Source organism: Balaenoptera borealis (genome assembly GCF_965194805.1).
Source record: "Balaenoptera borealis genome assembly, chromosome: 16".
NCBI classification, from domain to species: domain Eukaryota; kingdom Metazoa; phylum Chordata; class Mammalia; order Artiodactyla; family Balaenopteridae; genus Balaenoptera; species Balaenoptera borealis.
In genome coordinates, this window is record NC_138872.1 from 81,973,730 (window position 1) to 82,040,082 (window position 66,353).

The window sequence follows — 66,353 nt, forward strand, 5'->3', positions numbered from 1 at the left end:
TCATTCTCTCAACCCTTTGAACTTCTCTCAGGCTCGGTGTGCCAGTCTCCAAACCTGACTCTGACCCACTCTCACCACTTCCTCCACTACTGTTCCTGACACAGGGGAGGCCTGTGCAAAACTCACCCACTTCAAGGAGGCCCAGCCCAGCGTGGGTGCCGAGCAGCTGGGCACGTGGGGCTGCCGACCTCAGTCTCCCTAGCCTGGAAGACCTTTATCTTCTCCCCAGTTTGCAAGGGCCATATCAAATCCCACCCACTCCAGGAAGCTGAACTGAGTGAGCTTTTCCTTCTTGGACAACCATTGCACAGATAGCGGGCCCTAGGTGGTGGCTCTTTTATTAACCTCCACATGGTCCAAGTACACATAGAGGAGCTCAATACTGGGTGATCAATGGATGAATGAAAAGCCATGGCATGAAGTTAACTACTCACAAAACTTTCCATTTTTTTCAGTCTTGTAAGCCACGTTGTCCCCAGTAAGTTCTCATTGTATAAGATTCAAAAAACACAGAGTAGAAAACATTACTGTTCTTCACCAGCCTGCCCATTCCCTTTTCCCTCCCCATTTTAATTTTCAATAAGGCTAAAATTATCAATCTTTTATTGTTTCTGGATTTTGTGTATTGCTTAGGAGGGCCAAATTATAAAAATAACTTAATAGTTTTCTTTTTATGCTTAACTCTTATGAGAGTTTATTTTTAGCCCATGAATAATTTTAATTTGGAGGTGGTGTTATTTTACAATTTAGGTGGACAGCCAGATGCCTTCAAACCACTTGCTGAATAGTCACTTGCCATCTTTTTAATTTATTATTATTATTGATGTATAGTTGAGTTACTAGTTTCAGGTGTACAACACAGTGATTCAAATTTTTAAGTAGATTATACTCCACTTAAAATTATAAAATATTGGCTGTATTCCCTGTGCTGTACAATCCTTGTAGGCTTATTCTTCTTTTTTTAAACTGAGGTATAATTAAGGTACAAAATTATACAAGTTTCAGATGTACAACACAGTGATTCACAATTTTACAGGTTATATTCCATTTATAATTATTATAAAATATTGGCTATATTCCCTGTATTACACACTAGATTGTTGTAGCTTATTTATTTTATACATAGTAGTTTGTACCTCTTAATCCCCCACCCCTATCTTGCCCCTTCACACTTCCCTCTCCCACTTGGAACCACTAGTTTGTTCTCTATATCTGTGAGTGCTTCTTTTCTATTATATTCACTAGTTGTATTTTTTAGACTCCACATATAAGTAATAACATAGAGTATTTGTCTTTCTCTTTGTTTGTTTGTTTATTTTTGGCTGTGTTGGGTCTTCGTTGCTGCGCACGGGCTTTCTCTAGTTGCGGCGAGTGGGGGCTACTCTTCGTTGGGGTTTGCGGGTTTCTCATTGCAGTGGCTTCTCTTGTTGGGAGCACGGGCTCTAGGCGGGTGGGCTTCAGTAGTTGTGGCATGTGGGCTCAGTAGTTGTGGCTCACAGGGTCCAAAGTGCAGGCTCAGTAGTTGTGGCGCATGGGCTTAGTTGCTCTGCAGCATCTGGGATCTTCCCGGACCAGGGCTTGAACCCATGTCCCCTGCACTGGCAGGCGGATTCTTAACCACTGCACCAGCAGGGAAGTCCGTCTGACTTATTTCACTAAACATAATACCCTCCAGGTCCATCCACGCTGTTGCAAATGGCAAAATTTCATTCTTTTTTATGGCTGAGTAGTTTTCCATTGTATGTATGTACACCACACTTCTTTATCCATTCATCTGTTGATGGACACTTAGGTTGCTTCCATATCTTGGCTATTGTAAATAATGCTGCTATGAACATTGGGGCGCTTGCATCTTTTCAAATTAGTGTTTCATTTTCTTTGGATATGTGCCCAGGAGTGGAATTGCTGGATCATATGGTGGTTTTATTTTCAGTTTTTTGAGGAACCTCCACACTGTTTCCACCAATTGGCTGCACTAATTTACCTTCCCAACAACAGCATACAATGGTTCCCTTTTCTCCACCTCCTCACCAACATTTGTTATTTGTGGTCTTCTTGATGCTACCCATTCTGAAAAGTGTGAGGTGATAACTCATCATGGTTTTTATTTGAATTTCTCTGATGATTAGTGATGTTGAGCATCTCTTCATGTGCCTGTTGGCCAATGTTTGTCTTCTTTGGAAAAATGTCTATTCAGGTCTTCTGCTCATTTTTAAATTGTTTTTAAAAAAATATTGAGTTATGGGACTTCCCTAGTGGTCCAGTGGTTAAGACTCCATGCTCCCAACGCAGGAGGCCTGGGTTCGATCCCTGGTTAGGGAACTAGATCCCGGATGCCGCAACTGAAAGATCCCGCATGCCACAACAAAGATCTTGCACGTGGCAATGAAGATCCCACGTGCTGCAACTGAGACCTGGCACAGCCAAATAAATAAATATATTTTTTAAAGTATTGAGTTATACAAGCTGTTTATAAATTTTGGATATTAACCCCTTATCAATCATATCATTTGCAAATATTTTCTCCCATTCAGTAAGTTGTTTTTCTGTTTTGTCAATGGTATTTTTTGCGGTGCAAAAGCTTTTAAATTTAAGTTAAGTCCCACTTGTTTATTTTTACTTTTATTTCCTTGGCCCTTGGCAAAAGACTTAAAAAATACATTGCTATGACTTATATCAAAGACTGTTCTATGTTTCCTTCTAGGAGCTTTATGGTTTCCAGTCTTACGTTTAGATCTTTAATCCATTTTGAGTTTGTTTTTGTATGGTGTGAGAAAGTGGTCTAATTTCATTCTTTTACATATAGCTGTCCAGTTTTCCCAGAACCACTTATTGAAGAGACTGTTTTTTCCCCACTGTATATTCTTGCCTCCTTTGTCATAGATTGACTGTAAATGCATGGGTCTATTTCTGAGCTCTCTCTTCTTTTCTATTGATCAATGTGTCTGTTTTTGTGCCAGTACCATACCGTTTTGATTACTGTAGCTTTGTAGTATAGTCTGAAGTCACAGAGCATGATATGTCCAGCTTTGTTCTTCTTTCTCAAGATTGTTTTGGCTATTTGGGGTCTTTGTGTTTCCACACAGATTTTAGAATTATTTGTTCTAGTTCTGTGAAAAAAATGCCATTAGTATTTTGATTGGGATTGCACTGACCTTATAGATTGCCTTGGGTAGTATGATCATTTTAACAGTATTCTTCTAACCCATGAACACGGTATATCTTTCCATCTGTGTTGTCTTCAATTTCTTTCAGCAGTGTCTTAGTTTTCCAAGTACAGGTTTTTTATCTCCTTAGGTAGATTTATTCCTAGGAATTTTATTCTTTTGATATGACTACAAATGGGATTATTTCCTTAATTTCTCTTTCTGATAGTTTGTTGCTAGTGTAGAGAAATGCAGCAGATTTCTGTATTTTAATTTTGTATCCTGCAACTTTACTGAATTTATTGACGAGTTCTAGTAGTTTTTTGGTGGCATCTGTAGGATTTTCTACATATAGAAAATCATTTATCATGCCATCTGCAAACGGTGACAATTTTACTTCTTCCTTTCCAATTTTGGTGTTTTTATTTATTTTTCTTTTCTGATTATTGTGGCAAGGACTTCCAATACTATTGTTGAATAAAAGTGGTGACAGTGGGCATCCTTGTCTTGTTTCTGATCTTAGAGGAAGTGCTTTCAGCTTTTCACTGTTGACTATGATGTTATTTGTGGGCTTATCATATATGGCATTATATCAAAGTATATTCTTATACCCACTGTGGAGAGTTTTTATCATAAATGGATGTTGAATTTTTTCAAAAGCTTTTTCTGCATCTATTAAGATGATTATATGATTTTTATGCTTTAATTTGTTAATGTGGTGTAACACATTGATTTGTAGATACTGACCCATCCTTGCATCCCTGGGATAAACCCCATTTGATCATGGTGTATAATCCTTTTAATGTATTGTTGGATTTGATTTGCTAGTATTTTGTTGAGGATCTTTGCATCTATGTTCATCAGTGATATTGGCCTATAATTTTCTTTCTTTTTTTGTGATATCTTTGCTTTTGGTATCAGGGTGATGCTGGCTTCATAGAATGAGTTCAGAAGTATTGCTTTCTCTGCAATTGTTTTGGAATAGTTTGAGAAGGATAGGTGTTAACTCTTCTCTAAATGTTTGGTAGAAGTAACCTGTGAAGTCACCTGGTCCTGGTCTTTTGTTTGTTGGGAGTTTTTAAAATTACTGATTCAATTTCATTAGTGATCATTGGTTTGTTCATATTTTCTATTTCTTCCTGGTTGAGTCTTGAGAGATTGTACATTTCTAGGAACTTGTCCATTTCTTTTAGGTTGTCCATTTTATTGGCATGTAGCTGTCTAGTAACTTTTTATAATCCTTTGTACTTCTGTGGTGTTGGTTGTAACTTTTCCATTTTTGTTTCTGATTTTATTGATTTGAGCCCTCTTTTTTCCTTGATGAGTCAGGTTAAAGGTTTATCAATTTTATCTTTTCAAAGAACCAGGTTTTAACTTCGCTGATCTTTTCTATTTATTTTAAAATCTCATTTCATTTATTTCTGCTCTTTATGATTTCTTTCCTTCTACCAACTTTGGGTTTTGTTTATTCTTCTTTTTGTAGTTTTAGGTGTTAGGTCAGGTTGTTTGATATTTGTTTCCTGAGGTAGGCTTACACCACTATAAACTTCCCGCTAAGAACTGCTTTTGCCATGTCCCATAGATTTTGGATTGTTGTGTTTTCATTTCCATTTGTCTCCAGGTACTTTTTAATTTTCTCTTTGATTTTTTTTCATTGACCTATTGGTTATTTAGTAGCATTTGTTTAGCCTCCATGTGTTTGTGCTTTTTGCAGGTTTTTTTTCCCTGTAGTTGATTTCTAGTCTCATAGCATTGTGGTTGGAAAAAATACTTGATATGACTTCAATTTTCAAAAATTTGCTGAGACTTGTCTTGTGGCCTAGCATATGATCTAACCAGGTGAATGTTCCATGTGCACTTGAAAAGAATGTGTATTCTCCTGCTTTTGGATGGAATGTAATATACATATAAAGTCCATTTGGTCCAGTGATTCCTTGATTTTCTCTCTAGATGATCTGTCCATTGATATAAGTGGAGTGTTAAAGTCCCATACTATTACTGTTACTGTCAATTTTCCCCTTTATGTCTGTTAATATTTGCTTTATGTATTTAGGTGTTCTATGTTGTGTGCATATATATTTTTATTCATTGTTCTTGGATTGATCCCTTGATCATTATGTAATGTTCTTGTCTCTTGTTCAGCCTTTGTTGTAAAGCCTGTTTTGTCTGATACAAGTATTGCTACCCCAGCTTTCTTCTGATTTTCATTTGCATGGAATACTTCTTTTCCATTCCCTCACTTTGTGTGTCTTTAGATCTGAAGTGAGTCTCTTATAGGCAGCATATATATGGGTATTATTTTTGTATCCATTCAGCCACTGTATGTCTTTTGATTAGAGCATTTAGTCCATTTACATTTAAAGTAATTACTGATAGGTATGCACTTATTGCCACTTTCTTAATCGTTTTCTGGTTGTTTTTGTAGTTCTTTTGTTCCTTTCTTCTTCTTTTGTCCTATTCCTTTGTGAATTGATGACTATCTTTAGTGTTACATTTGAATTCCTTTCTATTTTTTGTGTATCTATTACAGATTTTTGGTTTGTTATTACCATGAGGTTTACATATAGCAATTACATATGTGTGATTAAGTTGCTGATCTCTTGATTTCAAATGCATTTTAATATCTTTTTGTTGTGTACCCTTTACTCATCGTGAGCATAGATGATTGTACTACTTTTGCCTTTTAACCTTCCTAATAGCTTGTATGTGGTTAACTTACTACCTTTCCTGTGTATTTGCCTTTACCAACGAGCTTTTTCTTTTTGTAATTTTCATGTCTCTAGTAGTGGCTTTTTTTTTTTTTTTTTTTTTTGCTTAGTCAAGTCCCTTTAACATTTCTTGTAATGCTGGTTTGGTGGTGCTGAACTCTTTCAGCTTTTGCTTGTCTATAAAACTTTTGATCTCTCCATCAAATCTGAATGAAAACCTTGCCGGGTAGAGTATTCTTAGTTGTAGGTTATTCCCTTTCATCACCATATCATGCCACTCCCTTCTGGCCTGCAAAGTTTCTGCTGAAAAGTCAGCTGATAGCCTTATGGGAGTTCCCTTGTATGTACCTTGTTCCTTTTCCCTTACTGCTTTTAACATTCTCTAATTTTTGCCATTTTAATTACAATGTGTCTTGGTGTAGTCCTCTTTGGGTTGATCCTGTTTGGGACTCTGTGCTTCCTGGACCTGAATGTCTTGTTTTCTTTCCCAGATTATGCAAGTTTTCCACCATTATCTCTTCAAATATGTTTCCTGCCCCTTTCTCTCTCTCTTCTCCTTCTGTTCTGGGACCTCTATACAGTGAGTGTTAGTGTGCTCCAGTTGTACCGTCCCCACTTCTTTTTATTCTTCTGCAGCAATTGCCACTACTGTCTTCCAGCTCACTGATCCATTCCTCTGTATCACTTTAATCTACTGTTCTTTCTGGTGTATTTTTCATTTCAGTTATTAAATTCTTCATCTCTTATTTCATTCCTCTTTGTATATGCTTTCTTAAAAACTTCTAACTCCTCACTCTGTTCATCCATTCTTCTCTGAATTTCTTTGATCATCTTTACAATTGTTACCTTCAACTTTTTATTGAATAAATTGCCTATCACCTCCACTTCACTTAGTTCTTCTTCTGGGGCTTTATCTTTTTCCTTCATTTAAAACATGTTCCTCTGTCATCTCATTCTGCCTGATTTGCTGTTTTTATTTCTGTGTAACTGCTAGATTGGTTACATTTCCTGACCTTGGAAAAGTGGCGTTTTGTAGGAGACGTCCTATACATCCCAGCAGTGCACTCCCCTCTGGTCACCAGGGCTGTATGCTCTAGGGGTGCCCCTTATGTGGGCTGTTGTGGCTAGCTAATTACTATGGGCAGTCTGGTAGGCAGAGCTGGCCCCCAGTCCAGTTGGCTTCTAGAACCCTGCCTTGTGCAGAGCCCACCAACTAGTTGGGGCCGGGTCACAAGGCAGCTGCTTGCAGAACCCCAGGGGGCCCCAGGAATCCTGATGTTGGTGTCAGCCGGCTAGCTGGGTGGTGCTAGATCCTGGGTTCTCTGGCTAAAAGGCCCAAGGTGTCCCAGAGCTGAAATTGACCTGCTTGTGGGCAGGGCCAGGGCCTGGGGGATGCTAGGGCTGGTGCCTACCTGCCTGCTGATGGGTGGCCTAGGTCCTGCCATGGCATGCTGTGGTCTGCGGCTAATATCTACCTGCTGGTGGGTGGGGCTAGTGCCTGCTCACTGGTGTGAGGTTGGTCCTCAGCCTAGTGCCAGCTCACTAGTACGTGGACCCAGGGCCTAGGGTGTCTTGGGACTGGTACTTGCCAACTGGTGGGTGGAGCTGGGTCCTGGGTTTAGTGTGTGAGGTGAAGTCAGGTCCCGTGCCCTCCAGTGGACACTGGCTGTGAGTTCAGAGGGTCTTAAGGCAGTCTGCCTGCTGGTGGGTGGGGCTGCCCTGGGCCCCAATCCGGCCCACCAGTGGGCAGACACCAACCCCAGGACCACCGCAGCCCTGCAGTTTGCTATGTCAGGACCCAGCCAACATACCAGCAGCAGACGGGTACCAGCCCCAGGACCCCCTGAGCCCTGGCTAGTTGCTTGGCCTGAGACATCCCCGAACTGGTGCCTACGGGCTGTTGGGTGTGAGCAGTGGTGGGGCTAGGTCCCAAGGCTAACGAACTGGAGGGAGGATTCCAAAATGGTACTTACCAGCACCAGCGTCCTTGTGGCAGAACAAGCTCCCCAAAATGGCTGCTGCCAGCGTCTATGTCCCCAGGGTGAACTCCAGTTGTGTTGCCTCCTGCCTCTCCGGGAGACTCTCCAAGATCGCAGGTGGCTCTGACTCAGGCTCCTTTCAAATTACTGCTTCTGCCCTGAGTCCCTGAGCGTGTGGATTTTGGGTGTGTCCCTTAAGAGTGGAGTCTCTCTTTTCCACAGCCCTCTGGCTCTCCCCAAAGTAAGCCCCGCCAGCCTTCCAAGCCGTTCTGGGGGACTCATTTTCCCAATGGCTGGGGAGCCTGATGTGGGCCTCCGAGCCCTTGCTCCTTGGGGACAACCTCTGCAACTGTAATTACTTTCGTGTTTGAGGGTTGCCTGCTCCGGCGGTATGGGTCTTGACTATACCCCAACTCTGCCCCTCTTACCCATCTTGTGGTTCCTTTTTAATATCTTTAGTTGTAGAAGATCTTTTCTGCTGGATTCCAGTCTTTTTCACCAACAATTGTTCTGTAAATAGTTGTAATTTTGGTGTGCCCATGAGAGCATCTTCCTACTCCATCTTGGTCAAATTCCCTCAGTCCCTTGGTGTCTTAATCATAAGTTCTCACAAATGGGTCTACTTCTGGATTCTCCTTCCTAATCTATCCATTGATTTATTTGATTATTCCTGTGTCACTATCACATGGTCCTAAGTAGAATGCTTTTACATTTTGATATTGAAGGTACTCATCCTTTCTCAGAATTTTCTTGGCTATTCCTGAACAGTATCCAGAATTTTGAGCTCTGGAGACACAAAAGGTCATTAAATCTAACTACATGAGCCCTGTATTCATCACTGTTGGCCTCTTTCCTCTTTTGCCTGGAGGTACAGGTTAGACAACACAGGTCTGGTTAATGGCCACCTCCTGCTCTAACATTTCTCGGTGAAATCCCTGCAGCCACAGCCCAAGTCCTGCTGCAGAGAAAATGGCCCTTGTGGTCAGTCTCTAGAATTAGGCCCTTGAGGGTTTGAACTGGTGCCAGAATTTCACAGCTCTTCAAGATCAGGTAAAGCAGGAATAGCCCAACAGGGGACCACACTCTGCTTGAATGTAACTGAGAGGATTTTAGCATAGGCGCAGCACTCTGCTCGTGACTGGCTCAAGCCCTCTCTCAGTGAATCCCGGTGACCATTCTTTTATATGAGACATTCCTCCTTTGAGTTTGTAGCGTGAGACTCATTTATTTTTACATCTATTTTAAATGTGTGTAATAGGCCACTTAAGTTCCTGCATCAAAACAATATAAATAACAGATAATATTTGAGTATACACTACATGCTAAATTTGTAACTATGAAGCTAATATATGTGAATCACTCACAACAATCACCTTAAGAGAAAACACTCTGTCCAGCATCACAAGGCTAGTAGTACACAGTGAACAAAAATTGTATCTCCAGAACCCACACTATTAACAACCATGCTGAGCTGCTTCTCCCAGTGGAAAATTTAAATTGAATTACAAGGTTTTTGTCACAAAAGCAGCAGCCCCTGCCACATCAGCAGAGAACCTGCGCCGAGTTCCCAGCTCGGGATGCCTCCCCCTCCTGATGTGAGCGGCTACAGCACCAACACAAGATGCTTTACTTTTCAGCTTCTACTGCACACTCAGCCCCATCACTGGGTCTAATCTGCTGAATTAAAAATATTTTCCTTCAGGTTTCCCCAGGATTCTGGGCTCCTGTTCTCTAGTTTCCTGAGGTTCATAGGTTCATCTTTGGTGAGTTTGCTGGTTTTCTCACTATTTCTCTGCTTCTTCCTGACCGCACTCTTCAGTGCCTATTTCTCAGCCATCCCAACTCAACACACAGGGTTTTCAGTGAATCTGTGCTAAAGAGTGACGTTCTGTGGACCCTTTCCAGGATCGCAATGTTCCACCCTATCCCCTGGGAAGGAACTACAGAGCTCAAGACTTCAAAATGTTTTCATGTGAAAATACCTCACCCCCACAACCTCTCATGTCATCCAAGCACAAATTCTTCTTTCATCCTGTTAACCCCCAGAGTCAGTGTTGACTGGAGTTCAAAGGACAAAGTGAAGGCTTTAAGTGTCACTTAGCTGAAGACTTTTCTCAGCAATCTGGAAAAACCCTGTTCACTTTATAATTTAGGAGAGAACAACAACTCACCTTCTGGCAGAGCTCATGGTCACAAGGGAAGAAAAAGTCTTACTGAAAAATATTTTAAATGATTTAAAAGCAATGATTCAACAGTAAGATTAACAGGCCATGCACAGCAATGCCAGTTCCCTGAAAAGCATTCCTTGCTGTCACTTATCAACATGGGGAAAGTTCAGCCCGTGCAGAGGCCTCCACCTCTCCTGCCGGAACTGGCCTCAGCTATGGTTCCATCCTGGCCTGGGCCTTACCAGTTGGAGTTGCTGCTCATGAAGCCCACAGCCCTGCCTCTGCCAGCACAGGGCTTACTGGCACAAAACCCTTCAGAGCTGTAGTTGTCAAGATGGGGCATTTGCACCGCATATGGTACAAAATATCCACTGGCGTCATGCAGGAAAAATTAATATTTCTAATTTTAAAAGATAACAGTAATAAAAAGTTAACTTCATTGTATTTTTAAGTGACACTGGTACCCTCACTGGGATCCTCATGCCATGGTTCACCTCTAACAAGATCAGTATCCTAAGGTCATAGAGGCAAATTCAAGATTATGACCAACTACAACTTACGTGCTACAGGATGTAGTGGTTTTGTGGTCCCAAACAGTAGGTACCCCCTTTAAGAATGCTGTTATTTGAACTTGGAAATCATTTTCTGACCTGCTGACAAGTCTTCCAAATGAAGAATCTCAGTGGGTTTTGACTCATTTATTTAAAAAGTAATAAATGCAGCCAAAGAAGCACCTATTCCACTTGGATTTACATATGTTTGAGACATACTCTTTTCAGTTATGATGGTCAGTTTATCTTGATAGTTTTTAATGAACTTTCAACTAGAACTTCAGAAAATGTTAAGCCATGACTTTAAAATTGTTTCTCGAAATAGGCGGAGGAGAAGGACATGAGCTCACCTCTTCTTACGAAAATACCAAAATCACAACTAACTGCGAAACCACCACTGACAAAAAAATGCTGGAACCTACCAAAAAAGATATCCTACATCCAAAGACAAAGGAGAAGCCATAACAAGACGGTAGGAGGGGTGCAATCGCGATAAAAATATTTCTCACTTTGCTCAGTACAACGTTTCTTTTAGAGCAGAAAAGTGTTTTTTGTACTGTTAACCAATAAAATATTTAAAAACATTTATTTCACCATAAATTCATCCATTACATCTTAATGTGTATAATAAATAAGTGGTAAATTTTTATTTAATATATAAATAATTTTTAAACTGATAAATATGTCCAAACTTCTGGCATCTTATGACTCTAAGGTTCTGTTTCAGTTACTAGTGCTACGTAACAAACCACGCAAAACTAGTGGTGTAAACACCATTGTTTTATCATGCTCATGGATTCTATGGGTCAGGAATCTGGAAAAGGTACAGGAAAGATGGCTTGTCTCTGCTCTCTGATGCCTGGGACCTCAGCTGGAAGACTCAAAGGCTGGGTATTGGAATCATCTGATTCACATCTGAACCACGTCTTGTGGCTGATGCTCAACATAGGCTGGGACCTCAGCTAGGTCTGCTGGAGGGACACCTACATGTGGCCTTTCCATGTGGCTGCTTAGGCTTTCTCACAGCATGGCGCCTGGGTGCCAAGAGTGAACATCTCAAGAAACAGGACGTGGAAGCTGCCAGTTTCTTCAAGGTCTGGGCTTGGAAACTGGCCCAGCATCACTCCACCATATTCTGTTAATCTAGCACTCACAGAGCCCATATTCAAGGGGAAAGGACTTAGACCCAAACTCTCAAATAATTAAGAGTGGCAAAGAATTTGGGGAACACGTTATAAAACTTGCACAGATTCTAAGGTTGGGGCTCAATCTACCACACTGGTCTGTCAGCTGCATAAAGATCTCCAAATTTACAGAGCTTCCAACATTCTCTTTTGATCTTGTGAAGTACCAGCTTGGCAGGCATTTAAATAACTTGGGACTCCTCTTCCCCCTCCTGGATCCCTAGTGACCTCTGCCTCTGTATCTTTACCTTAGTTTTCCCACTCTGCTCCCAGATCCCACAGAAAAGCTCTGCTCTCTGGAACTGTTCCACTGAATACAGGCTAAAGATCCCCAGGGCACTGGTAGGCTGCCTTTCTAAAATGAGACTCACAACCCAACTTCTAGCTTTTATTTGGCAGGGAGGGAGGGGGAAGGAGGAAGAAATGAGCTTGTTTGGCTGAGTGACTAATCACAGGAAATCATGGATCCTCCTGCAGAAACCCCTAGACTAAGTGGATGACTGTGTCCAGCCTGGGACACCAGACAGTGAGAACTTGAAATTACAGCAGATGCCCAAGACAGGGAAGAACTCGAAGTCGTATTTAAAAGGAGAGGCTGAAGAGTTCCTTAAACCACAGAAGGAAACAGTGAAAGTAGAAAGAGACGACAGTGTTTTCATGTATTTGATTGCTTGTCAGAGGGAAAAGAGAGAACAGAGGTGCTGTGCCGTTCTAGGAAGCAGAACAAGAACAAGTCAGAGTTTCAAGGAGTCCAGCATCCAGAGGCTATTTTGTGGCAGTCTGGGTGAGAGATGATAGCAAGCACTGAGAGGAGAGATCAGAGACATTCTGGAGAATAACCTGCCAGGACTTGGTGAGGAACTAGCTAGGGAAGAAAAGGATGAAGGAGATGGTGGTGGTGAGGATTTGGGGCTGGTCATTCAGAATAACTTCTAAGTTTCTTTCCAACTCTCAGATAGATACTGAGATTCTATAAAAGTTCAAACTATGACAGATGTCTCTGGGATGAGGGCATGAAATTATCCCTGGAAAGAACCCTTGAGTGAAGGCTGCCAAGATATGTGGACTGGGCTGGTCTCAGTGGAGGTGAGACCGGTAGGTCCACCCTTCAACTGATCAGGATGCTACTCTTACCTTCCCTCTTCAGCCTAAACTGTCTCCACTAGATAAACTACTCAAAGGCAGCCAGTCTCCCACTTACTAAGCAATACGTCCCTAAGAGCCAGTGTACAAAGCACCTAGCGGGGGGGGGGGGGGTGTGTGTGTGTGTGTGTGTGTGTGTGTGTGTGTGTGTGTGTGTGTGTGTGTGTGTGTGTGTGTGTGTGTGTGTGTGTGTGTGTGTGTGTGCGCGCGCAGGGGTGCAATGAACCTGTACATGGGACCACAGGGCTAGGCAGAGCTGCGTTAAGACTCCAGGAAAGAACCTGACCTCCATCAGTTTAACAATCTCTCAAGCCACAACCTGGAATTGACTCAAACATGTTTATTGAGCTAAATCAGCAAGGCACAAAAGAGGCTAGGAAAGACATTCCCAAAATACAGAAAAATGAATGGGCTCCTTCCATTCAACACAGGCAGTGCCCCTCTCCAATACTGAGGCGAAGCTCCCACCCCTCCAAACAAACAGCAGAAAATAGGCACTCTGCTCAAACAGAGGGACAGAGCCATGGTGCACCAGGAAGGACAGGGGGCTTATGACTGCTCTATCCTAGCAGCACCAGAGAAAGGTCAGTCAGAGAAAGGTCAGGTTAGAAAGGCACAGCCCACCTCTCCTTCCCCTCAGAGACCAGGGGTGGGGAAGTAATGATTCCTTTCGCTCCGTTTCCCATTGGCCTTTTCCAAGTGGTCATGTCGTAGAGGTGGGGAGTGGAGACGGGGAGTGGAGATGGGGAGGGACATAGGGTCATGTCAGAAATCCTACAATGAGAAAGATGAAAGTAAGAGATACAGAGACCTAACAACAGACCAAAGGGCAAAGAGATGACTGCAAGGTCCTCCAGAGGACGACTCTCATTCTCTTCCTGTACCACCCCTCCCCCAGGATACTTCTAAAGCCCCAAGGCAGCTGAGACAGCAGGTCAGGGGCTGTGGCCTTTCTTTCCACCTACTTGACAGGCACATGTGCTACCTGCCAGCATCTCCCAAGGATGCACAACTCCTTTTAACCTGCCTTCCAGTCTGTGTTGGGGACGCTCACCTCAGTGTTCAGCTCTGCAGAATCTAAGAGGTCCAGCCCGTGCTCACTGGGGGAAGACTGCTAGAGAGAATGGGATCAAAGATCAGAAGGGTCCCTCCCCACTCCCATCACCTGCAAACAACAACAAAAGGTCCCTTTCCAGTCTCTTGCGGCAAGCTTGAAGGCTGGGGTAGGTCCCTGAAGCAGCCAGGGAGGGAAGAGGGGCAAAGTCAGAGTGGGCAGCGGCATCAGAGTCATCAGAGAAGTGCTTCCTCTCCTGGCCTGCCAACTGAGACCCTTAACTTCGTTCAGCTTTGGAACGAGAGAATGGGGTTTTTCCTGAGGGGACTTTAGGAAAGACTAATAGAGGCCTTGCTGTCTAGTCTCTGGGTTGAACATGTTATCTGGTTTTCCCTTTGAGCACAAGACCTCCACTCGCCTCTTCTACTGTGTCCTTTCTCCACCTTCAAAGAGCAGAGAAGGGAGCAGAACAGCAGCAGACACACAATCCTTTTCTGTTTATAAGGCGCCTTCACTTCGTATTTTGTGTAAAAGGTCCATTTTAAAGATGAGGGGGTTGAGAGGGGTTAAGGAGCTAACTTGATAAAGTGGTAAAACGGAAGACTTCTAGGTCTCCTCACTCCAATTCCATGCTTTTCCTACTGAACCGGCAGCATATCCTCCTGAGGAAGCAGGCAGGCAAGGGTAGAAAATGGAGTGACTGGAGGAAGAGGGGCTGGGGCAGCCCTGTAAGGAGAGAGGAAGGAAGGAGGGCTCTGCCTGTGTGCATGTGTTATGAAGAGACTTGCTGAACGGGCTGCAAGGTTGGACTGGGTGACCTTCCATCTCTATCTAGCTCTAGGACTCCCTTTAATTCTTAGGAGATTAAGAGGAAAAATACCTATAAGGGGATTGAGAGTGTGGGAGTGCTATTCCAGTCCTTTTTGGTATTTAAAATTTTTTCCCCCTATTTCCTTGAAGTCCAAGCAAAGTCAACAGCAACTTACAAACCCTTCCTCCTTTACTCTATGATTCTTTCAAAACGTCTTGGGCAGCTTCCAAGGACAGGGCATCATCAGGACAGAGGAGAATCACAGTAGTTTCTCTCCCTCACATCTGCTTCCAGTTCTAGAGGGAGAAGGGACTGTTGGATCCACTCACCTTGTCTGTACCTTGCCACTCTTCACTTGAGTCATTCTGAATTTCTAATTCTTCTTCATCCTCTTCCATCAGGCTGAGCCTGGAAACAGTGGCAAAGAGTAGAGGTTTTCAAGGACCCCTGAGAGTTTCTCAGAGGCACCCCAGGGGTAGAGGGTGGGCAGTAAGCAGACCAGGGCTCCAGAGTCCCACTCCAGCTTCAATCAAAGCAGCTCTACTTATACCTGTTTTACATACTAGGGTTCCACGTTACACTGGAATGAAGTGTTCTGTGGTTAAAACAAGTCCACAAAGCACCAGCATAGAAGCAATGAGAAGGAAAGAACCCCCTCACAATGGGTGACAACTGAAGTGAAGACAGAAGATGATGAGAAAAGCTCACCGGGTCAGCCGGTTGCCCAGACCAGGACGCAAAGAGTTGAGTGGAGTCTGGAAATGCTGTGGACTCGAGGACCTTAACCTCTGGGCACCTAAAAGGGACTGGCTGTTGGGAATGAAGGTGGATCAGTGACAAGGGTTAAAAATAAAGGTAAAAGGAGGAGGTAAAGTGGCCAGCATGAAAGCCAGTAAAAAGCTCAGAGTGGAGGGAAAAAGAGAAAATGTAAAGCTAAAGAAAGGGGAAAGGACTGGAGAAGAACCCGAGAATGAAGGGGTGCTGTGGGAGGGAACAACACAACAGAAATGACGAGACACCAAACTGGGACATCACAGCCGGGCTCTCCTGGGGCCGCACCCTTGGGTAAATGCCAATTCTGAGCCGCCGCCTTCTTCCATCTCTTCCAATCCCCCCAGGGGCTGCCTACTTTTCACAGCCGTTGAGGTGAGGGTGGGTGTGGGTGGGATACTGTTCAGCTGTAGGCTTTCCTCCTGTGATGCAGAGATGTCCTCTCTGTGCCGCCTGGAGGGGCCTGCAAAGCAGCAGAGGCACATGTTAACTGTAGACCAGGTACCACCACAGACAGTTTTAGTTTTTCAAGACCTGCTCAGGATTTGGTAAGGAAAAGTTATAAAAGAAGGGAATGGAAAATCTAGATGGTCTCATTATGACACGACTAAAAACGAGTACAGCCCTATGTACTATAAAAAGTAGGGTTTACAGAATTGTACCAAGGACTTGTCCAAGAAAATCTCATTACACAGCTTAGAAAACAAGGAAAGAGACATACATTCCACAGATAAACAGTAACATACAAACACAAATGTGAGAGAGGGTTGGAGTCCCTAAGATTGAGAGGTCTCAGTTAATCAATGAAGACATCTGAGATCCTATTCATTCAAGATTTCTGTAGTGAGAAAAAGCTTAGAATGGCCTGAAATGAGGGAGGAAACATGAGGGTTAAGGAGAAACAGAAAAATGGGAGACTGGATTTTTTAGAAGCCAGAAAAAAATGAGATAACTGCAATGTCAGCACAGTTCTAATATGAAGGGTAAATGGAAGACCTGGGGCTCAAAATATTAAGGACTCTCTCCTGCAGAGCTCCAGGAAGGCAGAGGAGGAGAAAGAACCCCAAAATGTCTTAGAAAACCTAGGTAATGCTATTTTTAAAACATAAGTCAAATCCATATTAATATCTGTCAACTGTAAATGTTCATACCCCCATTACCCTCCCTCCCCACAGCCTTGTTTGTACACTGAACTGGCAACCGGAGAGTGAGCTGCTTCTGGTTTAAGCAGAGGGCTACCGAAACAGGGAAGAGCCACGTCTGTGAGCTTGTGTTCCCAGAGAATAAACCTTGGGCCCCCACGTTGACTCCTAATCTCTCCAACCTATTATCACTGGCGTAATGTCCACGGATTCAGCCCCTGGGACCGCTCCCTATCTCCATCTTCACTGGCTTCCTTAGCCATTCAGGTTCATGACTTTAAGTACCAACTCCCACATCCATCTCAAGCTTCTGCCTGCTCCCCTCACTCCAGATTCCTGTCTGTCCAACATCTCCAGCTGCAGTAACATGGCTCATACCAAAGCCCTGGTCTCATTTCTCACTCACAGCCTTCCCCATCTCAGTTGCTATCAACTCCATCCCTCCAATTATTAGGCCAAAATCCTTGGAGTCATGCTCAACTCCTTTCTTTCTTACATCTTACATTCTTTCTTATTATGAGGTCCTATCAGTGATATCTTGGAAGTACGTCCAGAATCTGGCCGCTTCTCACCACGTCCGCCGCTCCCCTGGCTCACGCACTCTCATCTCCTGTCTGGGCCCCCACAGCAGCCTCCTCACCAGTTCCTTGGCTTCAACCCCTGCCTCTCCTTCGGTCAGTTCTCAACACAGCAGCCAGAAGGAACCCCTTAAAATTTAAGGCAAATCCTGTCACTCCTGTGCTCAAATCCTCCAATGTTTACCCATCTCACTCTGAGTAAAAGCTGGAGTCTTTATTCTGGCTCGTATGCTCTGGACTCCTACGACCTCTTTGGTCTCATATCCTACACAGTCTCCATTCAGCAATACCGGCCTTCTCTGCTGTTCCTTGAACGTGCCAGAGACATTCCCACCATGGCCTCTGGACCGGCTGCACCCTCTAGTCTGCTATTCTGACATACACAAGGCACCCCCTCTCTCACTTCCTTCAGTTTTCTCCCCTGCATTCATGTTCTCTCCAAGGCCTTCCCCCGATCGCTCTTTATAAGACTGCAATCCCCGCCTCACCAGTATTTCCCCATCCTCTTCCACAGCATGCATCACTGTCTATCTGACACTGTTCGAAAGAAAGTTCACTGCAGTATTCCCAGCACAATTGAGCACAAGGTGCTCAGTAAGTGTCTGCTGAATGAACAATGGAACCGATCTTTTCAGTTTTCTCCTACTTTTACAAACTGTTTTAGGCAAACCAATCTATACATCGATGTGCTTTGGCAAACTCTTACCTTTCTATGTTCTGCTTGTGCTTTTCTGCTAGCCCATGATACTCACTCCTCCTCTGTTCAACTTATATAAATCTTACCCATTTTTCAAGATCCAGCTTAAATCCCATCTTCTTGATAAAGCCTTCATAGATCAACTAAACTTAAAATGATACCTTCCTTCCCTGAATTCTATAGCATTCATCTGTCAAATCCCTGGGAATTTATTACTTACTGGTGACTTCATAACTCAGATTTTCTATAAATGTATTTTCTTTCTTTTCTATTAGATGGTAAGCTGCTTGAGAATCCTTCAGGGCCTCTAAAACACCTAACACAGTATCTTGCATACAGTACGTCCTTAGGTGGTATACAAAAGACATTAAAAGGAATTCATACCCTACCTCACAACACACACAAAAATTAACTCAAAATGGATCACAGACCTAAATGTATTAGCTGTAACTAGAAAACTCTTAGAAGAAAACACAGGAATAAATCTTTGTGACTTTAGGCAATAGCTTCTTAAGACATCAAAAGCACAAACAACAAAAAAAATAGATAAGTTGAATTTCACCAAAATTAAGAACTTCTGTATTTCAAAGGACACCATCAAGAAAATTAAAAGACAACCCACAGAATGGAAGAAAATTTTTCTGTACCATACATCTGATAAGAGACTTTTGTCTAGAATATGTAAAGAACTCAACAAGAAAAGGACAACCCAATTTTTAAATGAGCAAAGGATTTGAACAGACATTTCTCTGAAGAAGATATACAAATAGCCAATTAAGCATGTGAAAAGATGCTCAACAGCATTAGTCCTCAGGGAAATAAATGCAAATTTAAACTACAATGAACGAGATACCAATTCACAGCCACTAGGAGATGGATAAAATAAAAAAGACAATAACAAGTGTTGGCATGAATGTAGAGAAACTGGGGCCCTTGTACATTGCTGTTGGGATTGTAAAATGATGTAGGCACTTTGGAAAACAATTTGGTAGTTCCTCATAAAGTTACACATAGAGTTACTGTATGATCCAGCAATTTCACTTCTTAGGTATATCTCAAGAGAAGTGAAAACCTACATCCACACAAAAACCTACACATGAATGTTCACAGCAGCATTATGCCTAACAGTCAGGAAGTGGAAACAACCTAAATGTCAATTAACTGATGAATGGATAAATAAAATATGGCATATCCACAAATGGAATGTTATTTGGTCATGAAAAGTTATGAGGTACTGATAAATACTAAGTATGGATGAACCTTGAAAACATGATGCTTAGTAAAAGAAGACACACAAGGCCACATACCATATGATTCCATTTATACAAAATGTCTAAGAATAGGCAAACCCAGAGACAGGAAGTACACTTGTTATACTGCCTAGGTTGAGGGAATGGGGAGAATGGCGAATGACTACTAATATTTTAAAATGTACACTAAAAAGCACAAACTAACACCTCAAACTTATGATTTCTAGGATATAACCACTTAAGATGAGACTATATTAAAAAAAAAAAGAATCAGCTTAAAGAAAAAAACAGGTAAATTATAAGACAGGTAGTGATCTGAAGATTAAAAAATCATGAAGGTTATATAAAAATCTTTAAAAATTGGAAAATAACAAGATGTCACGGAGAGGCATCCTAAATGTACAGATTTCTTAGTTCAATCTCTGGTTTTATGATTAGTTTCTACTTCATTTTTCACAGAAGTTCGCTGTTTTTAGTTGGCTAGATAAACCTTGAAGAAAATGAGTACCCTTAATGATAGTAGGTGATCAATGAAATACTTATGTGACCAAACGCAAGAGTTTGAAGGAGGCAAAAGCCAATATGCTGCTTATGTAGGTAGTGGCGATCAAGGAAGTAGCACTGAGCACCCTGATACCTGCATTCACAGCACTTTACCTTCAATGCGCCTCTTCTTGGAGCGGGGGTAGCCCTGAGGGCTGGCCTCTGCTGTACTCTCTACAGGGCTGAGGGACTGGCAGTAGGTGGTGACTGGACCCCAGGGACGGCCAGGTGCCTGGGAGACACGTTGCAGACACTTTTCCAGGTAGGACAGTCTAAGAAAGGGGTGGGATGGAGAGGCTGAAGTGGTCACAGGCCCTCACCACACCCTTCTTCTCTAACCCCCATCTCTATCCACCCACGCCCTAACTTACAGCAGCTGCTTGTCCTGATGGAAGAGTCGGGGGGAGAACTCTGAAAGGAGCTCCAGGAATGCCAGATTTGGGGGCTGACTGGAGGAGCCAGCTGGAGGAAGCTCAGACAAGGAGAACCTGATGCCTTCCCTTGGTTGAGCAAAATCATTTTAGGAAGATAGTCCCTTCCCACTTCCCTCCCAGGGCTGAGGCATCCTGTCCAAGTGCTTCTTCCCCTGGACCCAGCCTGTCTCCAAAGGATACCCGCTCACCAACTCTACTGCGACTCCTCGGCATGCTTACCCTCCCCCTCTGAGACCTCACTCCCAGCCCTCCCTGTACCCAGCCTCTGGCTCAGCCCTCTTAGGAAGATTCAAGTACCTTGCTTTCCAACCAATACTTCCTTACTTGTGTAGCATGACCACAAGGTCACGGTTCTGTAGCTGCTGGGGTCCAAAGCTCAAGGCAAACCTCCTGGCCAGGTCCCTCATCTCGATGAAGGCTGGAAGCTCATTCAGGCCCTGGGGCCCCTGTTCCTGCAGCAGTTCTGTGTATAACTGTGTCCAGGGGACATGGCACATTTGGGAAAGGGAGGAACAAGATAGAAACAAGGAAGTATAGCATTCCCTTCTCTGCCCAGAAATCCAAAAGGGCTTGGGACACCATCTGCTATTTTTACTCTTTCTTTCCTCCTAGGACACTGACCCTATTCCTGACTCCCTTGCAAGAGAGAGGCTTCACCCTGCTCTGTAACAATAAAAATGTCTGTAGTAACTGAAGGGGTTGAGAGAGAACAGACTAGAAAAAGAATGAGGAATTCCCTATCACTTTACTGTTGGTGCTTCCATGTCCTAACTGACATGGAGTTTCTATGGGGTTGGCATGGAAACTGCCCAGACAGTTATAAAAATACTTTTTATGGCTCTACTAACTGTGAAGGTGACTGTCATGTGGAATAAAAGCCAAAGTAAATCAGAAACTTCCTGCTCTGAAGGATCTCACGTTCTAGATGGCTGTGGGTGGGCTGCAGGAAGGGCACGTCAGGTCTGAGGCACTGTAGGCGGAAGGGCGTACCTGCTTGAGGCTCAGCAGCAGGATTCGGGAACAGTGATTTCGGTCGATCTGCCTTGCTCTAGTTAACGTTTCCTTGATAATGTCACCATAGTCGTTGTAGAACTGATGGAAAGGAAGTGGAGAAGATACTGTCTGACCACAGGAAAAAACTATTTGTTTTGTTTCTTTCTTCACAGCCCTAACCGTATCTCCTTCCAAAACAGCCTTAGGTAGGGAAATGTGAACCTAAGCATAAAACAACTCATACTAGACCACACCTCTAACCAACAGGTACAAAGCCCCAAAGAAATCAGTTTAGGCAAATAAGGGAAGAAACTCTGCCCTGAGCCCATTTCTTGGAGAAGAAGGGTAGTAAGCGTGCCAGAGCCCAGTGTCATCCAGCACCGAAGCCTTTGCTATTTGTCTTTCCCGACTAGAACAGAAGCTCCAGGAAGGAGGAACCATTGACTATTTTGTTCACTGAGGTGTCCTTAGTGCCTGGGATAGTACGTACTCAGTGAACAGAAATCAACACAATGGTGGGTTGAGGAAATGAGGTATATATCTAGGTATCTCATGAGGATTGAACCCTCTTCCATTCTTATTTCCCTTTCTTACATTACCCCATTCCATAGACTAGATTCACATTAAAAAAAAAAGTCTGGACAAGAAGAATAAGATACTTTCCCTCCAATGAGCTTCTTCCTCCTAACAGTTTTTTCTCCATTAACTATTTACTACTAAGTCTCTTTTCTTTATCCCTTTATTCTAAACTATTGGCCTTCCCCCCTGCTTCTCCTTTTAAGCCTGATACCATCATCTCCCCAACCCTCCTTTCTGTAGTGCTACAGCATCTGCAGCCATGGCCGTGCTCAGCTTGGCGCCCTGCTGTACCTTGTTGTAGTGTTTGAAAACATCCGAGGCTGCGTCCATCTCCAGCACCCCATAAAGCAACAGCTTGCAGAACCCAGCCAGGAGGCGGCGCCGCTGGTGCAGCTGCTCTATCTGTAAATGATCCTCCTGGGAATGACCTGGTTCACATCAAGTGGAGAATGGAAACATCAGAATCACAGATTCAGACCTCCTGCCCTATATGCCTGAGCCCCAGGTATAGAGCCCCTGTACCACTGCCCAGTTCTCCAGGCTGGATGAAGACGTGGTCCATGAGGAAGCTGGCCAGCTCAGACTGGAGTGTGGCTTCAGGAATAAAGACAAGGGGCTTAAGGAACTCTCGTCCCCCGACAATCATCTGAGGGCTGAAGATGAGCAGCAGATCACTTAACAATACAAAAGCCTGTCAGGGAAAAAAATGAACGCTTAAAAAGGACAGAATATTGACCAAGACAGAAATTACATTGCTAATATCCCCTCAGAACGGGGTTTCCTCAGACCACAGGGTCGGGGTGGGGGGAATGACTTGCGTCCTGACATACGCTCACTTGAGTAAACGCTCACCTGCTCCTGAATCTCAGGATCCACATCCGAGAGGCAGTTCTGGCAGAGTTCACAGAAGGTCACCATCCTGCCCTTCAAACTCAACAGCTGCTTCTGTGGAGACAATGGCTTCAGCAGGGAGAAATGAAGGAAGACATGGGCTCCTCCATTCCCGTTCCCCCTACTCAGACCCATATTCACCTGGGAAGCACCTGATCCAGAAACGTGGGTTAGTGTCCAGAGAATGGAAAAATAGACAAGAGTCAAGGCTGGCAGGATCACCTGTAACAACCAAATGTTACAAAATGAGGGTCAGGAGTAAGAGGCAGGTGGGGAGAGAGAGACAGACAGGCAGATACAAAGGAGGGAAAAAAGAAAAAAGCAGACAAGAAGAGAGAAAATGAGATTAGGAGAGACCCAATTCCTTTTCTGGTAGAAAAAAACTGATTCTGGAAGTCTTCAGAGGATTCTATCCTGAGTAGGAATGCCACCTCTCCCTAATTTATTTAAAGTCTCCTAGACCCCCTCAATATTATCCTTGACTCCCCAGAAACCAGAGAGAATGGCTGTTTTCAGGTGCTGGAAAGTACATTCACCTTCCAAGATTGGGATGGAAGGAACGACACACATGATCAAGATCTCTCTCTCTCTCATCCGCTCCACAGCCCTGGGACTCGAACTGCATGTGAGGTGGCCACCTAGGACATGGCCCTTAAAACTCCTCTCCTGCCTCCACGTCTCCAACTTGTCTACTTGCCTGGTGAGGAACCTCTCCTGTGTCCACAGCCTTCCGGAGGAGTCGGTAGCACGGCTCATAGAGCTCCCAGCGGGTTAGGTCATGGGCACTTTGGGGGGCGGGGAGAGAAAAACGTTACACTGGAAGAGAATGAGAGAAATCAACCCCACAGACAGCGGTAGAAACGGAAGAGGGAGCAGGAGGGGAGCTGCTCACTTGTAGAAGGCAGAGAGGCGCTTCAGAGTGGCTGCCAGACTGTACACCTCATCCTCATCTAGGAAGGACGACTGAGGAAGAAAGACGGTCCACAATGGGATTTTCCCAAGAACTCACAGATCCACACCCCCATCTTGGGGCCTCTCCCACAAAAGTCTGGGGTGTCCCGTCATGCAGCCCCACTCCCAACCTGCAGCTGCTCTTCAAGCTCCTGCTGGAAGCGGTCAGTTAGCAGATCCACAAGCTGGCTGCGGGCAAAGTCCACCCGGCTGAAGAACGTGAACTCCGGATTACAGAGCAGATAGAGGGCATGAGCACCAGCCTCAAGCACCGCTGGTTCCGCGTGCTTCACCACCACCTCTTGGAGCTGCTGCAGGAGCAGCTCCAGGTGCTGAGAGAGAAAAAGGTGGGAGAAGACCGTGCTGTGGTGGGGGGGCGGGGAGGACAACTCCTCCGGAGGGGACTAGAGGTGGGGAGAAAAGAAACAGGGTCGAAAGCTTTAAACTTCAAGGATAAAATGCCTCAGAAAGGGAGGGCTTATTGGTTTTTCTAGAATCCAGGTTCTTGAGAAAAACCGGATACTAGCAGTAGAACCTTTGGCCCTAGGACGAAAGTAGCAAAGTATAGGGAACGTGTCCTCCCCTCTCACTTTCTCCAAGCGCCTGGTGCAGTAGATGTTGAGGTCAAAGTAGTTGAGAAGCTGCAGCAGGGGAGCAACCTTCTCCGCATCAGCTGAGAACTGTGGTGATTGAGAGGGAAGCCTACTTATTACCTGCTATACTGCTAATCTGGAGGCCACTTCCTTCCACCCGCTCATTCCCAGAGGCTGAGCAGTGGGGCACCTCTACCTTGGCCAGGAGCTGGGGGAGCAGGGGGATGAGGTGCTCAGTCAGCTTCACCTTGTCATCGGCTTGGATCTTACGTTCTTTGGGGGTTAAGCCCTGGAATTACAATCATTTGGGGGTGGGGGTAAAAGTGTGTGTACATGTATTCCTCTGCCCAACAATCTTATCTTCCCAGGAAGGAAAACTCAGCAGCTCCCTTCAGATTTCTTTCTCTGGAAATGGAATTCTTTGAGGGGCAGAGGAAGGAGCACCCGAACCTAAGACTTGAGGGTTAGGATGGACAATACCTGCCTGGATTTAATATTGCTAACCAACCTACCCTGCCACTCGTGCCATACCTTCCTCCCCGTTACCCGCCCCACAGGCGGGTGACCCTCGGAAGCTTGCCGGACACTGGACACAAGGACTTCTATCAGTGTGCTCTCCTGTACGTCGCCCAGGTCTAAGGTGGCAGGAGGATGGAAAACACAGAATCACAGGGTGGCCACCCTCCATCTCCAAGGACCCCACCGCCCCACCGCCCATGACACCTATGCCTTTCACAAGTCAGGAGAGAAATCTCCCCTGGTTTCCTACTAGGAGATGAGAGGTCCCCTGCCCTGGCTACCAGGTGGCACACACTCTGGTCCTTCTCCAGCAGCAGGCTTGTCAGACTCTCCCAGTCCTTCAGCTGAGGCCCCGCACAGTCCCACAGGCTGTCTACTAAGTATGCAGCGTGGTAATGGAGCTGTGGAAGAAGACAGATGTTAAGTTACTGAAGCCACATGTTAAAACTCTAGGAATTGGCCACTAACGAACCATTTCTCTCCTTTCTGCAGTGCCAGCTCCCATCCTTCTCTACCTGAAGGTCTTACGCATGAGAGCCCAACAGCTCCTTTCCATACGTCACCTCACTCTCCACAAAAAAGGACAGCAGAAGGTGGAAGAAAGTCCTCTGGGAGCGCGGACTTCGGCGTCGCTCTCTCTCACCCACCGTTCTTGTCTCACACTCAGGGTAGAAGAGCCTGGTAGAGGGGACACAGGGAAAGGGCATAGCACGGAAGGAAGTAAGCAGTGCAACAGTTACCATGGAAGGAAGAAACAGTCCAAGGAGAGGATTAAAGGAAAAAGAGGCGCAGAGCTAAGGAAAGCCCCAAGGCGTTGAGAAGGGAGGGAGACTTTATAGGTATGGGAAGTCCTTAGAAAGAGCAGCAGCAGATGATGGAGAGAAAACAACAGATGACGGTGCTGAAGGAACAAACGAAAAGAGGCCCACTCACTTCCAGTACAGAAACTCCCCTACAGCAGAGGCCAGGGCTCTGTTAGAGGCGTACACAACAGGGTAGATGCTCTCACAGTCTGCCTCTGTCAGCACCCCTTCCATGTTCCTGCCAGGAGAAAAGCAGAAAAAGCAGGTGGACATAGATGTCGTCCTCTAGCACAACTAAGGCTAGAAACAAAAAGGGAAAACCAACAAGGATTAACTCACAAAGAACTTTCAAATGGAAGAGTGGAAAACAGAGGGATATGAAGAGTTAGAGAAGATAGGAAATTTGCCCCCTGGAGATCCTGCAACTCGGGAGTGACCTCTGTCTTTCAACCTGTATATAAACAAGAGTCAACCTACAATCCGTGGAGGGATAGGACTCTGGAAGGGCCTGTCTGATGCTGAAAAGGTAAGTCTGAGGGCTTCCCTGGTGGCGCAGTGGTTAAGAATCCACCTGCCAATGCAGGGGACACGGGTTCGAGCCCTGGTCCAGGAAGATCCCACATGCCGCGGAGCAACTGGGCCCGTGAGCCACGATTACTGAGCCTGCGCTCTAGAGCCCGTGAGCCACAACTACTGAGCCCATGTGCCACAACTACTGAAGCCCGCGTGCCTAGAGCCTGTGCTCCGCAACAAGAGAAGCCACCGCAATGAGAAGAGTAGCCCCGCACCTAGAGAAAGCCCACACACAGCAACGAAGACCCGATGCAGCCAAAAATAAATAAATTAATTAATTAATTAAAAAAAAAAAAAAAAAAAAAAAAGGTAAGTCTGAGACGCTTGCCTCTCCACTTCCCAGGACTCACTTAAGGATAAGTGTTAGTAACCTGACGGCCTCCACTGCCACGTCATACTCTCGGTCCATGACCATGGAAACCAACCGGTCCTGTAAGAAGGAGAACATTGCTCAATAGCTCATTGTATCCATCCCAAAACACCGTTTTCTTAGAATCTGAGGGATTCCTAAAGACAGGGTGTAGAAGCAGACACTGGGATATCTATGGATATATAAAAGTAACAGACATGGATAAATGAGGTGGGGAAATGGGAACCACAGACAGCCAAGCACAGGAGCACTGGCCCGATTTTACCTTAAAGCGGCTGGTAAAGAGCTCTAGGCGTGCAGTCCAGTCTCGGTTGCCGTACAGCCCTTTTAGAGCCTTCAAGCACTTCAGACGGACTTCTCGATGCTACTGAGGAGAAGGGAAATGTGGCTGACTCCTCCTCTACTCACCCCCACTGGGCCTCCATACTTCCCTCTCAGATTACTCATTCTGGGCCTGGGTGTCCTCTGTATCGAGGACTCTGAAATGTCTCAGAGACAATGAACAGCTGTCTTCTCACTTAAAATCCAAAAGGATCACAGCAGAATTTAGCAATCATGATTAAAAGGATCTTTTGGCTACCACCCTGGCACTTGCATTACCACCCTGTCAATAACTTTCTCACCTTTCTATAGGGAAAGTCTTTCTCCACTCGACTGTGGTTTTGAGGCATTTAATCGCCGAGATATATCTTTCTCTCTCCTAACTTATCCTACCCTCCCAAATACTGGGGGAGTTTCCAGGTTCAGTGTCTTGATGAGCTGATCACTGACCACTAGTGAAACACCTAAGTGGCAGTACCAGGAAAAGCTGAAGCATCCTAGGGCAGGGAAGAGGACTGACTCAACTCTCACCTTATCATGCAGGGTCCAGCCAATATATTTTAAATAGCTGTCAGTGAGGAAAGAGGTACTGTAGCTTTGCATCCAAGACCCAAGCTCCTCAATGCAGATAGCACGGATCTCAGGAAGGACATCCCTAGGCACAGAGAGAAACTGACCCTTATTACCTTCTCTCCAAACTCACTTTCCATCCCAGCAGATATCTCTTTGTCACAGGAGAATCTATTTTCTTGACTAAACACCAGGTACTAGGCCTTTCATTTCCTCCTCCCAATGTGAGTATTTTAAAAAGTGAACACTTTATTTCTGTAACCAACCTATAAAATAGTTGAACTTATCCTCCATGCCCCTTTTAAAAACTGATTTTGGAATTTAATTTAGCTGTTGCCCAAACTGCGTGTGTGTGTGTCTAACTGAGGTACAGTTGATGTACAATATTATATAAGTTTCAGGTACAACATAGTGATTCACAATTTTTAAAGGTTATATTTATAGTTCTTATAAAATATAAGCTATATTCCCTGTGTTGTACAATATATCCACGTGTCTGTTTTGCTTCCACTTCAAGATAAGATTACATCAGCTAAAGGGTTCTGGAAAGGCAGAGGTTGAAATCTAGGTAAGAGTGAGACACAAATACTGAGGAAGAAGTTCTTTACAGTATAAAACTCCCCTGCCTTTAGCACAGTGTAAGGCACAGTGAAGTGGGCTAGGAAAAGGCTTGCCGAGCTGTACACCCTCAGAAAGGCCCTGCCTTTTGGCTCTCTGCTCTTGTCTTCTCAAGGCTCAAGCCCCAGGAAGATGGGGGAGGGGAGGTCTCAGGCAAAGCTGGAGCAGAAGAATACTCAGCAATGCCTTACCCTCTTATCGTCTCTCCCAGAAGAGTTTACACAATCCTTTGTAGGCGGGGATAAACTAAACCTAATCTGGAACATTTGTTGTTAGAGTTTTTGCCCCTGCTGCACTAGCTGTGGGACTAACCAGATAACTCAGGGTTAGGAGGAGACCTTGTCACACTTCCACAGACTCCATAACTGAGGACCAGCTGCTTCAATGAGAGGAGCCCAGTAACTCACCTGTACCGATGTACAAAGACACCCCTGAAGAGGGCATTCATCATTCCCTCAATCTCCTCTTGATGCTCTTGGAGCTGGAGGACAGGGAGTAACAGGTCAATCTCTCATGTCCCCCAATAATATAAGGCCACAAAAATATAAGAAAAGCATGACATCCACCTACTTCCTATTAATAAGAGGACACAGTCTGAACCTCTGGTATCCTTTGTTCCCTTTTAAACCTTCTAATTTTTTTTTTTTTAAATTTTCAGGACATTTGGCTTTATTTCCCACACGTTCATAATACTTCTTTCTCCCCAAGTCATTTTTTTCCCCCACATGAGAAATATACATCTATAGTAAGGTATGAAAGTTACAGGCCTCTAACTTTCTCTTTCTACGGATTAGATACCTTGGAAAAGAATATCACCTACTCATCCACTTGTGACAGTGGATAGGCCGGTGAAATCAGGCAGTCAACAGATACATCTAAAATACAAAGTTGATGAGAAGGGTGGAGTTTGCAAATGAAAGTAATGAAACTCATCAGTCAAAAGCAGCGAAAAAGAAAATGTAGCCAACACGTTATCAGAATAGAAAAAGGTTAAACCTTCTAATTCTGGAAGAAGCCGTATAGTCAACTAATGCCTCAGAGATCTGTGTTTGGAAAAAATAATATCCCTTCTGTGTCTCATTATTTTGACTATCTTTGGCTATTCAGAGGCCCTAGCTGATAGTTATACATGTTTTTGACTAACAACAATTGGGAAAAAATTTTTAATAAATGCAGTTTGTTTGACAAAAGAAGCGGAACTAACAAAAAAAGAGAAGAGATTATATCAGTGGTTCTCAACTGGTGGCTCCCAGGGGACATTCAGCAATGTCTGTAGACATTTTTGGTTGGCATAACCTGGGAAGGTACTACTGCCATCTAGTGGATAGAGGCCAGAGATGCTGCTAAACATCCTGTAATGCCAGGACAGTTCCCTAAATGCCATTGTTGAGAAACCCTAGATTAGATGAATAACAGATAACAAGGAAGCAGAATTACAAGGGAACATTCTTTAAGGCAACTGCCCCAACTCTTCAATAAATCAATATATTGGGGGAAAATGGGGGGTGGGCAGAGGTTCTGTATAAGAGACTTAAGAAACACAACAACCAAATGTAATGCATAGTCCTTAATTAAATCCTGGTTGGAATTAACCAGATATAAAAGGTACTTTGGGGACAAATGGAAAATTTTAAATATGAATTGCGATTACAAAATATTAGGGAATCATTGTTAATATTTTTGGATATGAAAATGGTATTGGGATTATGTAGTAACATTTTTTTTAGACGACATACTTAAGTCTTTAGGTTGAAATACCAGTATGTCCATAATTTAGTACAAAATAGTAAAAAAAAAAAAAAAATAGATGAGGCAAATGTAGTGAAATATTAGTTAAATCTAGATTTAAATCTAGTTAAATCTAGATTTAAATTAAATAATCTAGTTAAATCTAGATTATTTATATGCAGTGTTCATTCTACCAGTGTTATCTATTTTTCTGAACGTTTGAAAGTTTTCTTATTTAAAGGAAAAGGAAAGAGAGGGAGGGAGGGGCTTCCCTGGTGGCACAGTGGTTGAGAATCTGCCTGCCAATGCAGGGGACACGGGTTCGAGCCCTGGTCTGGGAAGATCCCACATGCCGCGGAGCAACTAGGCCCGTGAGCCACAACTACTGAGCCTGCGCGTCTGGAGCCTGTGCTCCGCAACAAGAGAGGCCGCGATAGTGAGAGGCTCGCGCACCGTGATGAAGAGTGGCCCCTGCTTGCCGCATAGAGAAAGCCCTCGCACAGAAACAAAGACCCAACACAGCCAAAAATAAAAATAAATAAATAAATAAATAAATAAAATTTTAAAAAAAGAGAGGGAGGGAAGGAGGAAAGGTGGGTCATCAGTACCAAATTCTATGTAAGTTGAAAAGGGAGACTGAAAAAAGGTCATTGGCTATAGGGATTAAGAAGTCACTGGTTTGGAGAAAATAACTTGAAAGAAAAAAATGGGGATAGAAGCTAGGTAGTGAAAGGATTCAGTTGGATATTAAGGAAGTAAAGAAATATTAAAAGGAAGGATAGAAATGGAGTAGCTTATAGAGGAGAATGAAAGAAGATTCAAGGGCTTATATACATTTATAAGTGGAGAGAGGAAAACAGTGGGGAGGGAGAGATTAAAGACAGAAAGCCAAACGATAACTGATGAAGCAAGAGCCCAGAGAAGTCCAAATAATAGGAGTCACCCTAATGTATATAATTTAAGATTTGAGACACACCCAGTACACATGAGGTTTAAGACATACTGACAGTGAAAACAGCAAAAGAGAATCAGGAAAGCATAGATTTTTCTCTAATGATTTAGCATGGAAGATATCCTTGGTGAGAGCTGGAAAACAGTCAACTGGCATAGTTAGACATGATGAGTCCTGCCAACCTCATGGTGGGGGAGGTCTCAGATACTTAGGGGGAATGAGGGGGAAATCAGTGTTAGTCTCATGACAGACACAGCTGTTTGAAGGTTTAATCAGTGTAAAAGATTTTGTTGGGGTTTATGTCCTCCAGTGGTCTTCTTCAAGTTTAACAGGAAACAAAGCAAGTACCTACTATGTGCCCAGCTAGGCAATTTATTCATCTCATTTAATCTTCACAAAAAGAATTATCCCCTTTTTAAACGAAAGGAAACTGAAGCTTAGAGGTTACATAAGGCCATGGAGCTAGTAGCTAACTGGAACAGAATTTAAACCCAGGAGAGATTGAAAGGCCTGTGTCCTATCCATTCCTTGAAAACTTGGCCTCCCGCATCAGTGGTTCGCCTTCAGTACTCCTGTGGTAACCTGCATACTGCACACTTGACAAGAAAGTCAATGCTTAACCCCCTGCACAAGATGCAGGCACAACATTTAAACACCTGTGATAATGAATGCAGACAATGGAAACTGAGCAAAAGTGGAATTATAGAGAACTCTAAAATTTACTCTAAACTAGAAATGCTCTATTGAGCCCACATCCCAGAAACAAAGTGAGTATGCAATAACCTCTGACCGGAGGGGTCTATTAAACTATTGCCAGACTCCAGCATTCATGATCTGAAAGCTTGCCTGGGGGACTGTGCCTTAGCAGAGAGAAGCTTGGGGACTGATAAGGTGGGCTGCAGCAGCTGTGATGGAAGCCAGGAGAGGAGGGAAGAGGCAGGGAACACTTCTCACCTCTTTGCGTTTCTCCAACAGGCTCTCCAGTCGCTCAGGTGATCTCTGTCCTGGCCCCTTGTTTCGTTCAGCCTCGTACTGACGTTGATTGTTGTCCTTGTGCAGACTCAGTTGGAGGGCAACTCTTACCAGGGAGGTCATCAGCTTCATGGCTTTGAGTCAGTAAAAACAAGATAAAGAGATCATTACTTAAGTCAGAGGGAGGGAGGGTAGGTTCAAAAAAGAAGGAAAAAAAAGGGCAGTGAAAAAGAAAAGCTGGAGCAGGGTGACCCTAAAATCCTAAGACTCACTGTTCTGGAGTGGATTTTTTCTCTCCCTAACTCTTTTGGGCTTCCTTTAATCCTTAGCATATTCCCAGTGGTGAGCTATAAGAAACACATTAAGGTTGGAAACTATCACTGTAATCCACTCCTTTTTACAATTCCACTAATGAGAAACTGGATGGAGGTTTGGGATAAAAGAAGCATGACCCTGAAGTAAAGAGCTAGAATGCAGGTAGGAAAGAAGATCCAGGATTGGAGAACAGAGGAAAGTTCTACCAACCCCCAAGAGAACATATACAGAATAAAAGTGACTGCCTACCAGCCAGGGTGCTAGTGTGACGGAAGGCACGGACTTGGGAGTCTGAGAGGCCAGTGAGCAGAGAGATGAGGTTGTCCATAGGGAAGCCATCATAGAGGAGACTATACTGGCACCGATAGACCAACGTCCTCACAAATTCACAGAAGCTGCCCTGGAACTTCTTCCAGGATGGGCCTGGAGCTGTCAGAGGATAGTCTCCTGAGTCCTGTAAAAGAGTTTATGAAAAGGATGGAAAAGTTATTACCAGGTCTACGAAGTCACAGGGACTGGATGTCAAAACCCAATACTATAGTAAAAATGTATCTCTTATACCTCATTCTCAACTCTACAGGCATATTCAGATAACGTGTATAGGTCCCCTTTGCTCCCAAGAGATTAAACTCCTCTTTCTAAAAGCTATCCTATTTCCCAGAATCCGAAAGAAGAGGATAATGGGCCTTGAATTTTGAAAAAAGAGTGGCAAGAGGATCCTGGACTGTCTTCCTCCACCTCATTAAACTGTTCTGTTAGGTGCTGGATGATCTCCGAGTTGGACATCTTCTTGAACATCTCAGCGGTCACAGTGCCTGAGGAATGGAGGAGATGAGGTACTTAGAAGGCAAATAACAGGACACTATGATCATTTAACATATACATTTGAAGATGAGCTAGGAAATGTACTGAAAAGAGCTTAGGTGGGGAATCAGAAGACCTGAATCCTAGTCATAAATCTGCTACCATCTAACTGAGTACCTGCTATAAGGCAACCTCTCTAGAAAACCCAAGGGAATCAAACAGTGGAAAACTATGGTTAAAAAAAAATATTCCAAACAATCAAAAAACAAAGAAAACTATGCCAGATTCTTATAATACAACCTGCAGTCTTATAAGACTAAAGTTAGGTCATGGCCTCTGGGGACCTGGGGCCCCACAACTTCAGTGGAGAAATATGAGATGAAGTGGCTGAGAAATAAGGAATAAGAAAATAAAAGATTATTTCATTTAGAGAAAGGAAGAGTAAAAGTCTGATGGTCCATTTCCAAATTTGTAAACATCATACCATCACGTTAGCATGATTATTTATTTTTCTCCAAAGGGTCTTGTCTCCAAACCAGTACATTTCCTTACTGGATCACTTCCCTATTTACCTATCAACAATGTAGTTGATACTAGTTAAATAAGTGAAATTTTTCTTATGCTTTTCCCTCTCCATTTATTTAGGAAATGCCTAATCCTACACATCTAAAAGGAGAAAAAGTTTTACAATATAGGAGCAAAGGCTGGGGATTAGAAAAGGGTAGGAGTTTCCTCACCTTTACATCCACATGACCGGATGAAAAAGTTAATGAGCTCCAGGAATCCTGCATCCTGGTCTTGCTTGTAGCTATCCAGCCACTCATCTACCAAGGACTAGGAAAACAATGTGGATGATTTCTATTTCTGGCAATATGACAGACTAGAAATTCTGTATAAGCTTTCTAACTGAAGCATCTAAACTTCTGATTAAAATATTAAAACATCTTTTAAAATGTATTGCTAAACCAGAATGAAAGGTAAAATTCCATAAAAGCCAAAAATGAAGTGAATGTAGCAATTCTGAGAGATAAGCAAGCTGACTTTTGCTCTGAGGGGTCTCTTAACTACAGACAGAAAGTCAGGAAGCTAACTTTCTGTCCAGGTGGCTGCATGGACTGTAGAGCATAGGAGACAGAGCCCACAGGGCTTCCAAAAGGAGTAGCCCAAAAGGAGGCTCCTGCAAAGAGTCACACCCTCATGAAAGCAAGAATGAGAAATAAACCTATAGGTAAGATGGGGCCAGCAAGAAAACTAGCTTGTTATGACCTTAGTGTGGGGTAGAGGGAAAAACGAATTGTCCCTTGAGAATTCAAAACCATAAGCCAGTTCCCATATCTGGATTTGCAGTCCAGATCCACATTACCTCTACAATCAAAATAACCTCAATCAGATAATTTAATTAAAAGTGATTCTGGAGTGTCCTCACTCAACCACCAGAAGCAAACGTAGGTTTCCTCTCTTAACAACCCATCTTCAACCCAGGCCCCAAAGAATTCCAACACACAGAAACCAGTAACAAAAATAAAAATAGAAAAACTCCGTATGTTTGAAAATTCTAAATTTTTCTAAAAACTATAAAAATCCACACTATACATCAATAAAGGTGAATCTCAAACAACTGAAATAATTTAAGTCACAGAAAACTAAAGAACGACTCATTCACTTAAATTAAGGAAAACACATTCATTGGTGATAAAATTATAATGCAAGACAAGGGAATGGTTAACAGAAAATTCATTCTAGTAGTTATCTCTGGGTGGTGAGGGAACTGGGGGAGTAAGGTGGAGGGAAGATACACAAGGGTCTCTACAGCACCATTAAGGTTTCATTTCTTGAGCTGGGGCTAGAGGCCTGGGTGATCACTGAAAAAAAATTTTTAAGTGCATATATGCCTTACATGTTTTTAGATGATAATGGAATTACAATAAAATTATTGAAAAAGAAATGTAAGAAGAGAAAAAATATGTGGGGAGGGAAAAAAAATTAGGTATAACTGTAAAAGTGGAGCTAAAAAGTGACAAGGGTGAACAAGTTGCCACCCAAATCCAAGCGTCTTTTCTACATTATCCAATGCCTCTCCTTGTCTCCTCCGTCAATCAATCAAGGCAAAATCTATCCTGTTCTGTGATACTATTAGGAAACGAACATTCCCTCTCATGTAAGATCCCCCTTATATCAATCACTCCAAGGATTCACTCTGTGGTCTTATCTGCCTTTCCTGATACAGGTTACATTCACTAAAATGTCTACATTAAATCAAGTTTGTAGGCACTTGTACTTATCTTTCCACCCAACAAGGGGTGAGAAGGTATCAAGAAACAAAGGTGAGACACTCTGTTTTACCTGCATGTCACTTTTGGCAGCTTTCACAGCATCAAAGAGATCACTAGCTGGTGGCTCTGACTCTTTCTGACCATGAGCACGTACCATTCGGGACCCCTTCTTTGGACGTTTTGCCACCTAGTAAGTGTAAAGAGATCATGAATATCTTTAAAAAGTCAAAGTGACATTAACACTTGGTCTCATCACACAAGTAGGCTTAAGCTGCCAATTCCACAACAGAGTTTGAGTTACTGACTCAGATTAGAAATAGCTGATTTTTATATTGTAAACTTTATTATTTCTAGTCTCTTGTCCTTTTAAAAGTCCCTAAGCCCCATTCCTGTTCCTCTATACCCTAATACCCTCTTCTCTTATTCTTTGCTCTTCAAAATCTGCCTTCTTCCTACTTCTGTCCCTTAACACTTTTTAAGCCTTGTCCTTTCATCAAGCATATCAGCTGACCTCTTCTAGGTTTTCTTTTGCTGCTTCCCAGACCAGGTTCAAAAACAAAACAAAACAAAACAAAACTGACTCACTGGGGTTGTTTTGAGTGGTCGTTTTGCTGCTCTCTTCCTTACATTTCGTCTCAAGTTGTCTTCGAAGTCACTGCCTTCACCAGCTGACAAAGATTCACTATCCCTATGAGGAAGTGTGGTTCTGCTTAGATACAACACCCTAGTCCCTATATATAAAAGGGTAAATGAATTATAATTTCTTTTTGTCTCTAACTTTACACCCCTCTCCATGAGAAAAATATATTCAGAGTTTAAGAGGAGATGAGCTTACTGTTGCCAGGAAGTAGGCACAATGTCTTAAGGGAAAACTTTCACTTGAATAAAGCACTGGAGATGAAGAATGAAGAACTGAGGTAGGTGAAGGACAACCCTTTCCTAGTATCCTCTCTGACTAAGAGAATCAAAAGATATTCACATAAAAAAAAAAGATATTCATGTAAGCAGTGAGGGGATCACTGCTGAGTAGAGAAAAATGGCTCAGGAAGTCATGTATTACTAATACACAAACCAGAGATTAATATGTGCCTGGTGTTAAATTTTACCCCTTGAAAACAAATTCACGTCTTGTTGTAAATTTACAAAATAGATATAACCTGGTGCCAAACAGCAGCACGGACAAATAGAAATGATTCAGAAGAAACCAATTAAAATTACCATGGGATATTCTTATAACTGAAGTATAACCTTTAAAAATTGTGAATCATTATGTGGTACACCTGAAACTTATATAACATTGTATATCAACCATACCACAAGAAAAAAATTACCAGGGGATAAATCAGACCTTGATTAATTTTTTCCTGGAAAGATTTTTTTAAAACCCAAGACATACTCATATAATCTTCACAGAATAAGCTCATAAATGTTAACAGATAAGGACCTGTTTATAAAACCCCAAACAAAAGAACTACAGGACACCAGCTAAAAAGTATACACCAGTTTTCAGGCACCAAATAAAGAACTCTTTTCCCTTTCCCCCATCTGTGGGTCCCCACCGGAGGCTGTCCGTGAACATACAAAAGCGTTCAAGAAAGGTTCAGACAAGTTGGATGATGGATTCAGAACAGGATGGATTATTCCTGACGCCTCCAACACATAGGACAGCCGAAATCCAGCCTGTTCTGAACCAGTATAGCATCTCCTGGCTTTTCATACGTCACACACGTGTTGCCACTTTACCCGTCTGTTAAATGAAAACGGGAAAAGCTGCGGACAAGGCAACGATGTCCCACCAACCCCACTCACCCCTCCGAAGTCTGGTCCGAGTCCCTGTCATCGCAGGGCACCGCGACAGACGAACTAGAAGACGCAGACAGGCTCCTCGGCCCAGTCCCCAGCGCTCTGCGCAGCGGGGAGGACACGCTGCTCGGGGAGGAGGAGCTATGCAGCTGGGAGGAGGACGACCGCAGGGTGGGCATGGTGGTCCAGCTGCGGGAGAGAGCGAGAGAAGGGGGAAGGCTTCCTGCCCCACCGCGTCTCCATCCGCAGCCCCGACGACCCCCCTTGTTTCCAAGGGAACTGCTTTGGAACTCGGGGAGTGGGGGGCCCACAAAAAATAAGACGGAGAACACACTGTAGATCAACTACACGTCAAATTAAAAAAGAAAAAGAAAAGCACAGCTTTTATGGTTTCTCCTGGGCTAAACCATAATAGAAAAGAATATTTTTAAAAACGTGTGTGTGTGTATAACTGAGTCACTCTGCTGTACAGCAGAGACTAGCACAACATTGTAAATCGTCTATTACTTCAACTGAAAAAAAAAAAAAAAAAAAAGACGGAGACAGTCCCGACCTAAGGCATCAGGGCGATAAAGACACCACGGCCCCAACGCCGACCTCCGGTTTGGAGTCACTCCCCAAGCACCGAGGAAGGCACACACCAGGGCAGCTTAAAACACACCCCTATCCCCAGGATTCGGAGTCAACTGCCCGTGAAAGGAAACCAGCTCACAGGGTGCAAACGAGAAACAAGAACCCCCCCCAAAACCCCTCACAGAAGCACCTAGACTTCCATTTCTACAAGGCTAGAACGGGACTCCTCAAGGACCCGACTGCGACGCGCTTAACGATTTGGGGCTAGAGGCGCCATCAGAACCAGGCCGGAAACACTGAAGGAGTCACGGAAAGCTCGCATTCTCCATTTTTCCAGAAGAGGTGATCTCTACTGAACGCTGGGCTACGCTATTTGGGCGGAGGAGCCGTCTAACCGCTCAGGAGAGCGACTATCAGCCTTTGGGTCTGGGATTCCTGGCCTCTGTGGAGGAGGGTATGGAGAAGGGAGAGTCCTCTCTCAGGGCCGGAGTGCGGGGAAGGGCGACCGCCTGGGTCAAAGAGGAGCCTCACTGTCTGAACCTGGAACAGCGACTTCTGGCCGAGCAGCGCTGAGGAAAAGTCACCACCGCGGGTCCCTCGGGTCTCTGTGGTCACCCTCCCCCCGACAGCCCCACAGTCCGGCACGGGCGCCCGCCGTTTCCCTTCTGGTGGCAGAAGAATCCAGAAAAACGCGGGAAGGCGCGAGCCGTGCAGTGCGCAGGCGCGAGCCCAACGGCTCGTCTCGGAGGGCAAATTGTCGCGAGGCTTGGGCGTGTGCGAGCTCGTGCTCACCACGTTCCAGTCACGGCGCTCCGGCAGCCTCGTGCGGCCACGAGCTCTTCAGCGTGCCGCCGTGTCACGTGGGCTCCGGCGCGCTGGCCACCTGCTTCAACTCGGCTCCTCCCGGCCCCGCCCCAGCCCCGCCCCTCTGCCCCCAAGTTCCCCCTCCATTGGCCGGGCTTCACACTGCACTAGCAAGAGCTCCTTTAATCTGGCTTCTCAACTGCCGCAGGCTGGGTTCCACCCAGGCCCCGCCTTGCGACCCAAATAGCCACGCCTCCGAGGAAGGCCACGCCCTTCCCCCAGCCTCCTTAGTCCTGCCGAGTCCCGCCCCGCTGCCGAGCTTCCCCAGTACATTGGCTTAATTTCTCCCTTGATCCCGCCCCTGAGGCCGGCTCCTTACCATCATTGGCCGGGCCCCGCCCCGGGCCCCGCCTCCTGTCCGGCTCCCGCTCCCATTGTCTCGGCAGATGCCGCCTAGTCCAGCAATCGTGCTCCGTGTTCAGTTTTCGGAGGTCGTGCTCTTTCTCTGGCCGGCGGGGCGATCCCGCTTCAGAGAACCGGCTTCCTGAGTTCGGGCGGCTCTTCTTTCCTCCTTAGGACCCACTTTGCCGTCCCAAGGTGGCAGCAGCTATGTACGCGCTGCGATCTCTTCTGCTTCTCCTGTTGTCTCTGTGTCCCGGTCCTGGTCCTGGACCCGGTATCGAGGCAAAGGTCACCCGGAGTTGCACTGAGACCCGGCAGATCCTGGGGGCCCGGGGATATAGCTTAAGCCTACTCCCTCCCGCCCTGATCTCAGGTGAGGAGAAAGAGGAAGACTAGAGAATTGGGGGCGAGGGAGGGGGCGGGGGCCGGTCCCCCCCCATCTCACAATAACTCTTCCCTTTCAGAGTGGCCGTTATAATAATCTTTTCATCTCATAGTAATAATGTCTCTTCTCCTCCGGAACTTCTTTACCAGGATCACAATAACACTCTTGTTCACATAATAGCTCTCTACTCCACCCCCACCCCAGGAATCCCTTTCTAGTAATTAGCACTCCTCTCTGTGTTTCTTTATTCACAGCCCAATTTGTTCCCCTCGCTATTTCCATGAGCCCCTTCTATGACAATACTTTCTTTCTTACCAGGTAATCCCACCCCTCCAAACCCCATTCTTCCCATTGAAGCCATCCTGTAAGTCCTTAGAGGCCTGGGGTGTGCGATGTTAGGCAGGCTACCTAGGACCCTCTGATCACTAAATCGGCCCATCCTTATTTGATCCTATGGCTAGTGGCAGTGGACTTGGGGTGGGTGAGGGGACAATAAGAAGGGGGTAGAGCCAGGTGGGAATGAGGTGGCAGACAATAGAAAAGAAACCAGACAGTTCGAAGAGAAAGGATGGCCCCCAGAGATCAGCAGGAGAAGGAAGGAATTTCACGACACGACTTCCCACCATTCCTTCGTGTCTCCTCTGTCCAGGTGAGCACCTCCGGATCTGTCCCCAGGAGTACACTTGCTGTTCCAGTGAGATAGAGCAGAAGCTGACCTGGGAGACTGAGGCCACCTTCCGAGGCCTGGTGGAAGAGAGCGGCTCCTTCTTGGTTCACACACTGGCTGCCCGGCACAGAAGATTTGATGGTGAGGACCTGGCGTCCCCAAACCTGGCCTCGCACCTCCTCTCTGTGCTCATGACCCGAGCAAGCATCCCGTCCCCGCTCCTGACTCTATCCCTAAGGCACTCTGGGCCTGGCTTAGCCCCCGCATCCCCACCCTAGGCTCTCTCAAGGTCCTGCCCTCCACCCCCAGCCCCAATTTGCCCAGACCTCTAAGAGTTGCTTAATTTCTGACTCGCTTTTCTTTTCTCTCCCCATGCCCATCTCTTCCTGCCTCTGCCTTTTCACTTTTCCGTCCTTCTCTGGCCTTACCCCACCTCACACCCCTTTCTCTGCACTTGCCACAGAGGTTTTTCGGGAGGTGCTCTCGTCAGCCGAGCACTCCCTGTCCCTGCTCTTCCCCCGCTCCTTCGGCCGCCTGTACGCCCAGCACACCCCCTTGTTCAGTGGCCTGTTCTCTCGGCTACGGGACTACTATGAGAGGTCCGGTGAGGGGTTAGATGATGCCTTGGTGGATTTCTGGGCTCAGCTCCTGGAGAAAATGTTCCCCCTGCTGCACCCACAGTACATCTTCTCCCCTGACTACCTGTTCTGCCTCACGCGCCTGGCCTCTTCTGCTGATGACTCTCTGAAGCCTTTTGGGGACTCACCCCGCCGCCTCCGCCTGCAGGTGAGGGGCCCCAAGGCCTGAGCTTCAGCCACCTTTGACCTAGTGACCTCTGAAGTGTGTACTACTCACCTCCAGCCCAATGACCCCCGTTCCATGCCCCAGTCACCCCTGACCCGGTGATCCCTCTATGCGGCATGGCAGCCGTGTCTGACCTGGTGACCCCTATCTTGAGCCCCAGTCATCTCTGCCTGACCCAGTGCTCCTTGGTCTCCTTTAATTGGATGGCCCCCCTTTCTGTGTCCTAGTTTACACAAGTTGCTGACCCACTCGACTGCTCTTGCCTCCCCCCACCCCACCTTTCTGCCAACTCCTCCCTAATCCCAATACCTTGGCTTCCTCTGGTTCAACTAACTGTGAATTAGACACTTAATATTTAAGAAGGATTTTTATTTATAGTCTCTCATTTAATTACCATCATAACTCTAGGAGGTAGATATTAGCATTCCTATTTTACAGATGAGGAAACTGAACTTCCCAGAGGTTAAGGTCTCACAGCCAATAAGTGGTAGAGCTATGTTTCACACCCAGGTCTCCTGGCTTCGGGTTCAGTGTTTGTTCTGATACAAGCCCCTCTCTCTCCAAGCCCTGTAAAATGTAATCCCTCCACCTCTTCCCAAGCCCAGTTCCCCTTGGTCCTTCTAGACTGTGATTCTTTTGATCCTCTTGAACCTGCCTCCAGGGACCACCTGACACTCCTAACCACCCCAAGATAACCCTACAAATCTCACCCCCCTGCTCATCCCCTTGGCGCAGTCTCTTGGTCCCAGTGTTGACTGACCCTCAACAGTCCTGTGGCTTTTCTCACCTTCTTTCCCCTCCCCCAGATAACCCGGGCCCTGGTGGCTGCCCGGGCCTTTATCCAGGGCCTGGAGACCGGAAGAGATGTGGTCAGCGAAACGCTTAAGGTTAGAGGGAGCCTGAGTATGGGCAGGGCCCAGGGAGGGAGACAAGAAGTAGGAGAGGTCCCATGAAGAAGAGTCCGGTGCCAGCTGGCAGGAGAGGCCTGGGGCCTTCCCATATCAGCCTTGAAGCCCTGGCATCCCAGGGTAAATCAGGAAGGCTGGAGTCTCCCTTGTGTCATGACTCATGATCTCCTCCCACCTCTGACCCTCTGATGACTCTTACCCCCTGCCAGCCTCTAGGGGCCTGCTCATCTCCATAGCATCTCTGAGATTGGAGTACTGGCCCTCCTGGTTTTCTCCAGGACCACTTAGCGGCTCCCTCTTCCCTGCTACTGGAGGCCAGATTCCTGGCTTGGCCTTCAAGGCCCTCTCTCGACCGCTCATTCTCTCCCTGACCTCCCAGCCTTACTTCCTGCATCCTCATTCTCCTCCCTCCCCAACCACGATGGGCTCACTCTTGCCCTTGAACCTTTTCTCAGATCCCTCACTGCCCCATCTCTCCCAAGAAGCAGCATCTGCAACCTGGCCCCTAGGAGCCTCCCTCCTCTGATCTGTGGCAGTCCTGGGGTCACTCCTGCTGCCACACGGGGTCATCAGTCCTAGATGTTCAGAGCCTGGGAAAGGTGGGGTGGGGTATTTGATTTCTCTCTGTGCCCAGCACCAGGCTTGGCTGAGGGCAGCCAAGCGTGGATGACACAGGCCTGCTCTCTGCTCCCAGATGCCGCTGTCCGAAGGCTGCAAGCGGGCTGTGATGCGTCTGACAGGCTGCCCCCTTTGTCGGGGGGTCCCCTCGCTGCCACCCTGCCGGGGCTTCTGCCTCAACGTGGCCCACGGCTGTATCGGCAGCCAGGGACTGGATCCTGACTGGGGGGCCTATCTGGGTGAGGGGATTCAGGAAAGCCTGGGAGGGCTGTCTGTGTGGGGGTGGGCAGGGTGGACCAGGGAGGGAGTGTTAAGTGGTACTGAGGGGAGAGGATGAGGAGCGGCTCTTCTCATGTTAGTTTCCCCCATCTAAGACCTGCTGCTTCCCTCCAAGGCCGGGGTCAGGATTTGCGGGAACATCCTACTTCAGTGAGTATCTCCCTGGATGTCCCCTCATTTCACCCTTTCTCTTTTTTTCCCTCTTTCAAGATGGTCTCCTGTTCCTGGCCGAGAAGATCCAGGGCCCCTTTTCCTTTGAGCTAGCAGCACAGTCCGTCGGGGTGAAGATCGCGGAGGGTTTGATGCATCTGCAGGAAAACAGCGTGGGGCTGTCAGCCCAGGTACAGGGGGCCACGAGAAGAGTGGGAGTTGGCGGGAGGACCGGAGAGAGAAGGGTGGAGGGGGAGGCCCCGGGCTGGGGGTACAGTGCGGGGTGTCAGGGAGACACCGTAGGGCCTCTGGATAAACTGGGGTGTCGGGGGCGATTGGAGTATTGGAGTGTGGTTTTTACCGCGGGACGACTGTCTGTGGGGTCTCTTCCCGGTGCCGCAGGTGTTCCAGGAATGCGGGAGCCCCCAGCCGGCGCCGGCCCGCGCCCGCCGTGCCCCAGCCCCCCGGGAGGAGGTGGGCCGGCTCTGGTCGGCGGCGGCGGCGGAGGAGGAGCGGCCCACGACGGCTGCGGGCGCCAGCCTGCCCCGGCTGGTGAGTGGCGGGCGGCAGGCGGGGGGGGGGGGGGGGGGGGCGCAGGCGCGGCGGGGGGTGGGGGGCGCGCGCACCAGCTCCTCCCGGGCTCTCTTTGCGTCCAGGTGTGGGAGCTCCGCGAGCGGCTGGGCCGGGTGAGGGGCTTCTGGGCCGGGCTGCCCCTGACAGTGTGCGGGGACCCCCGCGTGGCTGCGGACCTCTCCCAGGAGGCGGCGCCCTGCTGGACCGGAGCTGGGCGGGGCCGGTGAGAGCCGGGCGGCGGCGGCGGCGGCGGCGGGCGGGCGAGGCGGACTCCGTGGGCGGGGCGGGGCGGGAGCCTCCGGGGCTGCTCTGCTCGCAGGTACCTGTCGCCCGTGGTCGGGGGTCCCCAGGCCGGGCAGATCGACAACCCAGAGCTGGATGCGGAAGCCTCGAGCCCCGACCTCCAGACGCGGAGGCGGCGGCTGCAGCTCCGGGCGGCCACGACCAGGATGAAGGCGGCCGCCCTGGGACGCGACCTGGAGCTGGAGGACTGGGGTGAGGCCCCGGGCCGCCGCGAGGGCCTCGCTCCGCCCGGCTTTCCGCGATTGGACCCGGGCCAACCCGCAGCCCGGCCCCCTGCTTTCTGTAGTCCCTCCCCTGGCGTCTCTCGGTTACTATCCATTCATTGACTCACACGTTTTACACGCACGTATTGAGCGCTTTACTCAAAGGTAGGGGGTAGAGCACCAATGACAGGGTCTCTATCCTTGAGTTCATGGTTCCCTGGGGGAGACACCAAAACACTCTTACAGAACGGTGGGAAGCTCCTAAGAGTGGGCAATGGGTTGGGGGAGACTGGGGAGGGCGGGCAATCCCGGGAGGTGGGGAAGTGGGGTGCGGGCGCCGTGGGGCTGGCTCCCCAAAGTAGAATTTGACAGGGGAGCAAGGCACTGACATCCATTTTTTTTCTCACCCACTGTCTGTCTCTGTCTCTCTTTGTCTCTCCTCCCCCGCTTCCCGTCTGCTCGCTGCTTCTGCGTACGTCTGTTTTCTGTCTTTTCCTGTGTATCCTCTCTCTCCATCTGTCTCTTTTTTGTCTGTCTCGTTGTCTCTTCCTGTCTCTCGTTGCCTTCTCTCATTCTCATGTGTCTGATCTCTCTCCTCACCTTCCTGTCATTCGCTTTCTCCCTCTTCTCACCCTGCCTGCTCCTCCACCCCTCCCCTTTCACTGTTATCTCGAGTCCTCTTCCTCGCTGCCTGTGGCTCTTTCTCTCCCCCTGTCTCCCGCTACCTCTCTTTGCCATCCCTGTCTGTTTGCGATCCTCCCCCTCCCTGCAGAGGACGCTAGCGGCTCTGGAGAGGGACAGCACTATGCAGATGACTGGATGGCTGGGGCAGCAGCTGTGGCCCCCCCGGCCCGGCCTCCTCGCCCTCCTCGAAGGGATGGTGCTGGGGGCAGAGGAGGAGGTGTCATTATCCGCCACAGCCAAGACAAGAGCAGGACTGGAGGAACGTCTGTCGGCTTTCACACCCAACCCCTCCTCATTCTCTTCCTCTCAGCCCTGGCCCTGCTTGGACCTCGATAACTGGGGAGGGGTGCCCTGGCATCAGAAGGGTTCGTGGCCCGTCCCCTCCTCCCCCCTCTGCTGGGTCTGGGGAGGAGTCGAAGGGGGCTGCGGAGAGGGTAGAGAAGGGACTTTTTTGGGTGAATGGCTGGGGCCCCAAATCCAGGAGATTTCCATTGGTGGGTTGGGTTGGGGGTGGGTGTTCACAATATTTATTTTTTCATTTGGTGTCTGGGGAGGAGGGGCCGGGGGTATTTATTTAGGAAGGAGGTGTGGTCTCTCTAACCCAGCCTCTATGGTTAGGCTGCTGGTGAGCCCCAACAGAGAAAAAGGGAGGAGTTTTAGAGTTGCGGGGGGGGGGGGTGGGTTTGAAGGAAGTTGAAGGTAGGGATGGGTGGGGGCACCCGGTCTCAGAAACAGACAAAGCTGGGTGCTTGTGGGGTGCAGGACAGGGGACTAGGATGTCAGGATCTATGGGTCTGGGTTCTATCGAGTTTTTTCAGTATCACTTTCTTAAACTAGAAAAAAGAAAGAAGAAAAAAAAAGCATATCTCATGGCCTCTGCCATCCGCCACATCCTTCACAAGCTTCCCCATTTCATGTTTCAGTGTTCGACTCGATGTTTATTCTATAAATAAATGGCTAATTTATTGGACCCTATGTGTGACTTTCTGTACCTTTAGCCCAGAGCCTCTGTGACCAGCAGTTCATTTCTGCCTGCTTATCTTGGAACCTGTCCCCTGGGATTGAGTTTGGGCAAGCTGTCCACCCTCTGGGTCTGAGCACATTCACCTGCAAAACGGGGAGAATTGCGGGGAGGGGACTGCAAAACTCTTTTGGACCCAAGCCACCGTTAATATTACCACACCACTGACCCTGCCTTCAGGGTCGGGGCCCCAGTTCTCTGTGTCAGCCTTTGGCTACCTTGTCATGTCCTTGACAATGCCTGCTTTCAACTCTTGTCTGTTATTCTCCTTTCTTCTTTCCTTCTTTCCTTTGGTCGCCTGAATGAGTCTTTTGTTCTGCAGAAAGCTGAAAGAAAAAGTATAATTGATTCCTAAGTGCCAAAGGAGGGTAGAACTGGTGTCTTCCAATGGCAGGCTGGGTGCCCTGAAGGAGAGGGAAAGGTGCAGGGAGGGAGAGACCCAGAGACGCGATCAAAGCCGAATCAGCTGCAGAGACTGGCGGGACAAAGGGAGGGAGGGGAGGAGCCTGGGCACTGAGAAAGTTTATGGGGAAAGTTGAGCCGAGCGAGGAACCGGGCGGTGGCTGGAGCAGGCGGGAGGGCCAGACCCCGATTTCCCTGCTGCTCCTCAGGTGGCCTGGTGAGTGGGCATGTGAAGCCGAGGCCTCGGCCAGTGGAGGGACTCTGTAGAGTTTATGGGAGGAGACTTGGGGGGTTTCAGAGAGAGAACCCCAGAGGGAGCCGACCCAGGGCTGGCAACAGACTGAGCAGTCACCAAAGCTGGAGGGAACTGCGGGCTGGAATCGGGGGTAATGGGAGGAGACAGGGATGGATGGAAGGAATAGAAGAAATCTGGACACAGGAGGGAGTCCGGTGAGGGGCTGGATCCTGGAGGCTGGGTTGGGGGAGGAAATTGGGGGATGATGCCAGAGGGGGCGGGTCTCTAGGTGGCAAGTGTGGGTTCTCTGCCTGGGGTCGCTCCGGGCTCGTCCTGGAAGGGGGCCGTCGGGGCTTGGTGGAGGGGCTGCGGGTTGGAATTGAAGGGGCAGGTTTGGACTCCCAGTAGATTGGGAAGCTGGGGCCTGGGAAGGAATTCTGATGCTTGGCGTTCGGGTTTTGTCTCTTTGTGTCGCGGAGTCTCTCTCCAGCCCCACCCTCTCAGTCCCCTCTGGGTGCACTGCTGGGGTTGGAAAGTGGGAATGGGGGTGTGGGGGATCTGGGATCTGGACTTCCTAAACAACCCTACACCCCCCAGGCCCTCTCACACACTGGGCTCTGCCTGGCGCCGAGAGGGAAAGCATACCTGAGCTTAGATGAGCTGGCCGACTCTTATTCTTTACAAAGTTGCTCCTGTGGTTTCACCTCCCTGGGTTCCTAAGCTGGTGCCTTGTCTGGCCCTCATTCCCTCCTTATGGCTTCTCCTCTCAGCCTCAGAATGGGGCTCTTCAGCCCGACTGGTCACAGACAGAGGGGCAGAGGAGGTGGTCAGGGGCCTGGTGATGTCCGTTTCACTGGTCTGAGCGGACTGGTCTGATCCTTCTCCCCCTCCCTTCCAAATCCCTGGGGCTCAGTGAGGAACTGTCAGTGGGGGTTGGAGGGAGCTGCAGGCTGACAGCAGAGAAGCAGTCGTGGGGCACCTAGAAGATCTGGGTGTAGAGAGGGCTCCCCCCTCTGCTGCCCCCCTGCCCGGAATGAGGTCTCAGCTGCAGCAGCAGCAGCAGGAGAGAAGGCTCTACCCCTTCCTTAGACTCTCCTCCTTCCCCCTCGTTTCCCTTTTAGACGCTGACAGAGGCAAAAATCTGCTAACTCAGGGGGCAGACTCAACCGGGGCTGCGAGCAGACCTGGGGAATGAACCCCCGAACTCGAACCGGCGCCTTCCGCGGCTGCACGGCTGTCTCAAGCTGTCTCTGCCTCTGTGCCTGGCCCTTGCCCTGTCCCTCTCTAGTGTCACCCTTCCCTGTGCCACATGGGCCCTCTGTCTCCTACCAGGACCATGCGCCTCTGGGGGCCTCGGAGCCTGGGAGTGGCTCTGGGAGTCTTCATGACCATCGGATTTGCCCTCCAGCTCTGGGGGGGTCCCTTCCAGAGGAGGTGAGTTCTCATCTTGTCCCAACGCCCCACAGATGCCCCCCCCACTTGCTCCTCCCCATCCCACCTGGGGCTGTGACTCTTGGGGACTCAGAGGACGCTCCACGCCCTCGTCCTTGCTCCACAAGACACCCATCCACCTGCTGGTGAGGGACAGGACACTTCCCCTCCCGTCTCTCCCCAGGCTACCTGGGCTGCAGCTCCGACAGTCCTGGGCCTCAACCCCAAGACCAGCTGTTCCATCCTGCCTGCCACGGCAGCGACTCGTGTTCCTGAAGACGCATAAATCCGGGAGCAGCTCTGTGCTGAGTCTACTTCACCGCTACGGGGACCGACACGGGCTGCGCTTCGCCCTCCCCGCCCGCTACCAGTTCGGCTACCCAAAGCTTTTCCAGGCCTCTCGGGTCAAAGGCTACCGCCCTCAGGGTGGAGGCACCCAGCCCCCCTTCCACATCCTCTGTCATCACATGAGGTTCAACCTGAAAGAGGTGAGGAGTGTCGAGGGGGTGGGCAGGACTGGTGAGAGATGGGCTCATGCCTGTAGCCAAGACCACCAGGGGAGGAGACCCCAGGCCTGGAGGCTCCCCAGGCATCCCCTCACCCAAGAGTTGGGCATGGGGGCCACAAAGGTGAGTCCTGCTGCCCCCTCCTCAGCTGTCCCTCCCTCAGAATTTTCTGGCAGCCAAAGTTCTGCCCTCTCCTATCTAGAGTTTACTGCAGTCTCTCTCCTTGACCAATTTATCCTGCTGGCATCAGTGTCCCACCAACTCTGACCCCACCCCAACCCTCCCTCCAGGTGCCCTGGCCCTTCCTGGCCCCTTCCATTGGCACTACCAGGGCCCTGCGCAGTCACTGCCTTCTGACCTGTCTGCATCTCACTCCCCTCACCACATCTGCCAGATTTTGAGGATCAGCTACATGCCAAGCCCCAGTCCCAGCCCCACCCCCAACCCCCCGAGCCTCAGTTCTAAAGGAGGAGATGAGTGCACGTACTCACAGGTCATCCGTACACACACACACACACACACACACACGAACCTCTTGGAGGAAGAAAATCAATGGGCAAATGAACACATACAGGGAAAGAGCGAACTTTCACTGAAGACTTCTTGGGTGCTGGGTAGTCATCTTACCATCGTCCTGCCAGGAAGGCATTATAAGTGTCTCCACTACACAGATGAGGAGGTTGAATCTCAGAGAGGCTAAGTGACAGGGCTCTGTTAACGGAAAGCGACAGAGCTAGCATTTGAACCCAGGCCCAGCTGCTCCAAAGTCAAAGCGCCTTCTGTGGGCTGTGTGCGTGTGTATGTGTGTTTGTATTTGGAACTGTGGGGAGAATATTCATCAAAAGAGGTGGGGCTTTGTGGAGAGGTGGGTTTTATAGGAAAGGGTGGACATGACTTTGTAGTAAGGAAAATATCAGGTGTTCTTAGAGCAAAACATCTTAAAGACATGATGTCAGTGGTGTGTGTGCGTGTGTAGGTGGTAGAACTTCAGTGGTGGCTGCAAAGGCAGTCCTGTTGGAGCCGGAGCTGGAGAAAGCAGCTGAGCAGCATGAATGTGATCTAATGGGAAGCGAGGGGGCACTGCTGGGAGTGAGGCGAGGGCAGCGATCACTGAGGCAGGTTCCTCTGGCGTTTAGGATGATCGTCACCACCCCTCACTACCTCCCATGTTCCCCACACTTCCACATCCTTCAAGGTAAGTGTTAACCCAGATTTATTGATGGAGGCTCTGAGAAGGCTCTGAGAAGTTCGATGACCTGCCCAAAGTTACACGGTTGGTAAATGGCTGAATTGGGATTTTATTCCAGGTCCATCTGATGCCACAGACTGTTCTCTGCACTGTTCCCCTATGCCTTCAAAGAGACATACAGCTCACAGGCTCGCCCTGCAGGCATGCCCACATCGGCAGAGCAGACTGGAAGACTCGTCAGGGAGTCAGGTTCAATGACAGAGGTCATGTTCAGAGGCGGAAACCCTTCAAGGAGCCCCAGAGCTGGGTTCTGGCATGGATCTGCCTGCAGGACCACGCCAGGGTGTGGCTCAGCCCAATTCCCACCTTCCTTCTTGCCGAGAAGTGGGATCACACATCCCAGGCCTCAGAGCAGCACCCTACCGAGTGGCCATGGCTCCCCAGTGCCCATTCCAGGGGTGTCTCTTGCTCTGCAAGATGCCAAGGAGCCCCAGGAGTGCCCTGTCCTTCGGCCATCCTGGGCTTGGCCTGCCCAGCTGACGCCTATACCTGAGACAGTGTTAAGACTGCTCTGTCTCCTCCCTATTTGCTGCCAGTGATCCTCCTGAGGAGGCCTGAGGCCAGCTCCTTTCTTGGAGTTGTGACAAAGAGTCCCAGGGTAGGCACTTAGGTTTTTGTTGGAGAAGTGAACACAAAGCTTGATTCCTAGAAGTGTTACTGACCAAGGCAGACAGAAAGGCCCAAGGAAGTTAATGTTCTCCAGGAGCTTCCCATGTTCCAGGTTCCTTCCTATCCTATCTCATGTAACCTCCATGATCACTTGGGAAGGAAGGTATGATGGATCCCTGTTTTGCAGATAAGCAAATTGAGTCTCAGAGACGGTAAGTACCTTACCCAAGATCTATATAGCTGGTGAAGGAAGCTGGGGGTTCCCAGCAGAGCTGTCAGAAGGAGGTTGCAGGAGGCTGGCGGATCAGTGGGCACTGGGTTTGCTCTTAGTTTCTTCCTGGCCTAGTTTTCTCTCCCTATGTCTGTTTCCTCTTCTCTACAGGTACTTCAGGTCATGCCTTCTGACAGCTTCTTCTTTTCCATTGTCCGAGACCCAGCGGCTCTGGCCCGCTCTGCCTTCTCCTACTATAAATCCACATCATCGGCTTTCCGCAAATCACCGTCCTTGGCTGCCTTCCTGGACAATCCCCGAGCCTTCTACCAGCCCGGGGCCCGTGGGGACCACTATGCACGCAACTTGCTATGGTTTGACTTTGGCCTCCCCTTTCCCCCAGAGATGAGGACCAAGAGAGGGAATCCTCATCCCCCCAGAGATCCCAACCCGCCACAGCTGCCTTCCGGTGTTGGCGCGCGAGCCCACACCTTGGATCCCAATGCTCTCTTCCATCCCGTTCCCACTGTTGCTGATGGTCACAGCCAGACGTCCAGCTCTGCCTCTTTAGATTTGGGGTCTTCATCCTTCATCCAGTGGAATCTGGCCTGGCTGGACTCTGTCTTTGACCTGGTCTTGGTGGCCGAGTACTTTGACGAGTCATTGGTCCTGCTGGCCGATGCCCTGTGCTGGGGTCTAGATGATGTGGTGGGCTTCATGCACAACGCTCAGGCTGGAGGTGGGCAGGGCGGAAGTGCTGTCGGCGATGGGGGACTGACTGCTGAGGACAGGCAGCTGTCTGCACGGGCCCGAGCCTGGAACAACCTGGACTGGGCTCTCTATGTTCACTTCAACCGCAGCCTGTGGGCCCGGATAAAGCAATACGGCCAGAGCCGGCTGGACAGTGCTGTGGCGGCGCTCCGGGCTCGCCGAGAGGCCCTGGCTAAACACTGTCTGGTGGGGGGAGAGGCTTTAGACCCCAAGTACATCACTGACCGGCGGTTCCGCCCTTTCCAGTTTGGGTCAGGTAAGGTTTTGGGTTACGTGCTTCGGAGTGGCCTGAGCCTCCAAGACCAGGAGGAGTGTGGGCGCCTGGCTACCCCTGAGCTACAGTACAAGGACAAGCTAGATGCCAAGCAGTTCCCCCCAGCAGTCTCTGTGCCCCTCAAGACTTCAAGGCTACCCTCCCCCTAGGCATCAGACCACTGAGTCTTAGGCTGAAAAGCAGCTGAGCCACAGGGGCACAGTGATGAGTGTGGGGCAGCCAGATGCCCTTTCTGCTTCCCCCAGAGACCATGTCTGCTCCCCAAAGGACCAGTGGAACTTTGCACGGATGTGGGCCCCATGTCCTCCAGCCTGTGCCGAGGAATCCTAGTCCTAGAAGCATCCTCCCCCCCATCTTGCCCCTTCCCCTTTCCAGCACCTCGCCCCCCCCACCCCAGGTCCAAACAGCACTCTCAAAGCCCCCCTGGAGGAGCAAACCATGGAGTACGGCAGAGATTGTTTGGGACACAAGGGATCAGAATAATGCGTCCACCTCTCTATGAAATATTTGTTACTGGGCTATACTCATTTCACTATGAAATGTTTGTTGAATGAATAAATAATTTGAAACTTTGACCTGCTCTATATAGGGCGGAAGGGAAGGGGACGGAGCATCTTCCTGGGAGAAACGGGGTTGGAGGGCGTTCTTTTCATAGTTCTTCTCTAAGAAAGGGGTCTGTCTGCAGTCTCACCTAAACCCTTCGTGCAGCAGCCTAACCACAGGCACACGCCGCTCCTCTTGTCCAAAATCCGGTCGCCCACAAATTGCGGCGCCTCCGGGGCCACGCCCCTTACCTTCCGCTTCCGGTGTCTCTCCAGTCATTCGGCCCAGCACCCCGGTTCCGGCCCCACGGGGTCTCGGTTCCGGGCTCGTTGCCCCGGTTCCCGGCCCCGGCTGGTCTGTCGGGCCGGTCCGGCCGCGCGCAGCACCGGTCGGGGCTCGGGGCTCTCCGGGCCCACCCCAGCGGCCCCCTCGCCCTCCGCCGGCCACGGCCCACCTCGCTCCCCAGCCCGCGCCGCCCTCGCCGCCCATGGAGTCCCAGTGCGACTACTCGATGTACTTCCCGGCCGTGCCGCTGCCGCCACGCGCGGAGCTGGCGGGGGACCCGGGCCGGTACCGGGCGCTGCCCCGGCGCAACCACCTCTACCTGGGGGAGACTGTCCGCTTCCTGCTGGTGCTGCGCTGCCGGGGCGGCGTGGGGTCCGGCGCCGGAGGCGGCCCGGGCTTGGGCTCCCGAGGGGCCTGGGCAGAACTGGCGACCGCGCTGGCCGCCCTGGCCTCGGTCAGCGCCGGAGGGGCGCCCGTGGGCGGTGGCTCCGGCGACCAGGATCCCGAACCCCCGGGGGGCGGGGACCCTGGTGGTGGGGGGTTGTTTCGAGGCTGCAGCCCCCTCCTCACCCACGGCCCGGGCCCTGCTACCTCAGGGGGAGCGACCACGGTGAGGAGCTCGGGGCGACACGGCACAGGGCGAAGGGGCGGTCTGCTGGGCTCCAAAGACCGGAGGGGAGAGGGACGCTGGAGGGAAGCGGGAGGCCGATGACGGGTGAGGAGAGGGGAGGGCGAGAACCACGTACCGCAGATCTTAAAGGGAACGCTGGCGCTGCGGGCGGCCTTGACTCTTCTGACCTCTTCACCCTTTTCACAACCCAGCTGCCTGTGGAGGAACCAATTGTGTCCACAGATGAGGTCATCTTCCCACTCACCGTTTCACTGGATAGACTGCCCCCAGGGACACCTAAGGCCAAGGTAAGGCTGGCACGGGGTGAAGCTGTTGTCCTAATTCAGACGCCCTTTCTGAGGCTGGCCGTGTGTCTCTCCTCTCGACTGTGGTCCCGTGTCTCCTGTGCTCAGATTGTAGTGACCGTGTGGAAGCGGGAGGTTGAGGCACCAGAGGTCAGAGATCAAGGCTACCTGCGCTTGCTGCAGACCCGATCTCCTGGGGAGACCTTCCGGGGCGAGCAGAGCGCTTTCAAGGCCCAAGGTGGGGAGGAAAATGCAGAGAGGAAATGCTGGAGTCTGGAATTTGGGGGACAGTGGAGGGGTGATACTGGCAAGTGCCCAAGCTGGAGAGAAGAGCAAGATTAGAACTGTGGGTTGGAATGAGGCTCACCCAGCCCGTCATCTCTTGCCTCCGCCCCCTCCTGCAGTGAGCACCCTGCTGACTCTGCTGCCCCCTCCGGTTCTGAAATGCCGCCAGTTCACTGTGGCTGGAAAACACTTGACGGTGCTCAAGGGTGAGCAGATTGGCGGCTCAGGTCTTGGGGAGCAGCAAGGGCACTGACTGGGTGTCAGTTACTCTGGTGGGGATAGATCCATTTTAGGGGGGATAAAGGTGGGGTCCAGAGGGTCCAGATACTCTGAGCTGAGCTGGTTCCCTCCGACAGTGCTGAACGGCTCCTCCCAGGAGGAAATTTCCATCTGGGATATCCGCATTCTCCCAAACTTCAATGCCAGTTATCTGCCTGTCATGCCCGATGGCTCTGTGCTGCTGGTGGACAATGTCTGGTGAGGTCCTGGGGAGGGACAGGGCCGCACAGTGGTGGGGATGGGGTCAGGGCCGAGAGCTCTGGCGTGGAAAGATCCAGTTCTGGTCCCTTTCTTCTGAACTAGTCACCAATCTGGGGAAGTCTCCATGGGCTCCTTCTGCCGGCTCCCTGGTACCTCTGGCTGCTTTCCCTGCCTGCTTAGTGCTCTGGAGGAACACAACTTCCTGTTCCAGCTCAGAGGGGGTGAGCAGCCCCCTCCAGGGGCCAAGGAGGTGAGTATAAGGGACTGGTGTGTTCAGGAGAAAGGGTGAGAAAATGCAGTGGGAGGAAGAGGCCAGGGGCTTGACTAAGGGGAGAGGGAACCTCTGACACATGTGATGTCTCCCTTTGTCCCTCTGGCAGGGCCTAGAAGTTCCCCTGATCGCTGTGGTTCAGTGGTCCACGCCGAAGCTGCCCTTTACCCAGAGCATCTATACCCACTACCGGTGAGTTTGTGGGACACCCCCCCCCGGCCCCCCCTGGGCACCATCCTGTTCATCTTTGTTTCGAGACACACACATCCTGCTTTCCTCTCTCTCTCACTGCTTCTAGCCTGCCCAGCATCCGCCTGGACCGCCCGTGCTTTGTGATGACTGCTTCTTGTGAGTCGCCTGTTCGGACCTACGAGCGTTTCACTGTCACCTATACGCTGCTCAACAATCTCCAAGACTTCCTTGCTGTGAGGCTCGTGTGGACGCCGGAGCACGCCCAGGCTGGTAGGTGGCTGCCAAGCCTAACCTTGTCCCGAAGGGAGGGGAAGGGAAGCAGTCACAGAGATGGGTGACTGTGGCCACTGCTTCGGCTCTGAACCGGGGTGGTCTCCATGGTGTCACAGTGGAGAGTTTAGAGAGGCCGCGGGGCAGAGTGATTTTAAGGGCCTTGACACTGGAGCTGGGCTCCCTGGTATGTTTGACTTGTCCCTCTCCCACTTCTTAGCTGTGTGACCTCTGGTAGGTTACTTAACCTCTCTGAGCCTCAGACTTCTCATCTCTCAAACGGAGATAATAATACCTCGTGGGGCTGTTACAGCGACTTAGTGAGTTGATATTATGTGAAGTGGTTGGAATAGATCTCAATACACAGTATTAGCTATCGTCATTTATAAAATTCAGCAAACAATAGCGTATACTCAGTTTACTCCACAGAGTGGCTCTGAGGATCGAACAAGACTGGGCTCGTGAACGCCCTCTGCAAACTGAGGAACACCATACAGATGTGTTTCCCAGCCCCCGTTTCTGTCCCCCAGGAAAGCAGCTGTGTGAGGAGGAGCGCCGGGCCATGCAGGCAGCCCTGGACTCCATCGTCTGCTATACACCCCTCAACAACCTCGGCTTTTCCCGGAAGGGCAGCGCGCTCACCTTCAGTGTGGCCTTCCAGGCTCTGAGGACGGGGCTCTTCGAGGTGGGCTGGTGGGGGCCAGGTTGTGTGCTGGGTGAGGCAGAGCGTCAGGTGGAAGGAGTCAGGGCCGCTGGCTTCTGTGGCTGAAGCATAATGGGTGGTGCTACAAAGCCGCGCGGAGGGAAGGTGGAATTTAGATCCGACTTCGGCCTGTCAAGTGGGGAAGATGACCTGAAAGGAGGTCGGGGGCCTGGAAGCCGAGCTGGGTGGCTGATCCATGTCTCCCTACCCCAGCTGAGCCAGCACATGAAACTGAAGCTGCAGTTCACCGCCAGCGTGTCCCACCCTCCGCCCGAGGCCCGGCCTCTCTCTCGCAAGAGCAGCCCCAGCAGCCCTGCCGTCCGGGACTTGGTCGAGAGGCACCAGGCAAGCCTGGGCCGCTCTCAGTCCTTCTCCCACCAACAGCCCTCCCGCAGCCACCTCATGAGGTACGGAACCGCGGGAGGGGTGCCAGTTGACTTGGTAGAGGCCGGAGTTGGAGAGGGAGCAGGAAGGGGCCCTGGGTCCAACCAGAGCTCATAGCCTCTGCCTTCCCCCAGGTCGGGCAGCGTGATGGAGCGCAGGGCCATCACGCCCCCCGTGGCCTCCCCTGTCGGCCGCCCCCTCTACCTGCCCCCGGACAAGGCTGTGCTCTCTCTGGACAAGATCGCCAAGCGCGAGTGCAAGGTCCTGGTGGTGGAGCCCGTCAAGTAGCACCGTCCGGCTCTCCTCCCTCTCACACTCCTGGAAATCAACAGCCCCCGGAGCGGTGCTCCCTCCAGGCTGTGCCTCCCCTGGGATGCCTCCCACCGAGGGTGAGGAGGCCCTGCAGGGCCGCCTGTCTGTGTCTGCTGATGAGGGACGAGGGAAGAAGCTGTGAAACGGACAGGGATGGCTGCGGCGTGAAGCCAACAGTATTTCCCGGACCTCCTGGTGGGGCTGGCCCCACCCCTCGGCCAAGGCAAGGGCTCCAGGAGCTCCCTTGCCCCCTGCCTTGCACCCTGGTTCTAAGTTTACAAAGTGTTTTCTTCGTTCCTTTAAGTTGTCTTCCCTGCCTCTGACATTCCCTCCCTCCCTCCCACCCGCAGGGCTGAGATCAGAGGGTGGTGATGGTAAAGGGACCCGACAATGACATGACCCTCCTGTCTCAGGTCCGGGGAGAGAGCTTGGTGGCCTCCCCTCGCCCTCATGTTTACGTTTGCAGTTTGAAGCACTTTATGTGGGGTTTTTTGGTTTTTGGGGTTTTTTTTTTTTTGATTTGTCTGTTCCTGTAACTTATTCTCCAACTACTGCTTCCAACTGAAATAAGACTATTAAATGCCTGTTCAGGAGGGAGAAGAATGACTGTTCTTTGTGTGTTGGTGGCAGGAGCAGAGACCCAGGGGCTCAGAAAGATTCCCTTCAGCATGTACACCAAGTAGCTCCCCTCAGCTCCCTTCCCACCCATTTTGTTTTCTTCTGAGTCCCAGTTTTAGATGTCTAGAGGTGGCCTTGCTCCACTCCTCTGGGCTGAGGCCCTAGAAGCTGGAAGACACATGGGGTGTGACCCTCCTCCCCCAATACACACGACACATCCCTGGGCCTGGGAACATCAGACTCACGTTTATTAGGAGGGAAGGTGAGGAGAGGGAGGTCCCCTCGCCCTCACTCTCCTTAACATAGTACAGAGTCCCCAAGCCTCTGCCCTTCCCGGTAGGGGTGAGGAAGTGGGTGAGCAGACAGCCTTAGTTCTAATGGCAATCAAGAGAGAGGCAGGCGGAGGTTTGCGTCTTCCTCATCACAGAGGCTCACGGCCCCATCCACCTCTGCCCCTCGCCCTCTGGCAGGCTCACACGTCAAGGGGCTCCCGGCCTCGGTTCTGCCTCTTCACCACAAACACCCTCTGTCCCGACACGGTCACCAGCAGCGTGTGTTCTCCAAAGACCACTGGAGGGGAGACACACCTTCCCCCGCCCCGGGAGAGGGAAGGGAGCAGAGAGTTAGTGGGGTGTGAAGGCCTCCCTGGGGGTCACACACAAACTGGCTGGGCTCCAAAGCCAAAGAAATTTGACAGTTCCAAGCTCAGAGATTTGAAGATGGGAGGTCTCCATTAAATCCCCTTCCTTCTCTTGCTTTCTCATAATTCTGATGCAGGGGTGAATACCAAGGGGAACAGAGTGGCCAGAACGAGGGACCCCAGGGAGGTGGTGGGCGGCTGGTAGGAGATAGGTGCTTTTCCCTGAGAAGAATAGCCTCGGGGAGCAGCTCCCCCCAACACTGTCACCAGGGCCAGGGGCTCACCCGACAGGCGCTTGAAGGGTACGTTCATGCTGTGGTGCAGCCGGAAACCGCAGGCCGTGCTGACCAGCTCAGAGATGGCGCTGGCTGCCTGCTCGTCATTCTCTAGATCCCCAGAGGACTGCATGCAGACAGAGGAGGGAGGATGGCAGGAATTAGGGAACAGCATTGGGAGAGAATTCCAAGGACACTTTGGCTCTAGCACTTGTAACCTGCCTCCACTTTCCAATACCCCAAGGTCACCCCCGGTTTTGGAAAGACCCACCTAAAAACTGCCCTGTGATGTTGTTGCCCCTCTTGATGCCATCCTGTTTGTCATCCTTAAAATACCGGGCTTCCTCCCGGGAAGCAGTGACTCTCATCCATTTCTTTACTGACGCTGTTTTCTTAATCCCTGAATCTTGATTTCTCTCCCTGTTCCCACTTATTTGATAAAACCACATTCTCAAACATCAGTGCCCACCCACCACAGACTTGTTCCAGGTGCCATCTTTTCCTCAGTCTTCCCGTTTGTTGCCCTGTCTGCAGAATCTGAAACATAAACATCCCCTTTGTCCCTGAACCCCTTCCTACTACCTAGCCCTTGGGTAATGATGTCACAGTGGCCTGGGCTTCCTCTTTTCTCGTGATGATCTCAACTTCCTCTTCCTACCTCCTCAATATGGGCCTCCCACTGAGTCAAATTCAGCACCCTTTGCTCTTTTGGACATTCTGTACCTCAGTTACCTCATCTGTAAACTGGGGACAACGATACCTATCTTATGGGCTTGTTGTGAGGCTTACGAGAGCATATTAGCAAGATGCTTAGAATAACTCCTAGCATTATATATTTAATTGCTATTATTCTATATCAAACTCAGTGTTTAAAGTTGAGCCACCAAAATTCCCCTTACCTCTCCCCCTCCCCAATCAACTTCTTAAGTCCCTGTTTGTTAAGGCACCATCATTCTAGGCTTGAGTTCAAAGTCTTACAGCATGGAAAAGTTATCTCCTCTATTACCTATCTCTAGTCATTACGAAGACATATTGATCCTTCCTTTAAAAATCTCTTCTCTCCTTGCTCCTTCTCACTGCCACCAGCTGTTTCATACCTAGATTTCGGCAACAGCATCCCTGCTTCTGAATCCCGCCCCTTCTGGCTCATCTTTACACCTAATAGAACAATTCCACTCAATCACTTCATCAGCTCATGTTTCTGTTCAAAAACCCTTCAAAGCTCCTATTACCCCCCAAGATTAATCCACAGGTGTTAACCCAGCCTTGAAAGTCCTCCACAATCAGATCTTTCCTTACCATATCCTCTTCTTCACTCAAACATTTCCAAATCTTTTCAACATAAACCCACCAGCAATTCAGACAGGCTGATGTCACACTCCTGCAAATATGTCCACCTCCCAGCCCTGAATATGCTCTTTCTTTTCTGCCTGTTCACAACCATCCATCTTTTAAGGCCAGCTGAATTCTTGCCTCTTCCATGAAAGTTTCCTTGCCAAAACACAAGTTATAACACGAACGGCTGAATCCTTCACTCTCTGGACTCCTTCAGTTACCTTTACCACGTGCAATACTTTGAACTTTTAACCTTAAGCCTTGTCTCTCTAGCTAGATTGAAAACTTCTAGAGAGCCGACACTATATTGTACTGCAGAACAAAATACCAAGCCTCTTCAATAAATACCAAATAAAGACATACTCAAGAATAACTCAGGTAATGTCAGTTATCAACAAACCTGTAACTAGTCTGACTTTGGTAAAGTCAGTAAACCTCTTTTACCTCAAAACAGTTACAGGACTAAGATTCCAGAGATAGATTAATTGATTTAATCCCTGAATTTAATTCCTATATGCCAGGCATGACACCAGGTAAAGATCAAGAACAGAGACAAATCAGGCTAAACTGGGCAACATTAGAAGGCATCATCGGGCGATGTGTATTGGAGGAGCCCCCCCACCCTTTTCCAGAACGCACCGCCAGCACTGCGCCTTCACTCAGCACCAGGTAGCCGAGCTGGTCTGGGATTCGCTCCAGCCCCTGGGTCAGTGCAGAAGTCTAGTGGGTAAAGATGCAATCAGTGAGCAGCAGGCCAAGAGGACAGCCCTTGGCAAACCCAAGTCTCTCTCTTGACAATGGCCCCCCAGGCCTCTTTCCCCAGCCAGGGCCCTTCCAGAACCTCTTCCCTCTACATGGCCTTCAACACTGATCTTCCTGAGCCTCCATCAGTCCTCACTCTCTGCCCCTGGGCTCCACCGGCCTTCCACACCCCACCTTTGCTACCCCACGGACAACTCCCCTCAGCCCGGTCTCCAATTCCACCTGTGGCCCGCCGCTCCCCCTCAGATTACTCCCCAGCCTCTACACACCCTCCCACCGACCCCTGCTCAGCCCTCTACGTCGCCACCCCTCCATCTCCATTCCCTCTCGGTCCCGGGGCGGATAGGAGGTGTGGGCGGAGTGCAGGCTCAGGACTGGGCGACCAAAGAGATGGGGGGGCAGGGACACCGAACCCCCGGCGCGTAGTCCCGCGCATGCGTCTTCACTCACCATCGCAGCCTTAGGTGCTGGGGGGCGCTCACTGCCAGACGTAGCTTCCGGCTCCAGTCCCAGGTGACGTGATTCCACCCGGCGGTCTCCTCCTCCTGCCTTGCACCGCCCGATTTGAGTCCCGCCCCCAGAATGCGGATTGGAGAGTGGCTACGTCATCAGACTGACTCTGCCAGTGTGGAGCGCCGCTTCCCGGAGACGCACGCGGATTGGCCGCAGACCCTCTTTAACATTCATCTCCTCTTCCCTCAACCCCAAAGGGCCTAGATGGGGGGGGCATGTCGGCGGAGGGGCGGGCCTGGGGGGGCGGGGCCGGAGGGAGGAGGTTGGGCTAAGGGTTTGCGCCTGCGCACACAGGCGGCCCGGGCTCCACCTAGGGCTAGACCGCCCGCAGTGGGACAGTGAGAGAATAGAGTGAAAAAACGTGAAATGCAGATGAAGAGCTATTCAAATGCTACTCTTGTGCCTACTGCGGGCAGCTCTCTAAGACAGGAATTTGTTCCCAAAATGGTTTTTTGTCCCGGGATTCTGTAAGAAACGGTGTGATGGTGCATTGATCCTCGCTAGCCAAGGCAGCTGCAATACTGAATATTCTCTGCCAGGAATAATTAGAAAATGACCTTGGAGTCATTTTTAAATATATGAGTGTCATAGAAATTTTTTGTTTTAATTTAAATAGGTTTTAGGCCTGCTGCAATATTAATGTGCGTGAGGGAAAATGATAAGTAGTAATAAAACAGTAAATACTTGATGAGGATGTGGAGAAATTGGAGCCCTCATACATTGCTGGCAAGAATGTAAAATGGTGCAGTTCCTGTGGGAAACAGATTGACGGTTCCTCTAAAAGTTAGATATAGAGTTACTATATTTATAAATGAAAATTAGATGTAGAAAAGTTAAATATGACCTAAAAATTCCACTCCTAAATACGTACCTAAGAGGATTGAAAACATACATTCACACAAAACTTGTACACAAATGTTTCTAACAGCATTATTGATAATAGCCCCGAAATGGAAACAACCTAAATATCCATAAACTGAAGACTGGATAAATGAAATATGGCATGTTCATACAGTGGAATATTATCCAGCCATAAAAAGGAATCAAGTACTGATCTATGCTACAACATGGATAAACCTTGAAAACATTATGCTAAGTGAAAGAAATCAGACACACAAGGCCACATATTGTCTGGTTGTATTTATGTGAGATGTCTACACTGGGCAAATCCATAGAGACAGAAAGCAGATTAGTGGTTGCCAGGAGCTGAGTGGAGGGGGAAATGGGGAGTGACTCTAATGGGTGTGAAGATTCTTTTTGGGTGATGAAAATGTTCTGGAATTATAGAGTGATGATGGTTGCACAACCTTGTGAATGTAATGAAAACCACTGAATTGTAAAGCTTAAAAGGGTGAATTTTACAGTATGTGAATCATATTTCAACAACATAAAACAAAGTGTTGTTGCTTGAGGAGAAAACTAGAGAAGATGGATGCCTTTTTTAAAGATGAGGTATGATTATAATATAAAATTTAAATTGGAGGAGGATGTAGAGAAAGTTCTGTAGAGATGCTTGATTTGCAAAGCCTTCCCTGGCCTTAGATATTGATGACAGTTTGTGGTATCAATTTTTTTTTTTTGCACATACTGGTTCTGAGCGTTTTCATCTGTACACTGGCCTAACCCTGTAGGGTTATTATTATTAACCACCCTGTAATAGTATTCCCAGATACTATACAGATGAGGAAGTGGAAACAAGAGAGATTGAGCCTTGCTCACGGCACACAGCTGGCAAGTGGCAGAGCCAGATTCCAGTCTAAGTCTGCTGATGCTGAGGCTGATGCTTTTTCCATTGCTCCATTGGCCAACTACTTTTTGTTTTTTTAAGCTACATTTAATTTTACCTCAGAAATTCCCTGTTCTCATTTTACTTAACACAGAGGAAACTTTTACAGGACATTGCTCGTCAGCCATCATTAGAATTGTTTCATTTTCACAAACAGCTTGAATCCTACTACTCATGTAGGGAGCAAAGTTTTTCATTCTTTCATTCAGCCGGTGTTATTGAGCACCTTCTATGTACCAGACACTCTTTTTGGAATTGAAGATACAGCAGTGAATAAAAATAAGACATATTTTTTTTATTGTTTTCAAGTTGTGAGGAAGAGGGTGAGTCAGATAATAAGTAAATATATTATGTGGTGAGAAGTGTTATGAAGAAAAATGAAGCAAAGTTTCCACTCACAAGACCCAGACCTAGCGAATTCTGTAAAACAGACCTTATTAAAATCATTCCTTTCTTTCCTTAGCCTCCCCACAGTTCAGTTACTTCTCTACAATCACCTCTTTTTGTTCTATCTGGTATAAAAGCACGTAGATCTGGCCATTTCTTTGGGTCTTCATTTTCTTGTGAGGGCTCCCACGTCACGTAAAACTTGTATTAAGTCTGTATGCTTTTCTCCTGCTACTCTGTCTTATGTCAAGTCAATTCGCAGACCCAGCTGAAAACCCTAAGAGGGTAGAGGTAAAAAAATTTGCCTCCCCTACACTGTGAAGGTACTTCTAAGGTAGGATGAGTATTTAATTTTGAACAAAGCACATTAGCCTCCATAATGTGGATGGGCTTCATCCAACCGGTTGAAGATCTTAAGGGAAAAGACTGAGGTCTCCGGAGAAGGAATTCTCATCAAGACTTTAATAACATAGAAACCCTCCTGAGTTCCGGCCTGTTGCCCTGTGGATTTCACGCTCAAAACTGCAATATCAGCTCTTGCCTGAATTTCCAGTCTGCTGACCTACCCCACAGATTTGAGACTTGCCAGTCCCCAAATTTTGTGAGCTTATTCCTTAAAATAAATGTTCTCTCTCTCCCTCCACCCCCCTTCGCCTTATTCTCTGGAGAACCCTGACTAATACAGTGGTTAACTTATGGCTGGTTTCTGTGGGTTTGGCATCTTTGCTGCCTCGGTTAGCATTCTTTTTCTTTTCGATTCTGAGTTTTGGGGGGTGGTTGTTGTTTGCTTTGAAACTAGACGTCCTTGCCTCTTATTTTCCCTTATTTTCCTAGTACCAATTCTTACCCTATCAAACGGCCATCAACAAACTTCCCAACCCCAAGTCTGCCTTTCTTGATTCTCTTCACCTTGACCCACCCCTTCAACCAGCACTTTTCAAAGACTACAGTGCAATTAAATTTTTAAAAATTAATTTTTAAAAAGACTATAGGGTAAGAGTCAGAGTCATGTGCTTTGACCCCATAACTGCTCAGCTTGTAAGTGAGCGAGGCAGGCAAACAAAGCGTCACAGTGACGTGTAGTAACTGCTACACTAGAGATGAGCCCCTTAGGTCCCGTGGGACAAGGTTTGTGCGTTGGGAGGGGTCGAGTTGGGGGTAAATTTTTAAATGTGTGGTTTCCAGTCAAGAGGCTCTGCTAGGCTGAGAGACGAGGTGTTGGGATCATTTGGAAACGGCTTAGACAGAAAGGAGGAGGCCAGCTCTGCCACTGGGATGGACGAAAACATGTTATTTCACGCCTCACGATTTGTTCCCTCCTTTTCAAAAGAAGGAAGGGCAAAGAGCAAAGTTAGAGACCACGAGGCCAAAACAAAAAGTCTCTAAAATCCAGAAGGAAATCCTGGGAGCAGCTGGAATAATATAGAAAAAAAATTATTCAATTTGTAGGTTAGCAACGTGCTAGGTACTGAGGTAGACACTGGAATTTCAAGGTGGACCAGGTCTTCATCTTCAAGGAACTCATTGTCTAAAACAAGCTCAGTGAGCACTCACCAGCGTATTCTTTTTTTTTTCTTTCTTTTCATTTTATGTGTATTTACATACTCAAAAAATTAAATTGTGGCTATTACAAATGCTATGTGTCATCCAGTTTGTGCTGTTTATAGTCATCAGTTTTCTCCCATGTCAGTGTCACATTTCCCAGTCTCTAAGGCTACTTAGCATTCCAGGATTCAGGTATCATAACTGATCTAATCGTCTCTAGTGTTCATTATCTTCATCAGAATATTCTTAATATTCTTCCTCCAGGTATACAGATACTTGCACAGCGAACTCCCTCAGGGTCTCCGCCCAGTTTTCACTTTATCCGAGAAGCTGATCCTGTCCCCTTGATAGAAAACAGCACACCCACCACCACCCTGACCTTCTACGTCCTCTCACCCGACTTTGTTATTAAACTTTATTCAAAAGCAGAAACTAACACACCATTGTAAAGCAATTAAACTCCAATAAAGATGTTAAAAAAAAACTTTATTCAAGTGTAATATATGTACAGGAACAGTTCACATATCATAAATGTACAGCACAGTACCTTTTCACAAACTGAACGCACACGCACCAGCATCCAGATCAAAAAACAGCATTACAGCCCCCGAAGCACTCTTCTTGTCCAGTCTCAACCTTTCTCCCATGGAGAAAGAGACTTCTAACAGCATCGAGTAGTTTTGCCTGTTTCTGTACTTGACATAAATGGAGTCACACAGAATGTACTCTTGTGTGATTGACTCCTCTCATTTAGCATCAAGGTTGTGTGATTCATTCACGTTGCCATGTGGAGGTTTCGTTCGTTCATTCTCAGTGCTCTATAGTGTTTCATTGTGTGCACGTGACACAATTTATTTATCCATCCAACCATTGATGGGCATTTGGGTATTTTCCTATTGTGAGTTATTAGGACTAAAGCTTCCATGAATGTTCCAGTTCATGTCTTTGGGTGAACATACGTACACAATTCTGTTGGGTAAATACCTTGGGGTGAAATTGCTGGGTCACAAGACCTACTTTATTTTTTTAAGATTTTTTAAATTATTGAATCTTTTATGTATTAATAACAGTGTGTATGTATGCACACACACACACAGAATGAGAGAGAGAGAGAGAGAGAGACACTTAGATCTTAAGAAATAGAATATTACTGCCATAGTCCATTCAGGCGGCTATAAAAGAATAGACTGGGTGGTTTACAAACAACAAACATTTATTTCTCACAGTTCTGGAGGCTGGGAAGTCCAAGATCAAGGTGCTAGCAGATTTGGTGTCTGGTGAATGCCCACTTCCTGTTTCACAGATGACATCTGTGCTGTGTCCTCACATGGTGGAAGGTGTGAGAGGTCTCTGGGGTCTATTTTCTTTTCTTTTCTTTTCTTTTTTTATAGACCTTTATTGGAGTATAATTGCTTCACAATACTGTCTTAGTTTCTGTTGTACAACAAAGTGAATCAGCCATATGCATACATATATCCCCATATCCCCTCTCTCTTGAGCCTCCCTCCCACCCTCCCTATCCCACCCCTGTAGGTTGTCGCAAAGCACCGAGCTGATCTCCCTGTGTTATGCTGTTGCTTCCCACTAGCTGACTATTTTACATTTGGTAGTGTATATATGTCCATGCTACTCTCACTTTGCCCCAGCTTCCCCCTCCCCGCCGTGTCCTCAAGACCATTCTCTATGTGTACGTCTTTATTCCTGCCCTGCCACTAGGTTCATCAGTACCATTTTTTTTTTTATTCTGTATATATGCATTAGCATATGGTATTGGTTTTTCTCTTTCTGACTTACTTCACTCTGTATGACTCCAGGTCCATCCACCTCACTACAAATAACTCAATTTCGTTTCCTTTTATGGCTGAGTAATATTCCATTGTATATATGTGCCACATCTTCTTTTTCCATTCATCTGTCCATGGATACTTAGGTTGCTTCCATGTCCTGGCTATTGTAAATAGTGCTGCAATGAACACTGGTACATGTCTCTTTTTGAATTATGGTTTTCTCAGGGTATATGCCCAGTAGTGGGATTGCTGGGTCGTATGGTAGTTCTATTTTTAGTTTTTTTAAGGAACCTCCATACTGTTCTACATAGCAGTTGTATCAATTTACATTCCCACCAACTGTGCAAGAGGGTTCCCTTATCACCACACCCTTTCCAGCATTTATTGTTTCTAGATTTTTTGATAATGCCCATTCTGACTGGTGTGAGGTGACACCTCATTGTAGTTTTGATTTGCATTTCTCTAATAATTAGTGACGTTGAGCAGTTTTTCATGTGCCTCTTGGCTATCTGTATGTCTTCTTTGGTGAAATGTCTATTTAGGTCTTCCACCCATTTTTTAATTGGACTGTTTGTTTTTTTGATTTGGAGCTCCATGAGCTGTTTGTATATTTTGGAGATTAATCCTTTGTCCATTGTTTCATTTGTAAATATTTTCTCCCATTCTGAGGGTTGTCTTTTCGTCTTGTTTATGGTTTCCTTTGCTGTGCAAAAGCTTTTAAGTTTCATTAGGTCCCATTTGTTTATTTTTGTTTTTATTTTCATTACTCTAGGAGGTGGGTCAAAAAAGATCTTGCTGTGGTTTATGTCAAAGAGTGTTTTTCCTATGTTTTCCTCTAAGAGTTTTATAGTGTCTGGTCTTACATTTAGGTCTTTAATCCATTTGGAGTTTATTTTTGTGTATGGTGTTAGGTAGTGTTCTAATTTCATTCTTTTACATGTAGCTGTCCTGTTTTCCTGGCACCACTTATTGAAGAGGCTGTCTTTTCTCCATTGTGTGTTCTTGCCTCCTTTGTCATAAATTAGGTGACCATATGTGCGTGGGTTTACCTCTGGGCTTTCTATCCTGTACCATTGATCTATATTTCTGTTTTTGTGCCAGTTCCATACTGTCTTGATTACTGTAGCTTTGTAGTATAGTTTAAGTCGGGGAGCTGGATTCCTCCAGCTCCATTTTTCTTTCTCAAGATTGCTTTGGCTATTTGGGGTCTTTTGTG

At 48.1% G+C, this 66,353-nt stretch overlaps 6 protein-coding genes across 15 annotated transcripts; 3 read left to right on the forward strand and 3 right to left on the reverse strand.

Moving 5' to 3' along the window:
* Window positions 1-13,204: 13,204 nt before the first annotated feature.
* On the reverse strand, window positions 13,205-38,678 carry STAG3 (STAG3 cohesin complex component). 3 transcript variants are annotated; one of them, XM_082361339.1, is made up of 34 exons: window positions 38,544-38,678; window positions 36,794-36,976; window positions 35,570-35,672; window positions 35,055-35,171; window positions 33,449-33,545; window positions 32,646-32,722; window positions 32,157-32,361; window positions 31,575-31,726; window positions 28,348-28,421; window positions 27,284-27,407; window positions 26,697-26,795; window positions 26,412-26,491; window positions 25,619-25,726; window positions 25,249-25,363; window positions 24,981-25,086; window positions 24,698-24,801; window positions 24,363-24,455; window positions 24,164-24,253; window positions 23,705-23,905; window positions 23,515-23,585; window positions 23,320-23,407; window positions 22,764-22,844; window positions 22,584-22,676; window positions 22,254-22,422; window positions 22,023-22,159; window positions 21,150-21,251; window positions 20,484-20,632; window positions 20,097-20,225; window positions 19,840-19,997; window positions 15,804-15,978; window positions 15,453-15,554; window positions 15,074-15,152; window positions 13,934-13,990; window positions 13,205-13,653 (listed from the first exon to the last, which is right to left on the reverse strand). In XM_082361339.1, the coding sequence occupies exons 2-34, from the start codon at window positions 36,964-36,966 to the stop codon at window positions 13,645-13,647; spliced, it is 3,717 nt and encodes a 1,238-aa protein (XP_082217465.1). In that variant the 5' UTR covers window positions 36,967-36,976; window positions 38,544-38,678; the 3' UTR covers window positions 13,205-13,644. The 3 variants fall into 3 exon arrangements, 2 of the variants coding, with proteins under 2 accessions (XP_082217465.1, XP_082217464.1); XM_082361338.1 differs by having other exon boundaries at window positions 13,934-13,993; XR_014235921.1 differs by lacking the exons at window positions 13,205-13,653; window positions 13,934-13,990 and having other exon boundaries at window positions 15,874-15,978.
* A 95-nt stretch (window positions 38,679-38,773) lies between these two features.
* GPC2 (glypican 2) lies at window positions 38,774-44,505 on the forward strand (the record flags this gene model as incomplete). Its single annotated transcript, XM_082361369.1, has 10 exons — window positions 38,774-38,939; window positions 39,601-39,759; window positions 40,082-40,404; window positions 41,229-41,309; window positions 42,025-42,187; window positions 42,438-42,568; window positions 42,780-42,929; window positions 43,034-43,173; window positions 43,270-43,445; window positions 44,229-44,505. The coding sequence occupies 10 exons, from the start codon at window positions 38,774-38,776 to the stop codon at window positions 44,474-44,476; spliced, it is 1,737 nt and encodes a 578-aa protein (XP_082217495.1). The 3' UTR covers window positions 44,477-44,505.
* Window positions 44,506-44,651: 146 nt separating this feature from the next.
* On the reverse strand, window positions 44,652-52,505 carry LOC309613890 (uncharacterized protein; the record flags this gene model as incomplete). 5 transcript variants are annotated; one of them, XR_014235926.1, is made up of 5 exons in its annotated part: window positions 44,652-45,247; window positions 45,380-45,487; window positions 46,444-46,594; window positions 48,363-48,446; window positions 51,541-51,658. XR_014235926.1 is itself a non-coding variant. In XM_082361404.1 (4 exons), the coding sequence occupies 4 exons, from the start codon at window positions 51,879-51,881 to the stop codon at window positions 45,244-45,246; spliced, it is 537 nt and encodes a 178-aa protein (XP_082217530.1). In that variant the 3' UTR covers window positions 44,652-45,243. The 5 variants fall into 5 exon arrangements, 1 of the variants encoding a protein (XP_082217530.1); XR_014235927.1 differs by lacking the exons at window positions 48,363-48,446; window positions 51,541-51,658 and adding an exon at window positions 47,419-47,547; XM_082361404.1 differs by lacking the exon at window positions 46,444-46,594 and having other exon boundaries at window positions 51,541-51,881.
* GAL3ST4 (galactose-3-O-sulfotransferase 4) lies at window positions 45,509-51,424 on the forward strand. Of its 2 annotated transcripts, none has more exons than XM_082361384.1 (4): window positions 45,509-45,780; window positions 46,920-47,232; window positions 47,414-47,858; window positions 49,976-51,424. In XM_082361384.1, the coding sequence occupies exons 2-4, from the start codon at window positions 47,108-47,110 to the stop codon at window positions 50,996-50,998; spliced, it is 1,593 nt and encodes a 530-aa protein (XP_082217510.1). In that variant the 5' UTR covers window positions 45,509-45,780; window positions 46,920-47,107; the 3' UTR covers window positions 50,999-51,424. The 2 variants fall into 2 exon arrangements, with proteins under 2 accessions (XP_082217510.1, XP_082217511.1); XM_082361385.1 differs by having other exon boundaries at window positions 45,512-45,780; window positions 47,414-47,717.
* On the forward strand, window positions 51,880-56,092 carry TRAPPC14 (trafficking protein particle complex subunit 14; the record flags this gene model as incomplete). Its single annotated transcript, XM_082361368.1, has 11 exons — window positions 51,880-52,287; window positions 52,500-52,595; window positions 52,701-52,830; window positions 52,997-53,083; window positions 53,234-53,354; window positions 53,460-53,607; window positions 53,738-53,820; window positions 53,927-54,090; window positions 54,621-54,775; window positions 55,007-55,200; window positions 55,312-56,092. The coding sequence occupies 11 exons, from the start codon at window positions 51,880-51,882 to the stop codon at window positions 55,463-55,465; spliced, it is 1,740 nt and encodes a 579-aa protein (XP_082217494.1). The 3' UTR covers window positions 55,466-56,092.
* A 246-nt stretch (window positions 56,093-56,338) lies between these two features.
* LAMTOR4 (late endosomal/lysosomal adaptor, MAPK and MTOR activator 4) lies at window positions 56,339-59,767 on the reverse strand. 3 transcript variants are annotated; one of them, XM_082361406.1, is made up of 4 exons: window positions 59,570-59,767; window positions 58,997-59,077; window positions 57,032-57,149; window positions 56,339-56,694 (listed from the first exon to the last, which is right to left on the reverse strand). In XM_082361406.1, exons 1-4 carry the CDS (start codon window positions 59,570-59,572, stop codon window positions 56,648-56,650), a joined length of 249 nt encoding a protein of 82 aa, XP_082217532.1. In that variant the 5' UTR covers window positions 59,573-59,767; the 3' UTR covers window positions 56,339-56,647. The 3 variants fall into 3 exon arrangements, with proteins under 3 accessions (XP_082217532.1, XP_082217531.1, XP_082217533.1); XM_082361405.1 differs by having other exon boundaries at window positions 56,339-56,677; window positions 59,570-59,726; XM_082361407.1 differs by lacking the exon at window positions 58,997-59,077 and having other exon boundaries at window positions 56,339-56,677; window positions 59,570-59,689.
* Between the last annotated feature and the right edge of the window lie 6,586 nt (window positions 59,768-66,353).

Coding starts and splice junctions, on each gene's coding strand:
- GAL3ST4 (XM_082361384.1), top strand. CDS start 47,108: ATGGGCCCTCTGTCTCCTACCAGGACCATGCGCCTCTGGGGGCCTCGG. Junction 47,233..47,413: donor GGGGGTCCCTTCCAGAGGAG/GTGAGTTCTCAT, acceptor GTCTCTCCCCAG/GCTACCTGGGCTGCAGCTCC. Junction 47,859..49,975: donor TGGGCATGGGGGCCACAAAG/GTGAGTCCTGCT, acceptor TCTTCTCTACAG/GTACTTCAGGTCATGCCTTC.
- STAG3 (XM_082361338.1), bottom strand. CDS start 36,966: ATGCCCACCCTGCGGTCGTCCTCCTCCCAGCTGCATAGCTCCTCCTCC. Junction 24,456..24,697: donor GGCGGGTAACGGGGAGGAAG/GTATGGCACGAG, acceptor TTGTAATTCCAG/GGCTTAACCCCCAAAGAACG. Junction 15,979..19,839: donor CAAGAAGAGGCGCATTGAAG/GTAAAGTGCTGT, acceptor GCTGCTTTGCAG/GCCCCTCCAGGCGGCACAGA.
- LAMTOR4 (XM_082361405.1), bottom strand. Junction 57,150..58,996: donor GTGAAGGCGCAGTGCTGGCG/GTGCGTTCTGGA, acceptor GTCTGCATGCAG/TCCTCTGGGGATCTAGAGAA. Junction 56,678..57,031: donor ACCCTTCAAGCGCCTGTCGG/GTGAGCCCCTGG, acceptor TCTCCCCTCCAG/TGGTCTTTGGAGAACACACG.